The sequence below is a fragment of the Diadema antillarum genome, unplaced genomic scaffold (genome assembly GCF_040938485.1).
Source record: "Diadema antillarum isolate AM-2024a unplaced genomic scaffold, OU_Dant_1.0 seq00000709_RagTag, whole genome shotgun sequence".
Taxonomy (NCBI): domain Eukaryota; kingdom Metazoa; phylum Echinodermata; class Echinoidea; order Diadematoida; family Diadematidae; genus Diadema; species Diadema antillarum.
In genome coordinates, this window is record NW_027271613.1 from 112,705 (window position 1) to 184,793 (window position 72,089).

General features: G+C 36.3%; 1 protein-coding gene across 1 annotated transcript; it reads right to left on the reverse strand.

Annotated features, from left to right (window-relative positions):
* Positions 1-24,494: 24,494 nt before the first annotated feature.
* On the reverse strand, positions 24,495-25,718 carry LOC139737847 (QRFP-like peptide receptor). Its single transcript, XM_071648519.1, has one exon. It carries the CDS (start codon positions 25,716-25,718, stop codon positions 24,495-24,497), a length of 1,224 nt encoding a protein of 407 aa, XP_071504620.1.
* Positions 25,719-72,089: the final 46,371 nt, after the last annotated feature.

A 72,089-nucleotide genomic window follows, 5' to 3' on the forward strand; every position in this document is an offset into this window, starting at 1 on the left:
ACACGTTTTCTTTGTTACATTTAAATATAAGGAGTTTGAATAAACATTTTGATGATTTAAAATTTTTATTAGAATCTGATGCAAGCCAGTCGCTATCCGTTATCGGATTAAGTGAGACATGGTTAGCTTCCAATACAGAAAATTATTTCGCAATTGAGGGTTATAATTTGTTTGTTAATAATAGGCTTGATAAGAATGGAGGGGGCGTTGCATTGTACATATCACGTTCCTTTGATACTATTGTTCATGAAGATATTTCTAGAATGGACAATGTTGTTGAATCTTTGTTTATAGAAATTCTTATCCCAGGATGTAGAAATCTTATGGTAGGCATTATATACAGACCTCCTAATTCAAGCGCCAATGATTTTTAACTTATTTTTCAGATCTTGAGAATTCACACGTTTTCCGAAATAAGGATTGCTTTTCACTCGGTGATTTCAATATTGATTTGCTGAAGTCTGAGCATGATAATATCTCTAGTGATTTTCTTCACACACTTCTGTCCTCGTCCTTTCTTCCTCTTATTTCTAAACCCACACGTGTTACAGATCGCTCTGCCACCCTCATTGACAACTTGTTTTGTAATATTCTACCCCTCCCTGACTCTTTTATAATCCTTTCAGATATGACTGATCATTTTCCAATAATGACTTGTTTTACTCTTAAAACACCAGCTAATATTAAACATATTTCACCTCTTTTGTTTAGACGTAGAGTTTCACCTGAAAAGTTAGCTAGTTTTGATGTGGCCCTGGAGAATGCTGACTGGTCAGGAGTATTTGGCAGCGATGATGTTAATATATCTTTTTGTAATTTTATGGAAACTTTTAATCATCATTTAGATGATGTAATCCCAAAACAAAGAAATAGAACAGAGTATAAAAAGACACCTAGATTACCTTGGATTTCCAGATCAATTCTTCGTTCAATTAATAGGAAAAATCGTTTGTATTATAAGTATAAATTGGAAAAAACTGAGCGATCGAAGAATAGATATACATCATATAAAAATACTTTGACAATGATTTTACGTTCTGAAAAGAAAAAATATTATTTTAAGCAATTATCGAAATCTAAGTTTGATATGAAAAATACTTGGAAAGTCCTAAAACAGGCCATGAATGTTCCGAGTAAACACTCTGACATTGATAAAATTAAATTGAATGATGAATTGATTAATGATCCTCTTCATATTGCAAATATTTTTAATTCTTATTTTTCAAAAATAGGCGAAAATTATGCTCAAAACATTCCTGCAACAGATTCTCATTTTACTGAATTTTTAGGTCAGCGTAATTCTGATTCCATATTTTTTATACCAACTAACAGATTTGAAATTCAAATTCACGAATTTCTTCCGTCGAGATGTTTTCATTGCAACTGATTGACAAATTGCCCTACATCGACGTACATAAGCACTGAATTGATCAGTGTTTTAGTAGTAGCCATGATAAAAATCATGGGCGTACATACTCGAGCAGGATTCGAACCTACGACCTCCTGGTCACCGGACAGGCGTCATCTCCACTAGACCACCGAGCTTTCGCCCGACAGCAAGTGTTGGTTCTAATCCTTATAGCATGCAGCGGGTACTGCTTTGTTATTCAAATTCACGAATTTCTTCCGTCGAGATGTTTTCATTGCAACTGATTGACAAATTGCCCTACATCGACGTACATAAGCACTGAATTGATCAGTGTTTTAGTAGTAGCCATGATAAAAATCATGGGCGTACATACTCGAGCAGGATTCGAACCTACGACCTCCTGGTCACCGGACAGGCGTCATCTCCACTAGACCACCGAGCTTTCGCCCGACAGCAAGTGTTGGTTCTAATCCTTATAGCATGCAGCGGGTACTGCTTTGTTATTCAAATTCACGAATTTCTTCCGTCGAGATGTTTTCATTGCAACTGATTGACAAATTGCCCTACATCGACGTACATAAGCACTGAATTGATCAGTGTTTTAGTAGTAGCCATGATAAAAATCATGGGCGTACATACTCGAGCAGGATTCGAACCTACGACCTCCTGGTCACCGGACAGGCGTCATCTCCACTAGACCACCGAGCTTTCGCCCGACAGCAAGTGTTGGTTCTAATCCTTATAGCATGCAGCGGGTACTGCTTTGTTATTCAAATTCACGAATTTCTTCCGTCGAGATGTTTTCATTGCAACTGATTGACAAATTGCCCTACATCGACGTACATAAGCACTGAATTGATCGATGTAGGGCAATTTGTCAATCAGTTGCAATGAAAACATCTCGACGGAAGAAATTCGTGAATTTGAATAACAAAGCAGTACCCGCTGCATGCTATAAGGATTAGAACCAACACTTGCTGTCGGGCGAAAGCTCGGTGGTCTAGTGGAGATGACGCCTGTCCGGTGACCAGGAGGTCGTAGGTTCGAATCCTGCTCGAGTATGTACGCCCATGATTTTTATCATGGCTACTACTAAAACACTGATCAATTCAGTGCTTATGTACGTCGATGTAGGGCAATTTGTCAATCAGTTGCAATGAAAACATCTCGACGGAAGAAATTCGTGAATTTGAATAACAAAGCAGTACCCGCTGCATGCTATAAGGATTAGAACCAACACTTGCTGTCGGGCGAAAGCTCGGTGGTCTAGTGGAGATGACGCCTGTCCGGTGACCAGGAGGTCGTAGGTTCGAATCCTGCTCGAGTATGTACGCCCATGATTTTTATCATGGCTACTACTAAAACACTGATCAATTCAGTGCTTATGTACGTCGATGTAGGGCAATTTGTCAATCAGTTGCAATGAAAACATCTCGACGGAAGAAATTCGTGAATTTGAATAACAAAGCAGTACCCGCTGCATGCTATAAGGATTAGAACCAACACTTGCTGTCGGGCGAAAGCTCGGTGGTCTAGTGGAGATGACGCCTGTCCGGTGACCAGGAGGTCGTAGGTTCGAATCCTGCTCGAGTATGTACGCCCATGATTATTATCATGGCTACTACTAAAACACTGATCAATTCAGTGCTTATGTACGTCGATGTAGGGCAATTTGTCAATCAGTTGCAAAGATTTGAAATTATTGATATAATTTCTTCTTTTGAAAATAAACGAAGTTCTGGTTATGATGAGATAGATAATTTCATACTTAAGGGTGTTATTTCCTCGATTGCTGATCCACTTGCTCATATATTTAATCTGTCAATTTTTAATGGTGTGTTCCCTGATAAAATGAAATTAGCTAAAGTAATCCCAATATTTAAGGCTGGCGATAAGTTCGAAGTTAGCAATTATCGCCCAATTTCATTATTATCGTCATTGTCTAAGGTTTTAGAAAAACTTATTTACAAGAGAATGATCAATTTTTTGAAGGTACACGACGTTTTTACGAATTTTCAATTTGGTTTTCGTGAGAAAAATAGTACTACGCATGCTCTTTTGCATTTTGTTGATAGAGTTGTTCACGCAATCGATAACCATTCTCATTTAGTTAGTATTTTCTTGGACTTCTCCAAGGCCTTCGACACTATCAATCATGATATTTTGCTTTATAAGTTATCGCATTATGGAATACGTGGGAAGGCCTTGGAGTGGTTCAAGAGTTATTTAGTTGATAGAAAACAATTCGTTACAATTAAAAACAATGATTCCGTTGTCAGAGAAGTTAAATGTGGTGTCCCACAGGGAAGTCTCTTAGGGCCGTTATTGTTCATTATTTATATCAATGATTTTTGTCGCGTATCCGACGACCTCTCTTTTATTCATTTTGCAGATGACACTAATGTATTTTTTGCCCATAATGATATTGATTTTCTCGTTCATAAAATTAACATTGAATTGAAAAAAGTGACAAATTGGGTCAGGGCCAATAGGCTATCACTCAATGCTCAAAAAACAAAATATATGCTTTTTAGTAATATTGTTGATAGGTTAAGTACAAATATAGTATTAGATGACTCTCATCTACAAAAAGTCTCACATATCAAATTTTTGGGTGTCATTGTGGATGAAAAACTTTCCTGGAAATCACATGTTGATAATGTCTGCAATATAATTTCACGTAATATAGGCATTGTAAATAGATTGAAATTTCATATTCCACAAAAATCATTACTTATGCTGTATTCGTCGTTAATATTGCCTCATCTTAATTATGGAATATTAGTTTGGGGCAACACGCATCAGAATTTATTAGAGAGAGTGTTCCTCTTACAAAAAAAGCTCTCCGTGTTATCTGTTATTCCCCTGTACGTTCTCATACAAATATGTTGTTTGCCTCCAACAAGCTCTTAAAAATTGCAGATTTGTTTTTGTTTAATTTAGGGCAATTTATGTATAAGTATTGTAATAACTTGCTTCCGTCTATTTTTGACTCTATGTTCCTAAAAAATCAATCATTTCATGAATATCCTACTAGACGTTCCAATGAATTTCACTTACCTCTTTTAAGAACGACTTTTGCTAAAAACACACTTATATATGTAGGCCCAAATTATTGGAATTCTTTGAATCAAGACATAAAAAACGCTCCATCCATATATTCTTTCAAGAGGAGACTGAAGTCTTTTTTATTGCAATCGTACGACTCTACAATACCGAATTAACCATTTGGCCTTTTTTCTCAGTTACACTTACCTGCTCACTTTGTCCCCTCTTCAAAGAATTAATGGTATATTTTTCCTGGATGCTCGCAATGTTGTCACCTATGCCATTTTGCCCATAGCGTCTTGAAGTTGACTTTCCGTATGTTACTCCTGTTCATACGTCCCTCTATTTTCTATTTTCTTGTCTTATTTCAGGCGTCAAAATATTACTTTTCCCCTACAACTATCCTCTTATTCTCTTGGCATGCTTCTGCCGAAGATCGCTGTTTCTGTTGTTCTGTTTCTGTTTCTGTTGTGCATTTTTGTCTGCTATTTTGTCTTCAGTTTGTCAGTCTTGTCCATCCCGTTTGTCTTGTACAACCTTTTTTTTCAGTAGTTGTCTCGTTGTCTAGTCCTGTTTCATGTTTGTTCGCGTCTATGAAAGTGTATATCTGGTAATCTAATTTTCAGTGGGCTTCCAGACTTCTTCCACTTTATTATCTTTGTATCCAGATTTCTTCCACTTTGTTATCTTTTGTATCTACGATGATTCGATTCCATCAAAGTTCTTTTCCAGAGGGGCCCACACACTACAAGCTCTGTCTTTTTAGTGGGTCCCTCCATTTTTCGCACGGTATACATGCACTTCATTTCGATCACTTCTGTTTCTTTTTTACTATACAATGTATGATTACTATAGGTCCTCAATTATTGTACAGTCTTTTCATTTCACTATGTTCTATTTACCTTGTTCTCTGTTATCAAAAGAAGTGAAACATATGTTATGTCGAAAAATGAAATAAACTTTGAATTGAATTGAATTGTTGTTACTCTGGTGGTTTACTTCCTTGTTTTTTTTTTGTCCCATTCATCGCACAGCCAGCACAGTTTGGTAAAGATTAAGTGCTTGAATAGACACTGTACTTCAGAGCCTCTTTTCTCAGTTCACACTTTACCTGAGTTTGTGCTTTCTTTCCAATATTTAGATATGTTTATTAGCAGAGTCCATTTGATTTGAGTTATACATCATTTTAAAACTTAAAGTCTGATCTTTCAGAATATGGTCTTAACTAAAAATTCATGTCTGGCGACTTTTTGTTTGTTTTGAGGTGCAGAGTCACAAATATTCTATCCAAAGTGTGCGACAGATTGCTGAATTTCAATTCTGAAAATGCAAAATCTCTCTCCCCCCTCCCACACTCTCCCTCATTCGTTTCATTCCCTATAGAATTAGTATACTTTTAGACTGACAGAGTTCCAAATGATTCGACCAAGGTGTGCACCAGGTGTGTCACTTCAGTTTGCAAAAAAAAAAAATATTTTAGTTATTATATTTTATATATTATATTTCAATTAACCCTATCCCCGATTGGTTTCCGTTTAAAAAAACTTTACTGCACTTTGGGGATTGACAGCTTTCCGAATTTCATCAAAAATGTGTTTACGAGATATTTCCATTTGTATTTATTTTGTGTTCTAAGAATATAACATCCCCATCGTATGCAGGGACGTCTATTCTGGAGAACGGGGGGGGGGGGGGAACATGTCATTTTGTCCCCCATGAATTCCCGAAATGAGAAAAAATTTTCTTTATTTTTTGATAGAAAACTGTCCAAATATTCTATCTAAAGTGTGCAACAGATTGCTGAATTTCAATTCTGAAACTGCAAATCTCTCTCTCCCTCCCCGTTCGATCCTTTACCTATAAGACTTAGTACACATTAGACAGAATCGTGATTTCCAAATGTTTCATTTAAGTGTGCATCAGATCTATTATATGTGACCGTGCACCTCAAAACGAACACAAAGTCGCACACACTGATTTTGCGTGAGGACTGAAAATAAGTGAAATGGGTCAACCTAGCCGAACTTGACTTTTTTCATATTTTCTGAAAGAGCGGGTCGTCGTATACATTATGCTAAAATTTTATATCATAAAATGGGCAGGAAAGTGTGTTTTTTAGCAGTTTATCTCGAACATTTTTGGTAGAATAGTGTGATTTGGTGTGTCTTTAGAATCCCTTTTTCATTTCTGAAAAACCCTGTCCACCCTCTTCACTTTCAACTCTAATAACTTTTGAAAGGATAGTGCTACTGCTTTAAAAGTTGACATTAATTATGGACAGAATGTGTTAATGAGGCATGCTTAATTTCAGTTTAATCTGATAATCCCTTCATTGTTGTTACTCTGGTGGTTTACTTCCTGTTTTTTGTCCCATTCATCGCACAGCCAGCACAGTTTGGTAAAGATTAAGCGCTTGAATAGACACTGTACTTCAGAGCCTCTTTTCTCAGTTCACACTTTTCCTGAGTTTGTGCTTTCTTTCCAATATTTAGATAGGTTAGCAGAGTCCATTTGATTTGAGTTATACATCATTTTAAAGCTTACAGTCTGCTCTTTTAGAATACGATCTTAACTAAAAATTCATGTCTGGCGACTTTTTGTTTGTTTTGAGGTGCAGGGTCATATATTATGTTCGTTTGTAAATGTGTGTATGGATTTTGTTTCCTTGTCAATTGTGTTGTAATGGTCCTTTGTATTCTCTTTTTCCTTGTACTTACCCGCAATACCTGTTTGCAGGTAATAACCTAGGATTATTTATTACATGCTTTGATTTGTGAAGAAATAAAGTATGCTCTCTCTCTCTCTCTCTCTCTCTCTCTCTATATATATATATATATATGTATATATATATATATATATATATATATATATATATATATAATCCATCTACCTCTTTTAATTTACATTTTCCTCGCTCAGTTCCCATCCATTGATTTAGACTCTGCACACTTTGAGGATAGACAATTTTCCGAATATTCCACAAAAATGCGCATCAAATCGTTCTATTAGGTCAATCCTTAAAAATGCAAAAACTCCTTCGTGTGGGAGGGGGCTCCTTCCCCTGACAACTTCCATGTATCATTTAGTAGGCCTACACAGTGTTGTCGCTCACGCGGAACACGAGCTAAGATTCCACGATTTGGTCATTCAACTATCTGTGAATATTTCTTTTTCTTATTTTTTTATTGGAAAAAACATCCCAAATTTCACAAAAATTGTGCACCAGATCGCTGAATTTCAGGTCTGAAAATGCACAATCTTCCTCGTGTTGGAGGGGGGATACCCCCTCCCAAACTCTTCCTCCCCAAAACCCTCCCCCGCTCGGTCGCTCCACTCCCTCGCACAGATATTCCAACTCAAAATCCCCCCTCCCCAATATTGCAAATGTATCGACGTCCCTGCCCCTTCCATTCCATTCTCTGTCGGCCGCTCCGCTCTCTCGCATATATTTTCCATGTATTGCCCCACCCCCATATCATTGAAACGGAACGATGCCCTTGGGGATGATTGCTTTAATTGACTGAAATCAAGAAAATTGAGAAGCACAGTGGCTATAAGGAAATATCTACTACATTATTACATACAAAGAAATCTATTGGATGTCCTTATATTACCATTTTATTGATTTCATTCGCGCATAATGCAGGACGACGCTACGTGGGAGGCGGTGTCAGAATCGTTTGTCAAGCAAAAAGAAAGAAAAAACATTAGAGAAGTTTTCATGTTGTTGAGGTGTGATTTACCGCCGAAAGTCGGCGACAAGCAAAAACGGAACGAGAACAAACATTTTTCAGATTTTTGATGCCACTTCTCTCCCACTTTATATTTCGAACAAAAAGTGGGGGAAGCAAACATTCGATCCCTGTAAAGTGGGGGGGGGGGGGGGGGGGGGAGCACGCACCAAGGTCCTCTCCCCCCCCCCCCCACCCCCACCCACTGTTGCGCCGGTCTGGTTACGCTTGTATTCGTGATTGTACGTGATGGTGAATATCGCCGACCATCCCCCCCCCCCCCTCCACTCCTCGGTATGGACTTACGCCATTTATCTGAGCCATATGTTTTGAAGGTTTTTAAAAGTGAACCCTCACTGGAAAGTCGATTTTATTATTTTTCCAATCAGTTCCAACAAATGAAACTGATGTGTTACAATTTTCAAGTACAGGTGAATACTTCTTTATCTGTTTTAAATGTAAAGTCATGTACACTCGAGTAATTTTCTTGCACTCCATCAATCTTTGCACAAATCTTATTCGCATATCCCCATTGAGATTGTGTGTACAAGTGTGTACCATTCCTCTTTTATAAGAAGAGACGTCGGAAAGTAAATACATATGAAGACCTGAATACAAGAACGACCCAAGTCCAATTTTTGGCCAAATTCAGTTTGACATGGGAAATTGTAGCTTATGCATGGACTCATCTTGTGTATAAATGATAAATTCTAATTACCCCCGGAAGTGCCTGAAATAAATGAGTTAAATCTTATTTGAATGTAAGAATGAAGGACTTGGGTCATTCTTACATTCATATTATAGCGCCCTCTCTCGTCCTTCTCTCATCTCCATAGCAGAATATCATATATGAATCAAAGAACGACCCAAGTCCATATGAATCAAAGAACGACCCAAGTCCATCACACAAAATGGCCTCTCCACAATTAATGCAAATGTTAATTGTCATAATGATATATGTTCTAATTTACTATACACTGTTGCCTTCCCACCACAGTTAAATAGAATATTATTGGACAAATAAAAAAGATATGAATTTTTTAAAGTTTACTCGAAATGGTCTTCCATGGACTTGGGTCGTTCTTATATTCATTTTATAACTAGAAATGTCGCTATGGCGACTGGGTGCGCCCGCCATAATGCATGATTCTCCCAATAGGCGTATAGTACAATGTCTTCACAATGTGTGATCCATGACAGTTTTACATAACTGGCACAATATTGAAATGACAGGTTTGTCAGAAATATCTTGAATTGGGTTTCCTTTAATTTTCTAAGAGTGCAGGTACACATATTTGGGGAATTGAGAATTTTTACTTGAATTCTGACAGACCTTTTTATAAGTTTATGCATTGAGTAATTTCCAAGGTATGAAGAAAGAGTGTAAAGACGGTACATTGCAACATTTTCACCTCACCTTTGACCTTTTGACCTTTGACCTTGTGACATGAAACTCTCTCTGGCGAATCTTTACGCAGTAGTAAATGTCCACACCAAGTTTCAAGAAAATATCTTTGGGCATTGCATAGATTGCAACATTTCTAGCATCTGACCTTGACCTTTTGACCTTTGACCTCTTGCCAATGTCACTAAAATCTACTCAACTAATTGTCCCATCATGCATCATCCTTGGACCAAGTTTGGTGAAAGCTGCTTCATCCAGTTTTGAGTTATCACGTAAACAGATAAATTTTAGGATTTGACCATGACGCAAATCTCTCGTTTGAAGAGGCTACACCCCAGTAAATAATGCCAGTGCATATCTTGGCAATCAATGACTTAAAGTCAAAGATATAAAACACCTGTTTCTTGACCCTGGCCTAATCTAAGCATCAGTCATCGCCACAGCGCCACAGGAGGGGGGGGGGGGCACCGCGAGAGGAGGAGATTGTTTTGGTTTTGGCATGGGCCATGTAGCTCCATGGTGCGTGTGTGTGTGTGTACGTGTGTGTGTGTGTGAGTGTAGACATTCAGCGTATGCAGACAGAGCATGCCTGTACTGTAGTGACCGGAACTATTGTCATTCCATTTTGCTCTCCCCTTCTCCCTCCCCCATCTCTCCCCCCTCTCCCTCCCTCTCTCCCCCTCGCTCTCCCCCCCCTCTCTCTCTCTCTCTCCCTCTCTCTCTCTTTCTCAATGATCCAGTCAGCAGGCTGATTGTAACCAGGGAGGTAGTCTCACCTCCCCGTTGTAAGTCACTGCCAAATAGCACATTGTCAGCACCGGCAAACTGGCAATGCTCTCCTTCTTATTCCTGTATTTTCGTTATTTACGGGTCGATTTTTTTCGTTCGAAATGTAAAATGGATGACCATAGAATTTCTCAATAGAATATAAAATTGAAAACTTTAGAAAGGATAGAGAAAATTGAGTTCACTTTGAATGGTCTGCCACAGGCAGATATCCTTATCATGCTCTTACGTAATACGACAGCTGCTTTCTCAATGATCCAGTCAGCAGGCTGATTGTAACCAGGGAGGTAGTCTCACCTCCCCGTTGTAACTTACTGCCAAATAGCACATTGTCAGCACCGGCAAACTAGCAATGCTCTCCTTCTTATTCCTGTATTTTCGTTATTTACGGGTCAATTTTTTTCGTTCGAAATGTAAAATGGATGACCATAGAATTTCTCAATAGAATATAAAATTGAAAACTTTAGAAAGGATAGAGAAAATTGAGTTCACTTTGAATGGTCTGCCACAGGCAGATATCCTTATCATGCTCTTACGTAATACGACAGCTGCTGGAGTCATCAAACCCTGGCTTGGCCTCCAGGTTTGTCACGCCTGAGCAGAAAGTTTATTTGCAATGGACAAGTCCTTCGACTCCCAACTCCCAAACGACAAATATACGCACCCCACTTTGGGTATGCCCCAGTTGGGGACTCGCCTCAAACGAGGGATTGACGGCATGCCTTGATCTTTGACCTTTGACCTCTGTCCGATTTCACTGAAAAACTAATCAAATAATTGTCCCATCATACATTATCCTCCAACAAAGTTTGGTGAAATGTGACCGTGCACCTCAAAACGAACATAAAGTCGCACACACGGATTTTGCGTGAGGACTGAAAATAAGTGAAATGGGTCATCTTAGCCGAACTTGAATGTTTTCATATTTCCTGAAAAAGCGGGACTTCTTCTAAATTATGCTAAAATTTGGTATCATGAAACGGGCAGGAAAGTGTGTTTTTAGCAGTTTATTTCGAACATTTTTGGTAGAATAGAATAATTAGGTGTGTCTTTAGAATCCCTTTTTCATTTCTGAAAAAAAAAACTTGGCCACACTCTTCACTTTCAACTCTTGAAAGGATAGTGCTACTGCTTTGAAAGTTGGCATTAATTATGGACAGAATGTGTTAATGAGGCATCTTCAATTTCAGATTAATCTAATAATCCCTTCATTGTTGTTACTCTGGTGGTTTACTTCCTGTTTTTTGTCCCATTCATCACACAGCCAGCACGGTTTGGTAAAGATTAAGCGCTTGAATAGACACTGTCCTTCAGAGCCTCTTTTCTCAGTTCAAACTTTTCCTGAGTTTGTGCTTTCTTTCCAATATTTAGATAGGTTAGGAGAGTCCATTTGATTTGAGTTATACATCATTTTGAAGCTTAAAGTCTGCTCTTTCAGAATATTGTCTTAACTAAAATTTCAGGTATGGCGACTTTTTGTTTGTTTTGAGGTGCAGGGTCACAAATTTGCTTTATCAAGTCTTGAGTTATCGCGTAAACGGATACAATTTCATGATTTGACCTTGACATTTGACCTTTAACCTTTAGCCGATTTCACCCAAAATCTAAAAAATAAATGCCCCATTATACTTCATACTTGGACCAGGTTTGTTAAAATTCCAGTAAATATTACTCAAGTTATCGCGTAAACGAAAGCTGACTGACGGATGTACGGACGTACTGACGTACAGACGTACAGACGTACGTACGGACGTACGGACGGACGGACGGACGAACAGCCCGAAAACATAATGCCTCCGGCACCACTTCGTGGCGGAGGCATAAAAACATATCTTCCTCAGAGAATTGGTGGTCAAGATGCAATGACACATTAGATAATTGTCGTCTTATTTCTGGGGCAGTTCCACAAATACTTGAAATGTTTCTAGTGGCGGCATTAAACCTGGAATAAAAGGAAATGACACTATTTTAGGGTTAGGGTTAAGGGTTTAGGGTTAGGGTTAGGGTTAGAGTTACGGGTATTCCGCAGTATATGAAGTATATATTTAAGAGTTTAAATTAATAGTGTAGATAGGTCTGGTCGAGACTAACATAATCCAAGAATTTCAGATCTTAACTCCCAGTAGTTTTTGCTCCAGCCGTTTTTAAAATTACAATTTGTTTTGTACATAAAAAAAAATTCAAAAGCGGCTGAAAGAAAAGCTAATCATAGTTAAGGATTCATACTTTAGTAAAATGTTAAGTCCGGTGGAAGGTCCAACATATGGAAGTTTGAAAGTGTAAGTGTATTTAGTCTTTGCTCCAGGCGACTTTGAATTTTTTATATATACTATAATTATGTACAATATTTCAAAGGGTATGGAAGGAAGACTAAACTTAGTTAAGCACTTATACTTGAGAAAAAACTTCAGTTCGATACAAAGTCCAAAATATATAAGTTTCAAATTGTAACTTAAAGTAGTCTTTACTCACGTCGTTTTTTAACTTACCGTATGTTTGTACATAGAAATATTTGAAAGGGTCTGGAAGAAGAACTAATTGTATTGAAGGACTGATACTTGACAAATATGTTGAGTCTGATGGCAGGTGAAACATATTGGACTTTGAAATTGTAAGTCCAATCAGGCTTCTCTTCAGGCGTCATTGAAAATTTTCCTATGTACTATATATACAATATTTGAAAGCGCTGGAGGGAAGACTAAGCTATTTTTTTTTTACTACAATATATAATTACTATAAGGTCTTCCTCAATTGTTTTACATTCTTTTTGATATACAATGTTCTGTTTACCTTATTCTCTGTTGTCAAAAGAAGTGTAACTTATATGTTTTGTCGAAAAATGAAATAAAGTTTCAATTGAATTGAATTGAATTGAATTTAAGCACTCATACTTGAGAAGAAACTTAAGTTGTAAACAAAGTCCAAAATATATTAGTTTCAAAGTCAAACATGAAGTAGTCTTTGCTCCAGCCGTCTTTCAAGTTCCCCTATGTTTGTACATAGAAACATTTGACAGGGTTAGGGTTAGGGTTAGGGTTTGGGTTAGGGTTAGGGTTAGGGTTAGGGTTAGGGTTAGGGGGTTAGGGTTAGGGGGTTAGGGTTAGGGGGTTAGGGTTAGGGTTAGGGTTAGGGGTTAGGGGTTAGGGGTTAGGGGTTAGGGGTTAGGGTTAGGGTTAGGGTTAGGTTTAGGGTTAGGGGGTTAGGGTTAGGGGGTTAGGGTTAGGGTTAGGGGTTAGGGGTTAGGGTTAGGGTTAGGTTTAGGGTTAGGGGTTAGGGTTAGGGTTAGGGTTAGGGTTAGAGTTACGGGTATTCCGTAGTATATGAAGTATATATTCAAGAGTTTAAATTAATAGTGTAGATAGGTCTGGTCGAGACTAACATAATCCAAAAATTTCAGAACTGAGAAAAGAGGCTCTGAAGTACAATGTCTGTTCAAGCGCTTAATCTTTACCAAACCGTGCTGGCTGTGCGATGAATGGGACAAAAAACAGGAAGTAAACCACCAGAGTAACAACAATAAAGGGATTATAAGATTAAACTGAAATTAAGCATGCCTCATTAGCACATTCTGTCCATAATTAATGCCAACCTTCAAAGCAGTAGCACTATTTTCTCAAGTTACTAGAGTTAAAGTGAAGAGTGTGGACAAGGGATTCTAAAGACACATCTAATCACACTATTCTACCTAAAATGTTCGAGATAAACTGCTAAAATAACACACTTTCCTGCCCGTTTTATGATACCAAATGTTAGCATAATGTAAAAGAAGACCGGCTCTTTCAGAAAATATGAAAAAGTCAAGTTCAGCAAGGTTGACCCATTTCACTTATTTTCAGTCCTCACGCAAAATCAGTGTGTGCAACTTTATGTTCGTTTTGAGGTGCACGGTCACATATACAATATTTGAAAGCGCCTGGAGGGAAGACTAAACTAATTTAAGCACTCATACTTGAGAAGAAACTTAAGTTGTGAACAAAGTCCAACATATATACGTTTCAAAGTCTAACATAAAGTAGTCTTTGCTCCAGCCGTCTTTCAACTTACCCTATGTTTGTACATAGAAATATTTGAAAGGATTAGGGTTAGGGTTAGGGGGTTAGGGTTAGGGTTAGGGGTTAGGGTAAGGGTTAGGATTAGGGTTAGGGTTAGAGTTACGGGTATTCCGTAGTATATGAAGTATATATTTAAGAGTTTAAATTAATAGTGTAGATAGGTCTGGTCGAGACTAACATAATCCAAGAATTTCAGATCTTAACTCCCAGTAGTTTTTGCTCCAGCCGTTTTTAAAATTACAATTTGTTTTGTATATAAAAAAATTCAAAAGCGGCTGAAAGAAAAGCTAATCATAGTTAAGGATTCATACTTTGGTAAAATATTAAGTCCGGTGGAAGGTCCAACATATGGAAAATTGAAAGTGTAAGTGTATTTAGTCTTTGCTCCAGGCGACTTTGAATTTTTTGATATATACTTTAATTATGTACAATATTTTAAAGGGCATGGGAGGAAGACTAAGCTTATTTAAGCACTCATACTTGAGAAAAAACTTCAGTTCGGTACAAAGTCCAAAATATATAAGTTTCAAATTCTAACTTAAAGTAGTCTTTACTCACGCCGTTTTTTTAACTTACCGTATGTTTGTACATAGAAATATTTGAAAGGGTCTGGAAGGAGAACTAATTGTATTGAAGGAATGATAATTGACAAATATGTTGAGTCTGATGGCAGGTGAAACATATTGGACTTTGAAATTGTAAGTCCAATTAGGCTTCTCTTCAGGCGTCATTGAAAATTTTCCTATGTACTATATATACAATATTTGAAAGCGCTGGAGGGAAGACTAAGCTATTTTTTTTTTTACTACAATATATAATTACTATAAGGTCTTCCTCAATTGTTTTACATTCTTTTTGATATACAATGTTCTGTTTACCTTATTCTCTGTTGTCAAAAGAAGTGTAACTTATATGTTTTGTCGAAAAATGAAATAAACTTTCAATTGAATTGAATTGAATTGAATTCAAGCACTCATACTTGAGAAGAAACTTAAGTTGTAAACAAAGTCCAAAATATATAAGTTTCAAAGTCAAACATGAAGTAGTCTTTGCTCCAGCCGTCTTTCAAGTTCCCCTATGTTCGTACATAGAAACATTTGACAGGGTTAGGGTTAGGGTTAGGGGGTTAGTTTCCATTTAAGAAAAAACTCAGCCCATGTTATCCAGTGTATTACAAGCTCTGTCTTATGCTAACACCTTTGGATGGCAAGAGATACTCATACTCCTTTTGTATGAAGCTCAACATAGTTTGGTTCACTCCAAATCAGTTTTCAGCATGTATTTATATGCAAATAATATAATGATGATACTAGCGTGATTTACCCACCATAGGTTTGGATGTTGAGATTAATGGAAAAAAAATATGCCTTAGTTTGTGTGGATTTTTAAACTACTCATATGACAAACAATACTAATGACAACTTTGTTTAATTCTGTGAATGTATAAATATGTGATTAATATATCAAAAGAAAACAAACAAATAAGGGGACATTTGGATTGATGTTTTTATGAGTTGCTTGATTAGTGAGGTGTCGTATGATTGACAGCTGTAGTTCATCTGCTTTCATGTTGTAGCGTAAAATGTTTATTGTCCTGGTGTAAAATGTTTATTGTCCTGGTGTAAAATGTTTTTTGTCCTGGTGTAAAATGTTTTTTGTCCTGGTGTAAAATGTTTATTGTCCTGGTGTAAAATGTTTATTGTCCTAGTGTAAAATATTTATTGTCCTGGTGTAAAATGTTTATTGTCCTGGTGACAGTGTAAAGTGTTTGTTGTCCTAGTGTAAAGTGTTTTTTCTTGTGCTGGTGTGAAGTGTTTCATGTCATGCTATTTTCCTTGTGTTCCTAATGTTACAGCTGGTGTACAAGTTTTCTCACCATGAAATTGAGAGGAGGAATCTTCATCTCACTGTCTGGAACTCAGATCTTCTCAAGGAAAATGCTTTCATGGGAGCCACTCACATCCCCCTCAACAAAATGGACTTGTCCGTTGAAACGGTCAAGTGGTATCATCTGGAAGATCTTATCTAGACTTCTGTCAAAATTGATTTGTGTGTTGAAGCAGTCAAGTGGTATTATGTGAAGGATCTTATACACCATCTAGACTTCTATCAAAATGGACTGGTCCATTGAGACAGTCAGGGGGGATTGTGTGAAGGATCTCATTTAGATTTCTATCAAGATGGACTTCTCGGTTGAAAAAGTCAAGTGGTATCATGTTGAAGATGCTATACACCATCTAGACTTCTATCAAGATGGACTGGTCAATTGAAGATATAGTCAAGTGGTACCATGTGGAAGATCTGATGTAGATGTCCATTCGTCAGACAGTACCAGGAAATCACCTTGACTGTTGAATCTTTGCTGACTGTTCTAACATCGCCAAAGAGAATTGTGTATGCCACTAATGGCCTCCTACACTCTACTTGTGAAATCTATCACCTTTCTAACAGACTGACTAAAAACTTTTATCTTATTCTCTGACAAGAAATTGCTTGATTCTCTCAAAGATGGTTGCTGGGTCTTATTCACATACTAACGTTGTGTTTACTTCTCATATTTTATTCTTGTCGATAGATATCGACATGTTTCTATGTTGGTATGTTTCACTTTCAGACACCATGAAGTTTGCTGACTTTGTTCCATGCAATACTCACTTGACCTGACTCTGAGGTGTTTTAAAACAAAACCCTATTTTGACCTTTGACCTCAATACAAAGTTTCAACGTATGTGGATGAAACACAGACTCTGACATTTATGTGGCTCTGACTTTTATACATCCTTGTTACAAAGTTGGGTATATTGAAGGAGGGTGGCTTTTCTAAGGAATTCAATTTCTGTGGCATTTGTGTCTTTACTAGCAGACACATTTTTATCTATTTAAGCTGAAAAAAAGAAGAAGTTATTACTCTTGACATGTGAGATACAAACTCCTGAAATCATGTCTGTTTAAGCACAATTTCCATGAGGAGAATGCTCAAATCTGTCAAATTGCATTTTGTGCTTTTACTATTGCTGAGAAATTCTGATGAACTTCAATTGCTGAGTTTACTGCCTGTTCATTGAAGACAAAGCTGGGGAGTCAACTATTTACTCTTTATTTGCACAAAAACTGAATATTTGGATAAAGACATTAGTGCAGCTGTTCCATAAGACCAATGTTTTCTTGAAAAAACTGCCCATTATAATGATATTCTATTCTATTAATGAACATCGTGATGTAATCTTTAATGTGGATTTTAACAGGTTTTTGAAATGTCACCTGGAGACTCTAACTGAAAAAAAAAAATAAAACTACAATTTGCACTCACGTGGTGGAGTTTGGGGATGATATTGACACCAATGATTGAGATGGCGCTTCAGGTTTCCACCTTTTTTTCCCACCTCCTAGGAGATAAGAAAGAGCGTACTACATGTATTTGAAGAGGAATTCAAAGTTTGTTTGATGGAAATTGGTTTTGGAATAGCTGAGATATCCAAAACAAATTGATCCTAATAAAAAATGGGACCCATTTTTTTTTAACTTCATTTTTGGATATCTTAGACATTTTAAAACCGATTTTCATCAAATAATCTTTGAATTCCCATAAGAATTGAGTGCTCTTTCACGTTTCTTAAAGTAATTTCTAAGCATCTTGCAAAAAGTTAAATGCCGAGTCTTCATCTTTAACCAGTGCTATACCATCCCTTCATAACTACATGGTGTCATCACTTGCAAATGTGGGAAAACTTTGAGCAGTTACTAGTATTGGTTTGACACTGTAACGAGTAAGATAATTCTTTGTCCTTTCCTGGGGGTTTGTGTCAGTGAATACTAGCCTAGTACAGATGATAGTGAAGATTCTTTGAAACAAACTCCAGTCAACAAGCAAAGCCCTGAAATGATATCAAAGGTATTGACTGTTTAGCAATCTTGTAAAGTGAGCTAGATTTAGCTGTGATTCAAAACCAGCTCAAAACTCATTGAATGTCAATCTGATTTTTTTTTCTTGATTGTTTTTCAAGTCTGAATATCTACATAGAAGTATATCTTGTCATTCATGACTGAATTTTTATATCGAGATGTGAACATCATGTGCTGTATAATCTGTGCTGTAAAAATGGCAAGTGAATATGAAATATCAAAACAAGATATGAATACTGGAGTCTGTAATCTTGTTGTCACAGGAATGTAGAAGTTAAGAAATCATGGATGGTCATGGTTGCTACCTGGTAGACTGATTATTGGTTGCCATAGCAACAGCTCCTCTATATTCTGCTGTGGCTGATGTAGAGGCTATTATGTGATATCTGTTTATTTGTTACAAGAATTACAAAGCCTGTCAGAACACATGATGTGGATTGTAGAATGCTGCTGAGAGTGTACAGTGTTAACATCTCATGATGGTGGGTATTTTCATTATGCGCACTTTGCTCATCCAGCAAACATTGAAGATTGAAACAAAGGTACCAGACCAGAATACTGCCAAATTAAAGTTTTTGAAATGAATCTGCACATCTTCCAAAAAGAGGGCAAGAAGCTATTTTATCCATTTAACTTATATTCTATACAGTGTTACTTTTACATGAAGTCATGGAGTAATATAAGTGGTAAAAATCATGCATACATGATACAGCAAGCAGAGTGCATTCTATACTGTCAGCCATCACGATAGTTATTTTCATTTATCTGAGGGTAATTTACGGGGTGTAGTGGGGATGTGACTTGTATGAATTAGCTATGATTTAGAGACATATATACATTATGCATAGAAATACGTAACTGAGTGGACCAAAGTGTTGCACACAATTCTACATTTATTTACAGGTGACATTGCAAAAAGCAAAGCTAGCAAATATATGAAAACTACAATTATACATTTTGTGTGAATGTGTTCTTATAAACACTACCCCACATCAAATCTCCATATGTCCTTTCCCACAGACTTATGATTTACTTTGATCATGATCATAGATCAGAGAATATGGTGTAGAGATCCCATATCTATGACATTATATCCTATGAAAGTGACTTATATGAGAATTGAAATATAAAATGCATTTTGTAGAGAACCACATATCTGACCATGTCCATACTTCACTACATCTTATGTGAACGTATCTATGTTATATATTATGTAGATATTACTGTAAAATGTATTATGTACTGAGGTTTGTATATCCTTTAATACTGTAGATGACTCAAACTGATAGTGAGGGATGCTGGGCACTCAATGCCTATTGCAATCTGCTGATTGGAATCCTTTGTTCTTTGGGACAGCTCTGTATATAGTGGCATATCTTGACTTGAATAACAGCTTTGCACATGGTGAATGATGAAACTCAAAGGTGTAGTCCAAGAACGCTCCAAATATTTTGTTTGTCAATTTTTGTAACTGCTACTATGTTCGTCAAAGTGGAACCTTTCCTTTCAACGTTTATTGAGTGTTAAATAGTGTGTATATGATTCACTTATTCTACACAAATGCCTACTCTAATGATTTAGTTTTTATTAATCCAGATTTACAATTTGTCAGACAAATTATTAAATACTGATCGACCATAAACATATATTTTTATATTTTGCCTGTACATTAGCTTGACTTTTAAAGTCAGCTTGAAAACAAGAATGTGATGAATAGAAAATTGCAGTATGAGAAATTATTGATGTAAATGATGCCATATAGCTTTCTTGTTTTTGAAATCTAGTGATTATATCTGTGTTGAGCAGACAAAGAAATGAAACAAATGTTATATTGACCTTCCTTACTCACTGTAGGGATATAATGAATAATTAAATATTAACTATTCTTCTTTTTGGAGCATAATTATGTTGTGACATTTATTTTGCAACGAATGGAGGGCTAACAGCAAGTGTGAGGTATAATTGTGGTGACATGATATCAAACAGATCTTATTCTATTAGAATATGCACCTTTTGAACATTTGATTTTATAGATTCATGGTTGTATTATGCAGAACTACAAGAAAGAAACAAGATAAATCCATGGTTGTCATGCAAAGGCTAAATCATGTATGTAGTATTGTTTGTTAGTCATCTAAAGAAATCACAACAAAACAACCTCCACTCCAGGATTTTGTTTGACGTAGGACCTTGAAACAATCTGTTTGTGACACACTAGAATGGGAGAGGTTAAGTTGAAGGGAAACTTTAAGTAAGTCAAGGAGGATGTTTTGTTCCTCATTTCATTTCCTTTGATTACAATGAATTCATTCAATTAGTGTTGTGGTATTATCATTTATTCTATGAATGTGCAGAGTAGTCTTGTTACCAGGCACATTGCTTTTCTTAATGTGTTTGAAAGTTTGAACTGGTTGAATGGATCAAGGCTGTGTTTGAAATACAGTGAAGATGTCGGTAAAGTTGATGGTAACTTGTCTTTCTACCTAATCTTTGATAATACAATCTGTAGCCTGTAATCAAACATGCAATGAGTATACATGATGATAATTATAAACTAGTTTAGAAAAGATAGAATTATAGAGTGTTAGTCATTAAAGGGTGTGTGCAGTTCTGGTCAAGGCAAGGATTTAGCTTTTAGTGTTTCTCAAGATATTCAGAAACCACTCTATGAGATATGTCAAAGAGCATGCAATTCTAAGGGGTATCAAAAGTTTATTTGATGAAAATTGGTTTTGAAATGGCTGAGATATCCAAAAACAAGGTGAAACAAAGAGATCCCAATAGTAGGCGTGACAGTTGCCTTTTAATATTATCACTTTTTTGGATACCTCAGCAATTTGAAAAGCAATTTTCATCAAATGTTGAGTCCTTCTTAAAACTGCATGCTCTTTCATATTTCATAAGGGGTTTCTCATTTTCTCACTTAGAAATGTTCAAAACATGAATTTCCACCTCAACCAGTACTGTACAGTCCCTTTAAGACCTGCATCAGACTGCTCAATAAACACATTGGTCATTGATACTCAATGTTTTGGTTGCTAGGGTAGGAAATGTCACATGAAACCACAGAATCTTTCACTCCTCACTGTAAAGTTTCATGGGATATGGTGAATCAGAAGGATTGGCGGTATACGTGTAGATCACATACCATGGTAACTCACATCATCACAAGACAACTAGCTGTATTAAACGAAGGCCCAGCTACAAAGACAGACGTGCAGAATGTCTATAAATTATTTATTTCATTCATTTAGTAGATTAGAAAGGTTATAACGTGTGCTATTTTCTCTGCCCAAGTGAAACATACCTATAGTTATGTGGATTTGATGATCCAGTGGTTATGACTATCTAAAGTGTTTTATCTTACAAATGAAAACAGTGAACTCTCTTTTCATTTTGTCAACTGGTCACTTCCTTTAACTGCATCTTTTCTTCTAAAAGCTATTATACATGTATTGCATTCTGAACATTTGATAGACAATAATTCTATTATGTCAAACTGTTTAAAACAGACCAAGAGCAACTCGAAACATTTCATCTTTAGGTGTGGGCATGTTTTACACTGTGTATGGATGTTTGGATACTTCAGTGTAGTTTGGATGTTTGGATACTTCAGTGTAGTTTCTTAGGTGCATGATTTTCCAATGGTATTTCATGTCAGTGAGACAGTTGCCAACACATCCTGTATCTCGAGATGAATAGCAGGAATCCAGTGTGTTCACACACTCTATGCCAATACAATAGGTTACCTGTGTCATACTGTAATGGAATGGCAAGTGAAATGCTATGTGTGTAGGCCTATACGTCTTACTGATGGATTAATGTTCACCAAAATTCTGACTAATTTTGTCAATAAATGTTAAAAAAGTCTCAGAGCATTTGTATCGTGTGACTGCCCTTAACTTAGCAAAGTGTCAGATTTAGATGCTAACACGTTGCTACCTCATTAAAGGGACATTCCAGACGATTTTCATAATTTCACATTACGTAGTACATTAATCGACAACTCCATGCATAGGTTTGTGAAATTTATTATGGTTCTTGAGCAGAGAAACAACACTTTGAAAAATCTTAAACAAATTACACCGAACAAGGATGATGACATAGGAGGTTCACATATTTCAGAAATGTAGCAGTGTAATTTCATTACAATATCGCTTACTTGCGAGTTCACCTGTGTATAATCTATGCATGCCTTCTTCTTTTGTTCTGCTTCCTTGAGCCCCAACTCATGCATTCTTTTGGTGACTCTGCCATGTCATCATCCTTGTTCATTGCAATCTGTTCTAAATTTTGAAAATATTCTTATTTTTCATCTCATTTATCACAAATTCTAAAACTCTGTCCTCATTGTAACTAATTTATAGTTGTTCAACTGTAAAAATCTGAAAATCATCTGGAGGTCTCCTTTAAGTATCTATTCACGAGGGTAGGTGCTGCTGGTGGTGGTAGATTGTGTCGTCCTTCTGCTGTGTGATTGTTTATGTGAGCTGTGTATGCTTGTTCAATGTTAGTTTCAAGTAGGCCTACCATGTATGATACTGTGACCTATGACCTACAATCAACCACACCAAAGTGATTATGGACCAGAAAGTGATCACATGGCGATTAAACATTAGTTTTACAGAACATAATTATGATAGAGGTGAGAATCTGGTTGATATTCGGGATCAAAGGTGACAGGATTTTCCAAAGATCAATCTAAAAGTAGGGCATAAGATATACAAGCTTATATACAGTGGACACGTGCATAATGTCAATGAATTGTAATATGTTTACTCCTTTAATTGACAGGTTAAACCAAGGTTAATAAAGTGAGGCATGTAACAGGCGATCTTTTTGTGGAATACATACATAAATCAAAAACAATTACCTGGTAATTGAATACAAAGTTATAGATTGAAAAAATAATCTTGTGCGTTGCATCAAACTCTGATCTACGTGAATGTGTACAACTTATCTCACTTCAGATTAAGATGTGTCTTGCTTCTATCACTAGGGTGAAAAAATCTACACGTAGCTGGCTGAAAGCGAAAATCTCAAGTTCAGGTCAAAGATAACCATATACTTAAATGAAAAAAATAATAAATCGAGAAAACTTGCAACTTTGTCTTTCATGAATGAGGTAAGCCTGTCTTGCGCGTCTTCTAATAATACCAAACTTTAAGAAAGGACTTACGATTATAAGGCAATGGGGCAAATTCTAAGTCGGGCTCGAGCCTTACCGGACATTTCTGATAATCAAACACCAGAATTAGCATGAAATGAGATAGATTATATCACATTCATTTAGATACTCGTCATGATTGGTAGATTGGTATTCAATTATACAATCAAGTATTTCCTGTGCTTGAATATTTGTGTAAGTTCTTACGGTCAAGATTACAGTGGGTGAACATTTTATTTTTGGTCTTTTTTCGAAACATTATTATATATCTAAGACCTTACAGAGACAATACAATACAAAATAAATTGATTTGACTAAAGCTGTTTTAATGTTGTATCTATGTTAGACCTTGATGAATCAAGTTTCTTTTTTTTTACCACAAACATAATTTCCATGGCTTTCATGAGTATTTCATGAGTAAAAAAGATCAAAATCATGCATAAATGTGCGTACATATAGGACCTATATATAGCAAGAAATGAACCGATTTCGCAAATCCATTAAATATGTTGGGGGGGGGGGGGGGGGGTCGATAGCCCAAAAAGCCCAGTCTGATAAGGATTAAACATTAATTGTAAAACAAATAATTAAACGGCTATAAAGAAACAATGAAGAGCGCGCGCACACACACACACACACACACACACATAACATTGTCAATATCGACTTTATTCATGAGCAAATATCACATGTCCGTAACGTTCTCTAAATGATTTAGTCTACACTGCTGTTGGAAAAAAAAAACAACAACAGAAATGCTCTTAAAAATGGTCTATCGGCCCTGTATGGATCTCACAACTCATTAATCCTAAAATTGTTTCAAATCAATGCTTATTTTTCACCACTTGTTCATATAATTCTATGTTTGTACTAGTCAGACAAGAGTAGCAAACGGAATTTTGAAAACTGTCTTAAATTCTAGTCGAATGAAATGTGTTCATTCAAAATTTTCTCATGTCACTTGAAATGTTAAGGGTTGAATTTGATACAACCAACAATAACTCATTTATTTCGATGAACTGAAAACATTACCTTAGACGTTATTCGCTATTGGTTGGTTGTTCATTGTTTCACTTGACTTCATGTCGATTTTCTCAAAGAGCGGAGCGTTTTTCCCAGCGATGCATGTCATCATTTCTTTGACTGCTGTTCTAAATTCAGGAAAGCGAGCCGCATAAATAATTGGATTGGCACAAGAGTTGAGAAAGCCAAGTAACACCAGCACCTTCTGCAGAGAACTGTGATTGAAGGAGGCAGGGACCCAGCCTAGGTTAAAACCGAGATAGGCGATCTGATTAGGACTCCAACATATGATGTAGATGGCGATCACTATAAACATCATTTTAATGACTCGTTCTCTCGCCACAATATGGAAGGAAGGAGTCCCGCCAGTCTTCCCTCCAGTGCGTGAAACTTGGCTGAAGAGGGAGGCTTGCTTACTTAGCTCACGAGCGATGAGTATTTGGGTGATGACCATGGTCAAGCAAGGAATGACCATCCTGAGAGAAAACCAGTAGTAGGCGATAATGACCTGCCCTGTTGGATAATGATAGTCCAGTTGACATGTGTGAGTTTCGTCATCTACAGTTTTCACAATGAAGCCAAAAAGTACAGAGATAACAGACATAACCCAAACAAGTATGATAAACATTGAGACACGTCGTCGGTTAAAGTTCCGATTGAAATACAGTGGAAAAACGACGGCTATGTAACGCTCCACAGAAATGGACATTAATAGATAAGTCGACGCAGTTATTGAACTCCACAGAAGGATTGCAGTAGAAACTATCCGGCAATAAAGCTCTCCAAGAAATGATGTTGGAACTGATGATGCAACTGGTACTGGGATGATAAGAATTGAGGTGATAAAATCTGCGCCAGCAAGACCTCCAATCAAAGTGTCTGTCGAACGGCTCTTAGCTCGTCTTTTGAATAGGACGGCCATCACAAGAAAGTTGCCTACAATTCCTGCAATAGCAAATATAAGTTGGATGTATTGACTTAAAGTCCAAGCTATGGGGATCCACACCCAAGAGACTTCAGCTCCAACAGATGTATTATTGCTTTCGATGCTACTTTCACTGGATGTTGATGCATCAAATAAAATCAATGATTGATCTGTAGATACCGTCTTGGACGACCATTTTGAGCTGGTTTCATGAAGTAGACTGCTTGTAATTGGTTCGAATCCACCCTCGTTTCGCAAGATTGCATAGTCTGCCGTCGTCTGCGGATATTCGCTACTTTTTGGCGTCATTGTACCTGACGTGACGAGGATCAGTTGTGCTGCAAAAAGCATCGCATATGTCATGGCAGCAAACCTGATTGATATTATGGTTGCTGAATCTTTCGTCGCACTGAGATTTGATCTGTGGAAGGAGGACAAGGAGGGAATCTTAATATAATCTTCAATATTTTTGATTATTGAGTGAAGAGTGAGCAGTGGCGCCATAGGTTGCACTGCAGCAGAGCTCTTCAAAAGGAAGTTATATTCACCCTGAGTTGCTTCTGTTTTCAGCAAATTTGGTAACATCCTCTCTGGCTATCCCGTTTTTAACCTTGTGTAAATGTAATGCATAATTATAGGACTGTAAGGAATATGATATTGGTATGACAGAATAATAATTATTTGATAGATTTTTTTAACACTATGATTTTTTCTTTAACTGTGAATGTTCTATAATCATGCATGTACTTTTACTTTGAACGCATGACACTATTAGTCTGCGGACTTTCTGTTATGCTTCTTTTGATTAGCAATAATTTAAACCGAAATTGAATTGAATTGAATTGAAATACCTCATGAAGGTTATGCAAGGTTTACAATGTATTTCGTTGTTTTGTCAGGCGCCTGCCGCTTTTTCATGTGTTTCTGAGGTTATAGAATATGCACGTGTGTATGATGAAGGATGTGTTCTACAGTGGAATCAAAGTTGAAAGTGCCAAACCGTAAAGACAATGAAAGACAATATCTTTCTACGGATGGTGTTAACCCTTCCACCCCAACAGAAACAGAAGAAGAAGAAGAAGAAGAAGACACATTTCATGTCACAGCAACGAATAAAAACAGCAAAAAGAGCAAGAAGATTTTGAATCAAAGTAGTAATGCATTGGTCAATTGGCATAGTCAAAGAAAATTTTGAGGAAGCCTAAAGTGAGTATTAATCAATGCAGTCTCGTATCAAGAAAATCAGGCATATCTCTTGGGATTTCCAGACTGTGATATTACCTACTGACCTATCAGAAACTTGATTTATGTTGCTTATTTCCCTCACTTGTACAATTTCATTTATTTAACCTCACATATTTACCATGGTCTCTTATTACGCCCTGTCAGACAAACTTGGTAATTCGCCATCAGAAAGTAGGGCATTTGATTTCATTTATGGACAGTTTCTTTTTTTCTGGACAATTAAATTTACGATTATGCATTCAATTTCCAAATTGAAGCATGACATTTCAGGTTTTTCAATTTTACTAGAGTTTGTTGGTAGATGCATTCATGGCACTGGATTATATTTATTCGCAATCAGATTCAAATCTTAACAAAATGAAGTTGATAAACTTGAATACTGGTTCTATTTAGTTATATTTTAGATAAGTTATTAGGCCTTAAGCTGTTAAAACCATTTCTTTCTTTCTTGCGTTTTGTTTCGTGATTTGTTTTCTCCCTCGATTGATCTTCCAAATGTTTCAAATGTAACTGTCAATGAGATAGTCTCATAATATACATTGCATCTATATATCGCATAATTTTTCTATGCTTGTACATCTTATCAAAAAACTAATTTTCTATGCTTGTAAATCTTATCAAATAATTGAGGCAGAAATGAATGTGAAAGCAATGACGGCAACAAGTATTTTTCTTTTTTCCCCCAGGTCGTTCCGTTTTACTTTGGAAATACTATAGAATATGTAATGCTTAGATGCCAAGTTCAAGATAAACAAATTGTGGTAAACAAAGTATAAATTAGTGAGAAAAACCATCACACAATACCAATCAAGTACTTAAAACTTAAAGTAAATCAAGTAAAATCAGAATGCCTAAACAATGATAATGACTTAGTGAGTGATGACATTATGCGAAAAACTATAATTTTGATTACAAAATATCAACAGCCCTTAAATGATCGCTCGATCACTGATACGTGATAAACAGGAAAATTCATACACAGTATATGAACAGAACCAGCTCTCTGTGCTCGCAGATTCGTTTAGTTCAAATTTCTGAACCCAAATTAAATCCTAATATACCCTTCACTCACAAACTCAACGTTAGAGAAAAATCTAAAACATCACCATAGCTATGCAGTATTATGTTCTATAAGACGCCATGGATTTTGATGAATGGAATGTATTGTCTGATGGGCTTAGACGCTGTTCTTCTTTTTTTAAATCCTATATAAAAAAAGAACATCGCTGATTTAAATCGTTTGTTTACCGTACAATTTCTCTTAAAGAATTGGGTAACGTTTTCTCTTTTTTTGTATATCATAATATATAGCTTCACAATTTTTAACGCTCTTACAATACCTTCTATTCTCTCAACTTCTCCCTATTCAGCAATCTAAGTCCCTGTCTCCTATATTCGTCTTTGTCTTGTTACATCTCCTTTGTCTTGTCCTCCTTGGCTAAGTGTTATTGAAAATACTCAACTTCAAATTACTTACTTCGCGTGACGTTAGTTATTTCGAAGATTTGCTAATCCGAAAATCAAGTAAGGTTCGATATTCAGAAGGTTCATATTCCTCATGCCTCATTATGTTCGGGGGATGAAAATGAAAAAAAAAATCATTAATCCGAACAATCCGAAGGCTTCTTGTTCTGAAGGTTCGTTTATCCGAAGATAAAATAAGGTTCGTTACTACAAAAGGCTAAAAACCATGAAAACCATGCGAGATGGTAACGAACCTTCGGATAATTACAAACTTTATTTCGTTTTCGCTTTTTTTGTTTGTTTGCTCAATGAATAACAACTGAAGGAGAATGAAAAGATATCATAACGTCCAGAAGCCGTTATCCCAGTCAGGCAAACTGCTTATTAGTGACAATCTCTACTACTCTGTGCCCAAAGAAAAGATAACATTTATGTTCGTGTGCATCACAAAACCAACAAACGTCGCCAAACATGGATTTTAGTTAAGCAGATTTTGAATGTGCAGACTTTCAGCTATAAAATGATGTATATCCCAATTCAGATACATTTTCCTTACCTATCCTGATATTGGAAAGAAAACACACTCTCTGGAAAGTGTGAACTTGAGAAAAAAAAAAGGCTCTGAATTAACGGGAGTATTTAAGCGCTTTATTATTTAATAAAGCGCTTAAATTTGTAACAGGATGAAAACCACCGTAGCAGGGACAATGAAGGGACTGTCAGATTATGCTGAAATGAGAATGTTTTATAGACATATTCTGTGAATAATTACTGCCGACTTTCAAAGCAGTAGCATGCTCCTGTCCAAAGTTATAAGAGTGGAAGCAGGGTATTTTTGATTTTAAGAAATGGAAATTGACTCTATGAGACACATCTAATCACATTATTCTAAAAAAAAAAAGTTTGAAAAAAAATGCAAGAAACACAATTTTCTGTTTGTTCTATGATCATAAATTTCAGTATGATGTATATAGAAGACGACTTGTGCTTGTAGAACATATAAAAAACTCAAGATTGGCTGGTTTGACCCATTTCACCTGTTTTCAGTGCTCACACAAAATGAGTGCGTGCGACGTTTTGTTGGTTTTTTGATGCTCGGTCGCATATTATACTATTATACACGGAATGATAGAGAATATGTTATATGATTACGCTTCAAGTTTTTAACAATATGATGTTAAGATTATTGGTTTTGTCTTAATGATTCCATTTGTAGAAGTGGAGGAATGAAACAAATTAAAACTAAAACTGCAACCGAAACAAGATGTGGATGATATAACGACACCTTTTCCTTCGCGTTGTCAAAAATTTGGTCATGAAAAAAAAAATCAGCGTTTACGAAACATTCATGAAAGAGGAAAGAAAGAAGAAACCTTTTGATACACGAGAATTTGATCGTTTTATCTGTGGCGTTGAGGACAGTTATGAGTTGATTTATTCAACTACAGCGTTTGTAAATGAGACGATCATGATTTATTCAAATTTCTGAATTGCGGGATTATTGTCTCTATATTATAGAATCACTTCTAGAATCAACTCTTTCTGTGTGTTTTTTTACGCAAACATCACAGCATTCATGCATTCTAGTTGAAAGACAATTCTAGCATGTAATGAAGTTTCATGGTTCTAGATAAATTTTGACAAGTAAATTTGAAGTTTGATCTTCAAATCATTTCGATTATATTAATAGCGTTTACTTACGGAGTGATGAAGTATTGAGCGGAATTGAACAGAATACCCTGCTCCCTTGGCTTCGAAGTACGAGTAACCAATTCTGATAGTGCGCACTCATGTATTGATACTTTCCAATAACCATATGGACTGCTAATGCGCAGAAGATTACAAGATGATATCAGAGGCGTGGCATAACGGATAAGACTTCCGACACCCAATCGGAGGATCCGAGATCATTTCCTGCCCAGTTTTTTTTACGTCATTGGACAAGATGTTTTACCCATTTGTATAACAAGTGTATAAATGGGTACCTGGCAACACTAGAGTAATAATAACGGCAGGGCCCTCTGACATAGAGCAGTGGCAACACTTGAGAAGCTACCCTGGATAAACAAGACCTTATCATTAATATCATTATCATTATTATTATCATTATTGTTATTATTATTATTATTATTATTATCATTATTATTATAACTATTACTATCATCATCATTATCATTATTTTTCAGTATTGTTATAATTGCATTATCATAATTGTTACTATATAATTATAATTGTTCTTTTACTCCTTCGTCTCTTTTTCTCCTTCTTCTTCTTCTTCTTCTTACTTTTATGATCATTATTATGAACATTATGTGTCAGGCGTCAATTAAATACACAAGGTTTTCTCAATGTGCACAGTAATCGATTGAAGTGACTGGAAAAACTATGAATGACACATTGGAATGAACGCTTTTGAATCGCCCTCATCGTTTGAACTGTAACTTTTTTTATGAAGAGAAATCACATACAAAGCAATTTGTGAAAGGCTTAGTCTACTTCTTGAATATTCAACGAGCATCAGTTGTGAAAGTTAAAGCTCAAACACTGAATCACTTTGGTGTCTTCAGCTTTTATTCATCTCTGCTTGAAAACAGGTATACACTAGATCACAACAACGGCAGGTAGCTTCGGTTATTTTAGTTTGGTATAAAGTAAAGCTATAACCACACAGTACTGTGAAGAAAGTCAAGAAGTCAAGAAGTATTGATGTTGCCTCATACATATTATTATTTGTCATGAAACTGCGCCACTGAAACTGCGTCACTGCATGCTGACATAATATAGACTTTCTATTTTTCTTTGCACACTATTCTTGGATCTACCGTTATTGACTCAAACAGCTATTTTTTTTTCAAAGATTCCATCAATTTAACCTTTATATTTATTCATTAAATAGACTCTTATCAGTCTTGAAAGCCACTATGTTCTCATATTTCAGCCTCCTTCAAGCCAACGGCAGATGACAAAGAATCGAATAACCTGCTTCAATAGAGACAAATGCATCTGCTCTTATTGATTTGCTGGGTGCCACCACCCTATATTAGCTAGATTAAAGTATGAAAAAAAAGTGTTCTATACAATTCAAGAAATCAATACTGTAAAAGGTAGAGAAAGTTTCATCTTGATCTGATAGTAAGGTACAATTCTGAAATAGATCGACGTTAAAAGCACAATTGTATTGTTGTCATATGGGCCTTATTTGTATACAATGCACAGTGATTCCTTGAAATGTGGATAGGGTACTTAGAAGAAGCAGTGATCTTCAAAAGTCTTAAATTGTCTTCATAAGATATCAGAGTTGTATTTATTACGTGAAGTGAGAATGCTGATAACTCTATGATTAACTCAATACACCGAATAAGTGAACAATCACGTGAAGAACCTTGAATAGTTCATGGAGACATGGAAATATTAAATTTTGCTCAGTGACTGATTTAGTATATGTGTGTGTCTTTCATGGTTGTTAATGAATGTGTGTGGATGAGAAGAATACGTTCATTACAGTGCAATGGGCTATTTCAAGCTTGTTAATGTATTCATGAATACGTAACAATCAATATCACATAATATCATATACATGTATAACTATAACGCACAAAAGTGAATACAGATTCAATACATCATACTGTAACGGCAACTGTCAGCTGAAAAGTAGCAAATTTGACTTCTCATACGCAGAAAAAAAAATCGAAAAACATTTGTTTTTTGTTACATGACGATATAGCGTGTACATCGTCAGAAAGGAAAATTTTGCCCCTACATCATATTGTGTTTTAATTCTAACTATTATTATTACTATTATTATTATCATTATCTTAATTTATTTATTATTGTTATTATTATTATTATTATTATTGTGTGTATATAAACTTTGATATGATTGATAACTTGCATTTGTTGGTTGATTCTCACTTTCATTTTGTTGCCTCCTCTTTGTACACCTTATAAGGGCTGACTGCTCAACCCCACTTCCCCTTGCTATTTCATCCTGTCCTATCACCATCCCTCTGTTGTTCCTTATCTTGTTTGATGTTGCCTCTCTATTCATCTTTTCCCTTCAATAGTTGCCCCCTTGATCCTCAGGATCACTACTGACCCTTCTCTGCCTTTTGTCTGTCCACCCTCCTGCTTCAATCCCCCTCTCTTTACCTGTTGGGCTCCTTGCCCATGACCTCCCACACTCTCCTTTGTTTTCTTTGTTCTGTGTACCCAACCTGTCCCTGACTGTTCTTGTTGTGTGTAGTCCTTATAAGTGATTGCTTTCCCTACTTGTTTGTCCCATTAAAAATGCTGTTTTCAATTTTGTTTCCAATATCTTATATGATCCTATATTTTATTGTCAAATAATAAGCACGAGGTATTAATAGGCTATAAGAACAAGTGCTGTATTGCACTAAAATTTCTTTCTCCATATGTATCTGTTCAAGTTTATGAATTATACAAATATTAATTATTCTGATATTTTGTTGTAATTGCCGCAAATATTAAGACACCTTTAAAATTTGAAAATGTTGAACTAAGTCCAGTATCACGAACCGCTCCCAGATTTCTATGAAAACCGAGGTCAACCAACAAGCTGAGAGCGGTTCGAAATGTTATTACTGGAAGTTGGTATATTATATGCATTTATTTCATACCCATCTGACATTTTTAGGTTTTCTTGATGGTTTGGTCATTAAATATTTTTACAGGCGAGTGAGACCTGTTACAAACTACCAAAACGGTAATTAGACAGAATTGCGACTGTTCCAAATTTGTTAAATATGTATCAAATTTATAGGAGTACTTACTCCATGGTTGACCCACTTCTGGCCTTTATTTTTTCAATTATTCACCGGCCGGAGGCCCCCTTCATCATAGTCGCACTTCTGTCTGTAACTTTTATGTTAATTATTAGTATATGAAACCAAAAATATATGTGTTTGTGTGGACGTGATATAGATAGGTAATTATGAATAAGCACTGTATGTTGTGTATATACATGGGTCTATATGAGAATATAAATCGGTATATATATATATATATATATATATATATATATGCAGGCGCCTGCATTATGGAATATATTATGAATTATAGAAATAGTAGGTTATTTTAAGACATATATGCATATATACTCATTAAAGACAGGATATATATATATATATATATATATATATATGTGTGTATTTCGTAATATCAGAATATAGATAAGAAAGTGGAATATATAAACAGTTATGATTTTTTTTCCCAGAATAATGCATGTCAATATATGTATACAGTGGGATACTATAGGCGTCCCTTAGGTAACAGTTTTGGTGTCTAATAAAATGAACAAAGAAATATTTAGAGTTTTGAATTTATATCATTGCCCATTTATAAAATACAATCATATATACACATCATCTGCTTCAAGAATTATATAATTTGCGCAATAATATACAGGACTGTAATATATCATTTTGCTAGTACATAATTTAAACCTACGTATATTTTTAATATAATTTACACTGGACCGGGGAGCCTCGGCAGTTTAATATATTATACATGTATATTATTATACAATATTATCAATTATTATCATATAACCCACATATATATTATTATAGATATTACAGAACAAACCAATTTAAATTATTACGAATTTATGAACTTAATTTATGCCACTACATCCCTCATTTCACCTAACAGGCCACTCATTTTCATCCTCATTTCACCTAACAAGCCATCCATTTCATTAACAACCCAAGATCTTATCTTAGTTCAATAGTTAATTTATTTCCATCATCACAAAGAAAAGAAAAGAAAAAGTTGACATAATCCAATGTGATACAATTTTTTTTCATTTCTCTTACACTCGTCCGATCTTATCTTAAAAAGATCTTATCTTTAAAAAAAAAGAATACGCATTTTGTGGGGAAAATCATCTGTAGATAGGTCCCCAATAGATATAATAATAGAAATGGAAATATAACTTGCTTGTTTGTCATTTTGCCTCTGATGAAGATTCTGCTAGGATTGATCAGTGTTAATGGTCTCAAAATGTAGATCACGGATACGTAAATGATGTTGCATTTATTGACATGAGAAAAGCCTTTGATGCATTGAACCACGAAATATTGTTACTGAAATTGAAGTAGCACAAATAGAAGTGAACGACACGGTAGAAGTCAGTTTGTTTGGTGTGACAAGAACTGTCTGCAGTTAAATATCACCAAAACTAAGGAGATTGTGTTTGATTATCGGAAAATGCCCCCACAGCCAAAATTCATAAATATTGGTGGTACAGATATTGAGATAAACAAGAGTTACAAATACCTAGGGACAACAGTAGACAGTAAACTTTCTTGGGCCGAAGAGGGCAGATCTGTTATTTCAAAAGCCCGGACTCGTATGTACTTTCTGAGAAAACTGAGATCACTACACATTGATAGAACTATTCTCAATCTTTTCTACAAATCAGTTGTTGAAAGTATTGTATTGTTTAACTGTGTCATCTGGTTCGGGGTCTGCAGGAAACAAGACTTCAAGAGAATGGAAGCTAGAGTGAGACAGGCTAGCAAAATCACTGGGGAAAGTTACGACCTTACAAAGGAATGTACAGATCGGATCGCCAATATGGCAGATGGTATTATGTTAAACGAGAATCACCCGCTACATGATTATTTCGAATTCCTACGATCAGGCAGGAGACTACGGTCTCTGAAATGTCGTACAAATCGATATGCAGACTCCTTTGTTCCATACACAGTCAGGATGTGTAATAACCGCTGATTTTTGCATAAAGTGAAGGGAGAGCTGTAGCTGGTTTTGCGTATGAAGGCAGGCGGGGGAGGGGGTGTATTTTGGTGCATTTTTAGAAACACACAAGATTTGTACATGTATGGTTTGTGATGTTTTGAATAAGATAATTTTTAAGTGAAACAAGATTAAAAATTTGTTTTTTTTTGGAAATATTTTTGTTTGTTTTTCATTTTTTGTTCTGAACGTATATTTTGTTATGAAATCACCCGATGAGTTCATTTTGTGACGCTGTGTTTAAGTCTAAAAACAAAAAAGGTTTTTATGGTTTCTGAAATAAAGTATTAACAGAAATGTATTTTTTTCAAATTTGTTATGGAAATATCCTGTGATCCCTCACAGTATATCGGGAAAACCCACATTTGATTTATAATGATGTATATGTACGTATGGATTTTTTTTTTGTATGTTAATGTGCAATAGCTGTTTGATTGTGCACATCAGGCGTGTCAGGGCATCAGTGAAAGGAAGCAGATTTTAGCTGCGTGTATGGGGGGAGGGGTGTAAGGAATACGTGCAATATGTGTTATAATTTATGGATTATGATGTTGGGATGGTTTGTATAAAGTAAGGTGTTTCAAAATTTGTGGTTATATATACCTCTTGCAGCAATTGACTCTTCCATAGTTTTCTGTGTATGTAAACACAAATACATTCATTTTCCCCCTCTTTGCACGTTTAACACATGACGCTATTCAGTCTGTGTCGTTATGTATGTTCAGTTCCCTGAATCTTTTGAGTATTCTTTTGATGTTTCATAATTATGTAATTTGTTATTTTATCTCTGGTCAATACGTGGTACACGTGATTCAGTGAGCAGTGTCCGGGCACTAGCATTGATATTCTATTTTTTTTCCCAACCGGTGTATCTCAAAATAATTACATGTATGTTGTTATAGAATAGTATATCATTTACTCATTATTTATCTAGCGATCCACGTCCGACAAGCTTTGCTTTTTAGTGGATCACTATTTTCCATAATCGAATTTATTTTCCGCTCGCCCACGAAGTATTTATACAGTGTTTTTCCTAAATATTGTACATGTTATATGTTGTTCTATAATTTGTCTCGTATATATATTACATGAACCTTTTGCAAACGTTTGAACAATATCATTTCATCACATGTATACTTTGTACTATGTTTTTTGATTTTCGATGAGTGGAAATAAACTATGATTGAATTGAATATGTGTTATGAATGTGTGACAAAATCAAATTTTTATGTTTTTATACATAATTTGGACAATAAAGAAATGAAATGAAATGAAATGAAATGAAATGAAATGAAATGAAATGAAATGAAATGTATCTGTAAAAGGGAAAAAAGTCATCCATTAGAACAATACACCATGGAGTCCCACAGGGTTCAGTGTTAGCGCCATTACTTTTCTCCATATTTATTAGTGATTTATACCCATGAGTATCCACAAAACAATGCTTTTGATGAAGTTTACACATGCCCCCCCCAAAAAAAAAAACAAAAAACAAAAAACAAAAAACAAAAACAAAAAACAAAACCAAACAAAACAGCTGCTTCTGAATATTAATAAAACTAAAGTAATGTTAATTGGGTCTAGGCAAAAAGTCCAAATTTTAAATGTCAGCAGATTACATTATGTACAGATAAGATCAACTCCAATCGAAGTGTGTTTCTCAGTATAAATGTCTCGGAATTATGATAGATGGTAATTTACAGTTCATTATAAAGCATGTTGATAGAGTCACGCCCTGCAAGTAAAGCAAAAATTAGGCATTCTTAGAAGGCACAAGGGAGCGTTCAACACTCATTATCTCAGCCTATTATACTGGGGTTATATCCTCCCACATGCCTTGTATTGTTGCAATGTATGGACTAACAAGTCACAACAAAATTATGAAGTCATCAACAGGTTACACAAACGAGCCGCTTACATTATAGCTGGCTTTTCATGGGAAACCCCATCTGAGCAAGTTAATTGATCCAACAAATAAAACTTAATTGTCCAACGTTACACAAATTGTATTCAAAACCAATGGAATGTATGACATTTAAATGTGTGTACCACCTTGCACCCTCGTTAACAAATAAGTTTGTTATGCATGATACAGTAGCCCAACGCGTTACGCGCAACTCGCACCAGTGCAAACTTGAGATCCCGAGATGTAATACCGAATTTTACAGGAGATCACTTTGTATGCACAGCGGTATCTTACTGGAATAATTTGCCATTGGAGACACGATGTTCCCTAAACTTAGGTTCGTTCAAGTGGAGCTTAAGATATATGTGTGTTGTAATATCCATAATTCTTTTTTATATCACTGTTATTTTTTTTTTACTCAATGACTAATACCTACACAGTTTTATCAGTTGTTTAACATGTGCAAAAGATGCCATTGTTCATCGTATTCGCCAATTCATTTTTGTTCATTTAGAAACGTTGTAGTATTTAAGCATGATGTCTTTGAAATTGTTCTATAAGCGTTATATGTTTGATTTTTGGTAGTATTGATATGTATGCAATCATAATTATATATATATATATATATATATATATATATATATATATATATATAAGTATTGGAACAAGTTCACTCGGTTGACAGCAGGTTCATCCGTATTTATTGCTACTTGGAGTTTCATGCCACCTTCATTTAGGGGCAATCATCAGGCAAAACAAAAAACATTTTGCCTCATGATTGCCCCTAAATGAAGGTGGCATGAAACTCCGAGTAGCAATAAAACACGGATGAACCTGCTGTCAACCGAGTGAACTTGTTCCAATACTTCTGTCCAAAGCTCTTCCTTTGAGGATATCGAGCACTCTTCATAGAAGGATAGAATCACCAAGTATACATATATATATATATATATATATATATACAGTTAAACTCGCCTAAGTCGACATCGCATATGTCGAATAATCGCGCAAGTCGATGATTTTAAAAAGTCCCGATTTTACCCCATTGACTTACGTGTATTAATTCACTCACAAGTCGAATTTTGTAAGTCGAATACTCGCCTAAGTCGATGAAATTCCAAGAACACTTTCACGGAAAAACCATTAAATTCACTGTGCCTAAGTCGAATAAGATTTTATTGTGCAATAAATCACTGTCAAAATCACGAGACACCAGTTTTTGTTGACATAAGAACTAGCCCGACCAGACAGGTGACAAAAGAAATGATCTAAAGTATCAAAATTCAAAGCGATCGCATGCGATTGTTGAACTCTCTTCGTGTTTGGAGGTCCGCTGGTACAGCCCTGTCGCGCTAGCGCTACATACGTACAGCGACTGGGCTGTGTTTGGGCTGTGTATAGTTGTGCGTACAGCGACTGGGCTGTGTGTAGTCTGTGTATGTTTGCAGTGTGCGCTGTGCAGTGGATGGATGAAGCTGCTGAGTTTTCAAAGCGGAAAGTAGGGGGAAAGTTATACGGGCACGGGTAAATCAGAATTACACCTCTCCACGCATTTCAAGCCACGGTATGGTAAACTGGAATCAATCATTGCTCAAATATCGTTCATATTCACTTCCCCAAGGTTTAACAAGGGTGTAAAGTAATCGGACCTGTGCCAATACTAATGCACTGTCCATGCAAAGTTAGCCGCGGCCCTGCCGGGCGACCCGTGCTGCGGCACACCTCTCCAGCTCTCGGCTCCAGAGTAGACAACATACCAGTACATGTACATTTATACATAATGTACGTGTGGTGTAACTGTTGTTAAGTCGATTTTTTCGACTTACGCACAAGTCGAAAATCGCCTAAGTCGATGTGTTTTGCTCAGTCCCGAGAAGATCGACTTATGCGAGTTTAACTGTATATTATATATATATATATATATATATATATATATATATATATATATTTTATATACATATATATGTATATTACATATATATATATATATATATATATATATATACATATTCTTATTTCTTTGTTTGTTAGTAACTGTAATTCTGGAATTTTCTAGGTATTGTGTTTTAAAGGACCCCGATGAAAACCAGCCAATGCTGACTTGGGCCACCCTTTTTTAAAGATGTCAAATAAATGAATGAATAAATGAATAATAATAAAGGAGGGCGAAAGTGTCCGATGACACTATGTCCTACGTTGTAGCATATTGCAAAAAGCTATACATTTGATATTGATCACTGTCTGATTTAAGCTAGAATGATGTATATTCCTGCATGGTTTATGGACCATCTTCATAAGATAAAACAATGCATAAAAAAGAATTCATTTGTGCATATGACGCCTATTGCCATTGTACAACCCAACACGGACTCAAACTCCATCAAACTATTTAAAATGATAAAAGGGTCGGTGTCGGCACCATATAAAATAATATCATACCCCGTCTTAACAGGCCACAAAACGCAGGGTAGCCTCGGGGTAAATTCGGGTGAAGAATCTTCCCCTGAGAAGATTGTGCCTGTTAAGACGCAACACAGTGGACAGGCACGGTGATTTGATAATCAATTTTAAATGTCTATAGATATCCTCCGTGTTTAGATGAGCAACCTATACTAAAGTGTATTATATGCAATTAATGATTAATGTCAGTCTGTGTCAGTGTGTAAATGAAAACATGAACTAATCAAGACAAGCGATTGATAATACATACATATCACACGTATGTTTACAGTAAGGATAAAGGTCACTTTTGCGTACGACCATATGCCATACACGCAATTTCCGCCTCTCTAATTCCCACTGCCTTGAATACATCATTGTTAACATTTCCCGCGTCAAATAATTTTCTATGTAAGCCTGCTGAATATCTTTCACTGGGCTGCCGTACATAGCCAATCACTTATCGTCAGCCTACATGGCTTCACAACACGGAATCTTACCATTTCAATGAGTTGGTTAACCTACATTTATCTACGTTCATGCTCTGCCCGCAATTAACCTATTTCTCAATTCTGAATTTCCTCTTTCGGTGAATTAATCTACATTTTCTCTACGTTCATGCACTGCCCTGAAATAACCTATCACGTCTGTATTTTACCTTTATTGTGTGTTAACCTACATTTCTTTAACTGCCCTGCCCTGGTTTAACCTAATCAAGTCCCAGAACAAGGTTGCTGTGTGGTTATCTTTTTCTAAAAATCCATGACCCCACCATAGACTGCAGATGGAAAACTGGGATTTTCATGTGGAATGAGATTCTTCTCGAGGTCCAGCACAAGGAACTTTTGCATTTTTTTTCCAATTGAAATTTAAAGATCTTGTACACAGCTGTGATAGAATAGTAAGCAATATTTTTGATGAAAAAATAAAAAAGTAACAATTGTGCCCCCTCATTTCTCATAACAAGATCGCTGAATTGAATATTTGAAATCAACATTATTATGATTAGACTGACTTCATACAGGATGGTAAATGACAATAATACCAAAATGCTATTAAAATCAATTTAAGTCATTGATATTCATGCTTATTTAAAGTGTAATAACTTCAAGAACAAGCAAGATAGAGATTAACAGGTTGGACACAGAATACACAGGTGGGATACCAAAGGATAATGTACGCATAATTGTTTGAAATCACGTTTGAGTTTGCAGCTAACAGTGTTTTAAGGTTTAACAGATTTGTTACACACTGAATCACCCTCATACAAAACACACACACACACAAACAAACATACACCATGTACACGTGCCGCCTATTATGCCTGCTGTAACCAAAGCTACGAGTCGTGTATTGGACCTTCAAAACGCAGTTTGAGACTTTTATCCACTTTCACCTTTTTTTTTTTTTTTTTTTGGGGGGGGGGGGGGGGGGGGGCAAAATATTCAATGCTCAATCCTTCACATGAGACAAGTGCAGTCTTTTCCAAAACGATATGGGGAAAGTAACTTTGTAATAAACTGCAAAAAGCAGTATCATAAGTCAACTCTGGGGTTCCCCGTGCAAGGAAAAACGCAGTAGGGTCTTCTATATCTACCATACAAGCTGGTTAGTTAACCCCATAAAGCCCAAGCTATTTTGACCCCTTCCAGGCCCAAGGGGGGGGGGGGGGCACATTGTGCCTCCTATATAACTTTTTTTTAATCATATGGTACATCACAGTCATAATTTGGCACATGGATAGAGCAACTCATACTCTACATGACCCAACATTTGAAATTTCTCAATGTCACCTATTGAGGGCACTATTTACCAAATTGTTATACAGAAATACATAGGAAATATGCTAAAATCATATTTTTTCTTTATATTTCTTTATCCCCAGTATATCTCCTTTTATGTGGTATCAATCAATTTCATATTTTCCACAAGGGAAGAGCAAGTCAACCATCACTATTTGTTATGGTTGAAATTTCTCAAGGTCAGCATAATATGGGAGTGCTATTCATTACAATATTATATAGAAATACACTTGTATATCAAAACTCTGATGTATTGCTTGGGATAGGTACATATATTGGTATCACCTTTAATATTTCCATGATATTGGAAATTTGGGCTTGCAGATTGATAACATGATCAACAAATGATATTACAGGCAAAGCTTGTGTGAAAATAACACAAAATAAACGGGTAGTCTTTGGAAAATGCTGTATTTTTTATCATTTCTATCATATCTATTGTTTGATGCCTACGTCATAGGAAAATAAAGGAAATAATAAGAAAACCATTTCAGGGTAATTCACAACCATAATGACTTCACATTTTGGTTCTTCAGGAAATTACAGCCAAGAAAACCCACATTTCATCCATTATTATAATTGTTGATTGAAATTAGAACAGAAAAACATGCAAAATCTGACGAACATGGTTGTCAGTTTACGGTTGCCATGGCAAGGAGCAATACCAAACATAGCTAAATTATATACCAAAATGTTTGCAATAATATTTTAGGAAAAGTCACCAAATTTGGTTGAAATCGGGTAAAGGGTGTAGGAGTGGCAAACGAAACTACGGTAGGAGGGCACAATGTGCCCCCCTTGGGCTTTATAGGGTTAATCGACACAGTAAAGTAAGTGTTCAAGTTTGTCTAAAAGGACAGAATTCACCGTATACGTAGACTGTTGTTCCAAGTTGATTTGCATATTGAGCCATTCAGAATAGAAAAAAATACATACAGCCGATGAGCCTATTAGAATTACTTATGCAATGGCAAGCAGAGTTCAATTCATTGCTGTTACGACTTAGAAAAAGGTATCATTGTTACAAAGAGGCTGAATTCATAGACATAACTATACCGGTTCAAATGAAATGAAAATCATATAGTTATTCAAATTCATAGGAATAGAGGACTCTTTATTACATGTTTTATCATTATTATTATTGTCGCAATTATTATGATTATTTATTCCTTTATTAATTTGTTTTCTTTTTTTTTAATCAGACATCTCAGGTTTTGGTATACATTTTCTAATCAGTCTTGCTTTGAGTACCAGTATTGCTGACTGGTTGGCTCTATATAGATGTCTTATATCTGTAGATCAAATTTTGTTGTGAGATTTCGTAATAAAAAAAGTGTCACTTTTTTTCCGGACGGTGTCATTTTTTGGTGCCTGTATCCTTTTGGCTTCAACTTACTTAATATGGTTAGGGTTAGGGTTTAGGTTAGAGAGTTAGGGCCCAATGTTGAAACTAATCTTACTAGTTAACCCCTTCGATACTGAACACCATAGACTTTAAAAATAGGCCACCAGGTTCCCGTATAGAACGGGTTAAGAACAGATATAGACATACTGTATGTGTTAGAAATCCTCGAGATATAATTATTAACTCCAAAAAATTTGAAATCTTCACTCTGAGTAGTTTTTGCTCCGTTTTTAAACTCTCTCTCTCTCTCTCTCTCTCTCTCTCTCTACATGGGCGTCACCAGGGGGGGGGGGGGTGCGTTGGGTGCGAACGCACCCCCCTTCAGACCCTAAAAAAAAAAAAAAAAAAAAAAAAGAAATCAGTCTGCGAGCGACCTCAACGCCGGACCCTAAATAATTATCATTTTTTATCTATTTATTTTTTTATTTTTTGGAAATTTTGCATCGGGGACACACACACACAAAAAAAAAAAAAATCGTGGGCAAAAACAATTCGCACCCCTGGTTCTGGCAGCACTGATTTCATTCATATCTACTCGTACAAGTGTATTCTAGACAGTGTTTACTATTTAGATAGATTTTGGACATCCTTCCCATGCTTGGTCACTTCGACGCCACCTCGCTGGTCATACCTTCCCCAGTCATGAACATAAACCGACACCCTTGACTACCAGTGGCGGATCCAGGGGGAGGGGCGCACCGGGCGTCCCCCCGCCCCCTCTTAATTTCCAAAGCGAAAAAGTATAGCTACAAACGGCAGTTTTTGGACTGTAAAATGTCAAAATTTTCAAGCTCGCTCGCTCCGCTCGCTGGCATTTAGTCGTAATGCCATTCTCCTGAAGTTGCTGCCAGTAATTGCCGGCAGTTCCACCCGGTGCGCCCTCCCCCTTACTGCAAAAAAAATATATATATATAGCTACAAACGGCAGTTTTGGGATTGTAAAATGTCACATTTTTCAAGCTCGCTCGCTCCGCTCGCTCGCATTTAAATTCTCCTGATATTGCTGCCAGTAATTGCCAGCAGTTGCGCCCGGTGCGCCCCCCTTAATTTCGAAAGCAAAAAAGATATAGCTTCAAACGGCAATTTTTGGACTGTAAAATGTCCAAATTTTCAAGCTCGCTCGCATTTAATCTTCACGCAAATCCCCTGATGTTACTGCCAGTAACTGTCTGCAGTTGCGCCCGGTGCCCCCCCCTTAATTTCCAAAGTGAAAAAATATAGCTACAAACGGCAGTTTTTCTACTGTAAAATGTCAAAATTTTCAAGCTCGCTCTCTTCGCTCGCTCGCATTGAATCGTTATGCAATTCACCTGATGTTGCTGCCAGTAATTGCCAGCAGTTGCGCCCGGTGGCATGCGCTCCACCCCCCTTAATTTCCAAAGCGAAAAATATGGCTAAGAACGGCAGTTTTTGGACTGTAAAATGTAAAATTTTCAAGCTCACTCGCATTTAATCGTTATGCAATTCACCTGATGTTGCTGCCAGTAATTGCCAGCAGTTCCGCACGGTGCGCCCCCCCCCTCCCTTAATTTCCAAAGAGAAAAAATATGGCTAAGAACGGCAGCTTTTGGACTGTAAAATGTAAGATTTTCAAGCTCGCTCGCACCGCTCGCTCGCATGTAATCGTTATGCTCTCCTGATATTGCTGCCAGTAATTGCTAGGAGTTGCGCCCGATGCGCCCCCCTTAAATTCCAAAGCGAAAAAATATAGCAACAAACGGCAGTTTTGTTTTTTGTTTTTTACTGTAAAATGTCAAAATATTCAATCTCGCTTGCTCCGCTCGCTCGCATTTAATTGTTATGCCTTTCTCCTAATGTTGCTGCCAGTAATTGCCGGCAGTTGCGCCCGGTGCGCCCGCCCCCCTTTATTTCCAAAGCGAAAATATATAGCTCCAAATGGTAGTTTTTTTACTGTAAGATGTCAAAATTTTCAAGCTCGTTCTCTTCGCTTACTCGCATTTGATCATTATGCCATTCACCTGATGTTGCTGCCATCAGTAATTGCCAGCAGTTGCGCCCGGTGCCCCTCCCCCTTAATTTCCAAAGCAAAAAAATATGGGTACAAACGGCAGTTTTGGGACTGTAAAATGTCAAAATTTTAAAGCTCGCTCGTTCCGCTCGCTCGCATGTAATCGTTTAGCCATTCTCCCGATATTGCTGCCAGTAATTTGTCGTTTCACACCGTCATTTCATAATCCATTTATACTATTGGGGGACAACCCCCTCCCACAACCTCCCCCCTTGCTCGTTCCGCTTGTTCGGGCTCGGTCGCGTTCATGACATCAGTGTAAGAATTATTACTAGAAGTTTATTTGAATTATACCATTTATTGGCAAATTGTTCAATAACAATTTACTTCAAAATGTACTGATACCTTAAACAAGTGGGATTGTTTCAAGTCGATAAAACACGCAAAATACCTGCATCAAATTGCACCATTTATATGTAACATCAAAATGCAAAAAGTGCTCACCGTGGGAGGGGGACACTCCCTCCCACATCCTCCCCCTCGCTCACTCCTCTCACTCTTACTTGGCCGCGTTCATGATATTCAGTGTAAATATTAAAACTGGAAGTTTATTTGGATGATACTATTTTATAGGCAAATTGTTCGATAATAATCTACATCAAACTATACTACTTTACTTTAGACAACTGGGACTGTTTCAAGTCGATAAAACAAGCAAAACATGCATCAAATCCCCCCTCGCTCTCTCCGCTTGCTCGGGCTCGGTCGCGTTCATGACATATCAGTGTAAGAATCAATACAAGAAATTTCTTGAAATTATATAGTTTATAGGCATATTGTTCAACAACAAATTCCATCAAAATGTACTGCTACCTTAAACAAGTGGGACTGTTTCAAGTCGATAAAAACAGGCAAAAAGCCTGCATCAAATTGCACCAATTACAACATCAAAATGCAAAAAGTTCTCACCGTGGGAGGGGGGGACAACAGGCACTTCCCCACCCTCCCCCCCCCTTCCTCGCTCCCTCGCATACTAACAACCCCCCAAGATGAAATCCTAGCTACGCCGGTGCATTTTCCCCGCTTGGTTTCCCTCAAAAACAGTAAAAGTCTAGGGATTGGGAGCTTCCTATATTCCAAATGTCTGTCAAAAAAAAAAATCTCGTTACATTAGGGTCAAAACGCACCCCCCTTGAAAAAAAGCTGGTGACGCCCCTGCTCTCTCTCTCTCTCTCTCTCTCTCTCTCTCTCTCTCTCTATATATATATATATATATATATATATTGTACACTAATTATTTTTATTTTTTTAAAGCAAACGATTGTACTGTGGAGTGGTTGGCTCTGGATATTCTCTGTTCCATTATTTGAGTGCTCTTCCTCCTTTGTTTGAAAGTATCTGTTTATTAAAAATTTCTTCAGAGACATTTTATAAATGCTGCATGTTTCTATTAAATTTGGTCCTCAATATGGTTCTAATGGTAAAAAGTCAGTGAAACAATTGTATATGTGGGTTGTGTTATTCCAACACAGCCTGCGGGAAACGGTACCACATGCTGCTTTAATACATAATCACATTATATCAATATCGTAAATATAAACACACAACACGTAGGGAATACATTTTTTTTTTTCATTTTCATTTCACACATGCATGTTCACATGCATGTTTTTTTATTTTCATTTCCAATCAAACACAGGTATACACTTTGACATGATTACATATATCGGAACATAATAATACATATTGGTTCTTAAAAGAACTTCATGGAAATAAAAATTGAGGGGCTGCTAAAAAGCGAACTTGTAGATTGCAGTCCCCTCACTTACGTTACATTACTTCAATACATTAATTAAATATGACTTTATAACACAATACATTCATTATACATGACTTTATAACACAATACAACGATACATGTACCGTACAAGCTAATCATTGAAAGTATACAGTTTCCATTTTGATATTCGAATCGGATGTCATGAAGAATATGCTTTCACATGTATACACATACACATACACAAACACATACACAAACACAAATATGCTGCTCTCAACAAACATTTTTATTTTTTTTCCAAAGATGAACATAAAGAAGATGTTGAAGTATTTGCAGTTTATTCAAATGACATAGTCGTATACGCCTTGTTTCATCCGAGAATCATATGAGCCACAAGCATTATGTAGCTATACATTTATATGTAAACGCAATTTCTCTCAACTTTTCGAATAGTCCTATTCTTTCTTAAACATTACGCTCATGTGCAAGGGTGTCATCTTCAACTAAGCAAATATCGTCTGCATCTGACACAAACGCATATATCCACATTATTTATATACAACACATATATTTACAACCTTTATCATATTTCATACATTCTTACAGTTTGAAGTTCTTCAAACACTAAGTGTTTCTCTATCATGTCTCTGCCCTTACGTGTAGACCCTAAATTGATCCATTACCATGTTACCATTTTGGAAATGAACGTTACATCCTCACATGTTTAATCGGAACCTAATGGTTACATAAGCTATTGTACCGATGTGTTTGTATCTTGTGTATGTATAAAAATGGCAAGAGGTACTACATATATAAATTTGGTAAGTCTGCGAAATATACTGATTGTATATTCCAGGTGAACTATGCTGTAAAATTTGAACATTTCAAAATCGAAAGGAGAATTAGCAGTTGTTCATCCCCAACAGCGTTTTATTTTTCTTTTTACAAAGCAAACACATCACACCAAATTGAGTAAAAAATGGGGAGAGATACGCAAACTAAAACAACAACAAATGTAAAAGTGAACATCACCTTTCTGATTTCCGTCAGCTGAAGTCAGTATCAGTCCGTACTAATTCATGTAATCCACAAGTCTTTCAAATCTGTTTCTGGTATGTCACTTCTATCAATGTATTTCTCTCACATTTCAACTCACTACAAAAAAAAAAGAGACTTTTCATGCTTATAATATAACTTCCTTCTTGTCTTTAAAGAGAGGGGAAGTTTAATCACAAACCATGATGTCCTCAGGAAAGCAATATGAGGTAGGAAATAGATATTGGCTTGCAGTTGATATTTCACGTACACTTTATTTACATACTCAGCAAACATGAAAAAGTGATACAACACAGTGAAGGCGTATTTCGCGTTTGCCTTTGACTGATATATCTTAGTAATCAATGCATTAAATACTGGTATCGAACGTTTTCAGTTTTGACCCATACTTGATGCAGTACATAAATTTCGTGTAGATAAACAAGCTATTCGAGTTATCCTAGGCACAGCATATTTACAATTTATATGTATCAAAATGTGTAATTCACCGGGCTATTATTTGTCTGTATTTGCAACCTTCGTGAGTATTTTCACCGAATCTGCTACTCACAATTCATAAAATTCGTTCACATGCAGCTAACATACGCTTCACCATGTGAAATACATTGTTTTAGTAAGTGTTTTGTGGAACCTGACAGAGCACGAAATATCTCGAGCATAATACAACACTGTCTTCTACTTCATATTCATATTCAGTCGTATCTGTACAAGAAAACAAAATACGCGAAGAGTCATCATTATAGAACAAAAATGAACTATACCTTCAAATAATGTCATAGACTGTTCTGCACAACGACAGAACATTGTAAACTGATTTCCACTGTCATCACAATGTATAAGATACACTGTGTACCTGATAAACAACCTGAAGAGAGTGAGTTTTAAGTAGTGAAATAAAATAACATCAATGAACGAAGGCAAACATTATCCGCATTCATTCACACAATTGACACATATAGTAGTACCTGTAGTAGACACACGATGTACCATACTGGATTCTTCCTTCTTACATATGACAATATAATGGTATTCAGATAAGTATTTCTGTAAAAATAAAGTTACAGATTTGGAAGTATTTGAAATTGCAGTCATTCCAATGTTACAAAGTGACATCTATAACTTCTAACATCTGTAATCACTGTGAATGTAAACTGTCGAACATATCAAGCATAGAACTACTCATAATGCACAGTCGACACATCGGAGCACGGCTGGAAGAATCAAAATCAAGTAGCTGCAATGCATGTGGCACTTAGTATTCATCAATATATCCCATGAAAACACTAATAAAAAAGATAACTAGAGCTTCTTACAGCCTGAGAAATAATCATGTAAATAAGCTGCCAAGTGAATTTTAAGCATGACGAAAATGACGTTAAAACATCCAATGTGTTCTGTCTGAAACTTACTGTAAATCCAGATATCAACGTATAGCCCCTATCTATATGACATATGATATGAAACATATGATGAGACATGGTCTCATCTAAACAGAATGTTTCAGAGATTCAGATAGACAGACAAATTCTGTGATAAACTTTATCACATCAAATATGAAGTATAATTATGGATATAAACCCCCGTAGTATCGTAAATTGTATATCCATATGTTGTAAAATAGTTTCACACACTTTATTCATGCTCTGTAGAACCGACTTAATGTAGTGCCATGTTACCACTTTGTCAATTTAAACAATATATCTAAACAAACTTGTTAACTATTGATACATATCTAAACAAACTTGTAAACTATGATTGATACATATCACAGGCTATGTGTACGGGTGTGTCTGTTTCTTGGTTAAAGATACATTATACAACAAAATCTATACGACACACACTTTTGCTGAAGTGTACAAAATGGTATTGTTTGTACATTACAAGAGCACGTAATAGGAGCTTGCCTGGTTCTCTATATACAATTATTTGTCTTTCCTTAAGGCAAGCAAACACCTCACATCAAACTTCATCAAATAAGGAGAATTACGTAAACTGAAAAGTAAATGAAAAAGAGGTCATTTCTTCTCTGATTTCGTCCAGTTACAGTAAGTATCCGTCTTTACCAGTCCACAGGCCTTTCAAACTTACATTTTCTTACACCTTCTATGCTGTCATTTTCAACAAGACTTTATTTCCTTCAACTCAATATAAAACAACACAATTCGTTTTGGTCAGTGGATAAAGAAAAGTAGATGCGTAAAAACGAAAGCTATGCTGCGGCTAGATATCTAAGAAACACCTAGTTCTTCTTTTTTTTTTCCTTTTCACGTTAAATGAAGCTATAGTGAACTCTTCCGTGGTCGTGCCTTATCCCATAGAGATACTGGTCATTTAAATATTACCTTTTACCACACTCCCCACTTGTCTTTAAGAGAGAAGTAAAAGAATTAGTGTCTTATCATGCAGCGAATAGCGGCGACACCGGTAGTGATAAATAAATAGGGTTATTACACTGGATAGCTCAGATAAACCAAAATGACAGATACACTACGGCAAGAATGCACTGCACTTTTACAAATTGCAAGAACATGTATAACAGCAGCAAAATTACATGTTAGTTCAAATTCAGTAAATGATATGCACTGTTTTACATTTGTGGAAACGTAACGTACCATATTCTGAAAATGCATAGTAATTCATGAACATCTATTAAAAATAACAATATACCTACTTAATGAAACATATACCTTCTTATCCCCATTTGCGGTAGGAGAAAAGGATTTCAGAAATCAACTTCGTTTTTTTTTCTTTCAAATAGTAAGAAAAATGGTGATTAAGAAATACATCGTCAGAATTACCCAATGCAATCTAACTGAAACGAAATACTTAATGAACACTAGAAACAGAATACTGATTTCCACCAGATAGACTCAGCATCAGACTCTTTCGATTCATATACTTTTTAGATTCCCATCATCTCTATCCAGTCACTCATTCTATTCTACGGACCTCAGCTGATTTACCAAATCCATTCCATAACGTAAAATCATTATAAGCGAAAATGCCTGGATTACCAGACGCTAAGCTGTGTCCAAATGAAAACAACAACAAGAAGAACAACTTGCTACATTGGAGTCACGGTGAACTCAACTTGAGTTGCCTATTGTCATACACAGTTATACTTCTCTCATCTTCACAGAGAGGAGAATGATAAATGTTGAAACAACCTACGTTTACGCAAGTAAATCAAGTAAACAGAAAAAAAACAACAACCAACAAATATACATGAAAAGGCCGACGTGGATATGTTAGATACAGGTGTACATGTACTTTCATAAAGTATTAAAGCACAAAAAAAACCCCCACAAACACATTGATTAAAAATACAAAACCGATTCCTTGACTTCAAATAGATGGGGAATGATACAAGTTGAAAATAAACTGCATTTATGCAAGCAATATCATAGGTGAAAAATGTACATTGTACTGAAGTGGATATTTCACGTATTTACACAAAGTCTGAAACACTTACAAAATGCATACACTTTATTCGTAGAACTCATAACAAATGGTGCAGCAATCATCACACCTGTATTTCGAGTTCACCTTTGACTGATAATGTAGCCAATAGCCATTTAATTGGCATAGTTTGCTTTCAGTATGAACCATACAGAATGCCTTAGATCAACATCATAACAATGAAAAAACAAGCTGATTAGATTATCCTAGGCACACATTATTTTCATTATGTATAATAAAGTGCATGGAATCCAGTGGGCGTTACTGTATTTTCACAAAATCTGCAGTTCATAATTTCCAACTTATCTTCGTTCGCAATCAACGTACACTTCATTTTAGAAATATATTCTTTAGTAATCATTTTGTGGAAAGCATACTTAACAAAGTACGAGATATCTTGAACATAATACAACTTTGTCTTTTACTTCAGACTCAGACATGTCATAAAATTAATGAATAACAACTACTATAGTCGTATCTCCACATGAAAGAAAACGTGCATGAGACATCAATTGAGAACACACACACAAAAATAAAATACACCGATATTCAAACTATCATACTTTCAATTTCATAAGACCAGACCCCTATATAATGTAGCAACTGACTTTCTAATTTCATCACAATATATCACTCAAACTTTCCCTGTAAAAGAGCGGGAAGGGAGTGGGCTTTCTTGAAAGCAGTGGAATAAAAGAGTACCAGTAAACGAAGGCAATCATTATCGGCATCCATTCACCCCAATAATAAACACAGTAGTAGCTGTCGTAAACACATAATACTTTATACTGGATCCTTTCTATACATACAATCATAAACATAAGACATTATACAGGTGCTTCAAAAATAAGCATTCTGTCGACAAAAAGTTACATTTTGCAAAGTATCGACTATACGTTGATTGTAGTCCTTCCAATCCAATATTTACAAAGTGAAATCTATAATAAGTTGTGTAAAGTATATCATTGCGTATGTATACTGCCAATTTTAATACTCATCGAATAGAACTACCCTCAATGTCTACTCAAACCTACGTTGAAGAGAATCATGTAAAGGAATGTAGACATAACATAAGTGCAGGATCATAGTTTCACGGAGTAAATTAAACAAGGACTAAATCTGTTCCTGAAATTTACATAGGTCAAAGGTCAACTAATCTTCTTTGTGCTATGAAACCAAGGAACTGGTAGGTGGTGGGACTATACATCCAACACCATCGCAGCAAAGCCGAACGTAGTGTCTTGACTTGTCTCTTGGAACGAATGATTTACGATCAAACCATCACACTTTATCTGTCGCTTGGTCTTAGCGTCTTGCTCAGAACCCGTTTGGCATCTTATCAAGAGGAGCCATAAGGGTGGGTGCGACTTGTACATCGACATTGACATCATGCAACAAATAGGATAGTTTGAGTGCCTTTCTTGTTGACATTGTTACAATCATATATGAACAATAATGTATAACGTGCAATAATACTAGTGTACTTACATTGGAAGATGGAAATATCTAAATGACACGATTATGCTACGTAACAATTAAAAAAATAATGATCAGAGTAGTAATGTTACTGATACATTGAATTCAAGGAATACATTCAAGTTTTAAGATATAACGGAAACACGTGAAAATTCTATAATAGATCTTAAGATTCTGGCCGGCATCGTATCCACGATTGTCATAGTTAGCATACCACCAATGTTCACATAGCATGTCTCCCCTGTACACTAGATCTTTACAAGACTCCGTTGAGGTCTTTATAGCTGATTCCAGAGATCATCTTCTGAAACGTCAAATTCAAGAAATGACAATGGTTAGGAGTGATACAAAACATGACAGGCTTCGCATGCATTATAAAATATATCTTTATATTCCTTCCATTCATTTCAAAGAAGCCATGTTTTCATCTATGACATCTTCATTTGAAGAATATCTGATGCTGAACACACAGTGCTATGAAATATCATTAACTTTCTCTTTCATTCTAATCAAATATGCAGTTAAACCCATTTTGATAATAGGTTCGATGTACAATGTTAGGGGTAAAAATTTCAAAGGTAGAAATATCGGAGGTAAAATTGTCAGAGGTAAACATCTCAGAGGCAAAAATTTCAGAGGTAATAATCTCATGGCAACGTAGCACTGAGCATTTGAGCATTGATTGCAATGGATCTGATATCATACCCTACATGCCTTTTCATCAATTCTTTTGCCATGTTCCCAGTGAATCTACAAGCATATTAATGCACTCCAACATATCTTCATTTTATTTTTTTTATCAAATAAGATTCAGCCTTCACCATTCCTTTTGTTCATATTTAAACTCTGACATCTTTACCTCTGACATAATCACTATTGACATTTGAAGACCTGAATATAAGAACGACCCAAGTCCAATTTTGGGCCAAATTCAGTTTGACATGGGAAATTGTAGCTAATATGCATGGACTCATCTTGTGTATAAATGATAAATCCTAATTACCCCCGGAAGTGCCTGAAATAAAGGACTTAAATCTTATATAAATGTAAGAATGAAGGACTTGGGTCATTCTTACATTAATATTATAGCGCCCTCTCTCGTCCTTCTCTCATCTCTATAGCAGAATATCATGTATATGAATCAAAGAACGACCCAAGTCCATATGAATCAAAGAAAGACCCAAGTCCATATGAATCAAAGAACGACCCAAGTCCATCGTACAAAATGGCCTCTCCACAATAAATGTGAATGTTAATTGTCATAATAATATATGTTCTAATTTGTATATACAGTGTTGCCTTCCCATCATAGTTAAATAGAATATTATTGGACAAATAAAAAAGATATGAAGTTTTTTTAAGTTTACTTGAAATGATCTTTGATGGACTTGGGTCGTTCTTATATTCATATACTCATTTTTATCTGTGATGTTTTACCACTGACATTTTTACCTCTCATACTTTTACCTCTCACAATTCTACCTTTGAAATTCTTGCCTCAACATTATTACCTCTGATTTGTTTACCTCTAATAGTTTTACCTCTGGCATTTTTACCTCTGAAATCCTTACCTCGACATTATTACCTCTGACATTTTACGTGTGACATTTTTTTCTCTGACACTTTTACTTCTAGTATTTTCACCTCTATCTATTCTTTTTTTACATCGTGTATTCTTACCTCTGACATTTTTACTACTAACATTTTTATATCTCACATTTAATCTATGAAAATTTTACTTTACATCTGGTAATAGGTGGCTTATTGACATTATCGTGACATGGCGGAGAAAAGCATAATTTGGTATGCGACTTCCTTGAGCATTATTGGATGATAATTAAAGTGGAAGCCCCCTCCCCTTTCTTTTTAAAGATAAACATAGAAATATAAAATTTCAAGACGGCAAACCTCCTAGACTCCTAAGGTCATATGGATCATGCGACAATTATTTTGCCTATTTAAAATCTGTGGTTTGAATCACAAGAACATTAAATTGGACATTATGGTATAGTATAGAAATGCACATAGATTTTTTTAGGAATAATAATAGCGTGTCTGACGGGAGGGCAAAACAAAAAATTCTGTACTCCCCCTCGCTTTTTCCTTTTCAACTCTCTGATGTACAAACATGATTAGAGTAGACAGTAGAAAGCATTTACCTTCAACCAAACTGTTAGCTTAGACATCACAATTATTAAGTATACATTCCGAAATCGTAAATGGGAAGGGGGTTAAGGGGGTTCGAATGAACCCACCTTCCTATATAGCTAGCAGGTTCCTGCTGAACAATGAAATAGGCTTTAAATAAAGGTGAAAGCTTTTCCTCAAAGCTACGATTGCGATAAGGTAGTACTTTGTTTTGTTATCTTTTTTAAGGATATCAAATGGCCAAACATCTATACTGGTATCCATTTTACAGATCACATTCAGAGGTCTATCTCCCTCCTTAGACTCGAAGAATTCAGTTGTATCATAAGAGAATTATTAGTGAACAATTTCAAAATTTGTTTCAGTTTTTTTTTTTTCTGTAGTCATTACACTTTTCATCATTTTATTGTCAAGATAAAAGTGACATTATTATTTTCTTTTAAAAATTTTGTCAATATTTTACGAAGTACGCACCAGATACCGGAATTTCAATGCCAAGAATTAAAAAAAAAAGGCTCCCTCATGGGAGGGGGGGAATTTCCCTCAAGACAACCTTTAGCACCCAATCGGTCAGCTTATATTTTACATTTTCAAATGATTTGATCTAGGTAAGTGAAAACCTGATTTCATTGCATATTGCAAAAGCATATTAATTGTAAATAACATTTCAAGTATCAATATTGCCAGGAAAAGTCGATGACGTCATCATATCGTCATCTAAAATAAAAAAGTGGAATTAATTTTTTTGAGGTACTGTTTTTGACATTCATTTGCTCGTATCTCTGTTGTTTAAGCTCAATTTTATCCCAAATTCAGATATGTTGTACTTTGAACATTTGCCCTTCAAGTCCATGTCATGGTTTTGTAATTTGGTGACGTCATCATACTTTAAATTTTGATTAAAGGTTAAAGACTCAAAATCAGACAAGTTTACGTGTTATGTCTATGGGAGGTGATTTTTTTTTATAAACCATGCATTGACTTGACAACATTTAAGCACCTTTATCTCAGCTGATTTTACTTCATTTCCTCTGAAACTAAAGTATGTTGTAGCTCAGACAATAAGCTGCAGTAATCATGCATTTTATTCTTTGAAATCTCCTCATCAAGTTGACAATTTTGCAGCTTAAAACTGAAAATGAGAATGGAATGTTGACGAAACGATTCCTGATTCATCTTTCACATACATAAGCTTACGTTCCTCATATTTTCTCGTCGAGACGTATGGCCGAATAGTTAAAGGCGACGTCTCAGAGACGTGAGGTTGCACACGTGCGGGTTGGAACACCACAAGATCACGAAACAAAATACTGAGCTATTTTACTTTTTTTTTCTTCAATGGAGTATTACACATTCGTCCATGTAGAAATCACATTCGTATATAAACGCACCTATACACACACACACACACACACACACACACACACTATCCCTCTGTTTTGTGTTGGAGACCACATTACTTCGACTGCTGCAAAATTTTGCAGGCTAAGTTTGTCCATGGAGGTAGACTACCTCCATGGTTTGTCAAACCGATCATAGTAGGGAGCTTTAGATTTTAGAGGCGCGAACGTTCAGAGGGGAAAAAAAAAACATGTTCTGAGCTTGCGCAGAAGCGCGCGTCAAGTCGATCTATTTTTAGCTTGCGTCGCCTGAGTTTTTCACTACGCGTACTGGGCTATTTTTACGTCCGCACAGTTTGCAACGTAGAGAACTACTTCATGCACTGATCATATTGGGGGCGCGATTTTATTTTTTATACGCTGGGTCCCAGCGTAATCTAAAGCTACATTTCAGCACGACGCAGGGGAGAGGAGAACGTCCAGCGCACTCGTCGTCTCAAACGTCCGCGCGTCAAAATCTAAAGCTCCCTAGTATGTAATGACGACGACGGAGGTGTTGTACTTTGAACAATTGTCTTTCAAGTCCATGTCATTGTTTTGCACTTTGAAGACATCACACTGAAAATTGTGATTAAAGGCAAGGTATCAAAACCAGCCGATTATAGGTTTTATGTCTACGGGACGTATTTTTCCCAAGTTGCCAGAAATGGCATAGCGACATCAGTCGTTACAAGGCCGCATTTCCGTCTAGCAATGCAATACATGTTCACGAGGCCACGTTTGTCGAGTGGGCATTGACTTTTCCCTCTGTTATATCTATACATTGTTTTTTTTGTCTTACCATTTCCATGGATATCCCGTGGTCGAGTGGTTAGAGAAACGGTTTCGCATGCGCGCTCAATATAAATTCAAGGTGGTGCTATATCACATTGTTTTCTTTGTCGATCACAGATGACCGACATCTGATGACCCCAAGCGTATGATCTAACTCGCCCTCATAGTGTAACGAGTTTCATATCTCGTTTAAATTCATTTTGGAACATTTTACATTACCTCTAACCTTATTCTGAATAACATTTTTTCAACTGAAATTCATAAGACAAGCACCATTTCACTATCCTTTCATTCATAAATTCATAATGATAATAGTCACGTGATCACGTATATACTGCGCTCGTTCATTCAAATCGATTTTTGGGCATCCAATTTACCATGTTCTGCAGTCGATTAAACAGATATGTTCATGCTTTACGTCTTTCCCTATATTCTTTCATCGTAGTTATAGTTTTTTTTAGCATCATAACATTCATGTTTTCGTATTCGTTTAAGAGACTTTGACAACCGTTTTTTTTATGTGCTTATTGAGTCCGAAAAAGCACGTAGCCACAAATTATCTGGCCGTTACGAGTGCTTTATTCCGAGTGGTCGGCCAGTTCTAGGAAGTCAAGGTTATGATCCTCAAAATGTTTTTTTTTTTTAATAATTCTTTCTATGTCTTCTAGAGGTATACGTCTGTATCTATTGTGCTGTCATGACTATAAAAGATGATAGTAAATCTGCAGAACTGGTACACGTAGGCCTATAATGACATGTATGAAAGAGAAGGGCGTTACAGAACAACCAAATCGAGTTATACTAGGTAAGAATCTATGATGCTTTTACTGCTTAACAGTATATGGATGAAACAAAAAGTCACATAGAAAGACACGTTAAAATGTTCTCACCTTAAAAAAAAAATAGAAATAGCATGATGTAAAGTTGAATGAACACGTTTGGAATTTGACTGTCTTTCGCGAAATTGAATGACTGAAATACCCTTTTCGGCAAGTCAAGGCGAATTTGAATGAACGTAGAGTACCAACCAATTTGAATACATGTACCCATTTTACGAATTCGAAAGCCACATGTACAAATTTCATTGATCGAAATGCTAAATTGAACGCACAAGTTACAATTTTGAAAGACAGACTGTGCGATAAGGAGGGTTGTTCTAAAATTGAATGAACCTTCTACCAAATGAACCGACAAAATGCAAAATTGGCTGGGAAAACCTAACTGGCTTTGGTGTTTTGGGTATCTACGATGTATACTGAGGCCTACTTCGATTGTAAAAGAAAAACAACTATGACTCTTCAGCTACATGACGTCATAAAATCTGGGGGAGGGGCACTTTATGGCTACTGTACCGGGCCCAGTACAGGATGAAATGACTTGTTTTCGTAATTTGGTCATCTCGGTTCTGCACTATACAGAAATATGCTTCCTTTGCAAATTTCTTTGGTGTTTTGCTACTGTAGTCTATAGGACCCCGTATACAGGATAAGAGACTTGCTTTTGGTGTTTGTGATATCTCTGTTCAGTAGGCCCTATTATTTCCATTACAAAAGAATTTGTAAGACCATTTTCAGCTGATTCACAGTACATGTATGTGGATGGAAGCTACAGTCTGTTGCCCCGTATACAGGATAAAATAACTGGCTTTGGTGTTTTGGATATCTCTGATGGGTACTACTTCAATAAGATTGCAAAAGAAATTAGCCGTGACCCTTTTCAGCTGAATAAAATCCATGTGTGTGTGTTTTGGAAGGCAGATGTAAGATCTGTGCAAGAAAAGAAAACATTATTTTTTTTTCGGATTAATTCGTAAAATTGGTGAGGGAAAAAAACATAGATTAGGGATAAATTAGGCTTGGATATTTCACTAGAGTTGATTCAGCGAGGATAGGCCGCCTGATCTTTGGGTTGATTTCTGCGCAAACACCAACATGCACGCACGCACGCCGTGCAATATACTGTATTTCGCAGCAAAGATGGTTTTGAGGCCATAGAGCGGAGCTTCGGGCCGCTATCATCTTTGTTTTGCAGTTTGCCGCTAGGCTGTCACTCGTACTTCATTCAACGACTGACGTCATTCAAAAGGGAGCCGAAATCGTAGCTGTTTCTCGGTCAGGAAAGCAAAAAGAATACAGCTTTTTGGTTCCGTCTGATTAAGCCTTCGGGTATCTAAAATGCCACAATGACATTGTTCATGCTCTTAGCTATTTATTGATGTATGATTTGCTGTCGCAGAAATTTCAACAGGTAGTCGGTTTAACATTTAGCATGTGTAATTTTTTTACGGCGCTCTTTTGATGCAAAATATTACAAACGTACACGTTACTTTACGCCCTGCCTACTCAATAGTACGCAGCATTGCGCTATTGTAAGCTAATCAGTGGCGTATCTAGGGGGGGGGGGGGGGCAAGGGGGGCACGTGCCCCGGGCGCCACTCCTTGGGGGCGCCGAAAATGAAAAAACGAAAAAAAAAAAGAAGAAAAAGAAAAAAGAAGAAGAAAAAGAAAAAAAAAAGAAGAAAAAAAAAGAAAGAAAGAAGAAGAAGAAGAAGAAGAAGAAAAAAAAACTCGCCCAGACCGGGAAGAAGGGGGGGGGGGGGGGGGGAGGGAGAATGGGGAGGGGGGAGAAAACCAAATCAAACAAGACAAAAACAAAAAATGACAATGTTTATTGTGTTCACACAAGAATTCCATGTTTTGTAAGCTGAAATTTCGGCTCGCTCGCTGCGCTCGCTCGCCAAAATTTATATGTATAAAAAAGAAGATAAGAACAAAACGTGATAATGACGCGGTCGAAATGACAATGTATATTGTGTTCACACATGCCATCGTTAGAAGGCAAAATGCTACACGGAGCAGCGGCTGCAATTTTATTTCTTTCGTTCTGAAGCGATCGCCCATTGGATCGAACGAGGGCGCCAAAGGTGTCGAACATACGGGGGTGGGGGGGGGGGCGCAAAAAACCAAATCAAACAAGATAAGAACAAAACGCAATGATGACGGGGAAATATACAAATACGATATCTTGATTAGAGTTGCAAGATTTGATAAGCAAAAAATGACAAGAATTCCATGTTTTGTAGGCTGAAACACAGAAATTTTCGGCTCGCTCTCTGCGCTCGCTCGCCAAAATTCATCCAAAAAAAAAGAGACAAGAACAAAACGTGATGATGGCGCGGAAATATACAAATTTCGGCTCACTCGTGCGTACTAATTTGGAGTATTTTTTCAAGTCCTCAGTTTGTTGGTATAAATCGTTATCTATATAAGGCCGTCACTATATCTTGATTAGAATTGTAAGATTTAATTAGCAAAAAATGACAAGAATTCCATGTTTTGTAGGGTGAAATACAAAAATTTTCGGCTCGCTCACTGCGCTCGCTCGCCAAAATTTATCAAAAAAAAAAAAAGAGATAAGAAAAGAACGTGATGATTACGCGGAAATATACAAAAATTTTCGGCTCGCTCGCTGCGCTCGCTCGCCAAAATTCATCTAAATTTATTACATTTAAATCACCCTCAAAAGACCCCTTTTAAGTGCTTGAAAAAGCATATCATGTGGACTTTTTTAAAATTCCCTACCGGGATTGGGTTGGGGTTGAACACTTTTTCAGAAATTAGGGGCGGAATTTTCGCGCTTGCCCCGGGCGCCGTTTTCCCTAGATACGCCACTGAAGCTAATGCCTATAACCCTACGTCTGAGATAAATTCTTTGAAGCAGAATCTTATCAAAACACTTCTTCTCCTCATCATTCTTACGATCGCTTGCTTCCTTCAAATTTTGTACATAGGTATGCGGGCTATTTCGGCGTATAGTCGGTAGGACCTAAGTACAGGTAACACTTCGTATCTCCACGCAGGTGCGACGTGAAAGCCCCTTAGATCTACACTGCAGTGTATCTAGATATGTTATGTGGATATCATACTCTTCTTTAGAGGAAAAGTGAGCTTATTTCCTCTTTACGTCACAATGAAATGACGAAGTCAACCACCGAGTTACATTTCTATATTGTACCCCGGGATATTATTTGTTTGTGCAGAATCTGATATAGTCATAGCCTATGCCATAAATGGGCTAACAATGTTATGAAATACACTTAATCAACATTTGAATAAGATATTGTACATGATGTTTCATTTACTATTCTAGACATTACGACTCCAAGCCCTCGTGCTTTTGTATTTTACCTCCGGCCTCGGTGGAATAAAACTGTACTGTTGCAATTGTGCTTTTGCCATGCGTATTTGTGCATTCAAGATCACGCAAGTTTTTCATATTTACTCTTTGCAAAAGCAATGCCCAGAAAAGCCTGATCTGAAGTTGAAACTTATTCGTAATTTGGACGAAAGTTTCTAACTAATGCTCACATGTGTGACATTCGTAAGAAAGCACAGCACCAAAAACAAACATTCTTGACAACAGTCAATGACAGTAGAAATACAAGACGTCTGATCCATTTTTTTTTGGGGGGGGGGATGGACTGTACAATATTACATTCATTAACATCGATACAATCTATGATCCTCACCGACAAAAAAGAAACAGGGAAAGGAAATATATTATATATATATATATATAAATATATATACATATATATATATATATATATACATTTGTTTGTTTGTTTGTTTTGTTATTGTTCCATATTCCACATTTCAACAAATACATAAAACGTAAACATCACATTACAAAAGCCAAAATATATACATATATATATTTATATAATGAAAACAGTCTTAATTGCAACCCCCCCCCCAAAAAAAAAAAGCCCAAACAAAACAAAAGCCCACTAATTTGATAAGAAAAATAAAATGAGCATCATAACTAGCTCATTGATGCACTCTCCGTTAGTTTCGCTGTACAATAGTATGCACCCAGCTCTGGGCTGATGGTGCCAAGTCTCCTGTCTCTCCATCGAGCAGGGTAGGGTGGAGGGGGGGGGGGGGGGCTGGCGTGCTCGGCGCTGGAATCTTTGGGATAATAAAGCAGAAAAGGTCGGTCCACCAATAGTATAGAGGAGGACAATAAACGCCATGTCAAGAGAGAGAGAGAGAGAGAAAGAATCAAAAAGGGGTATATCAATGAGACAGCGATGATGAAGAAAATATCAACGGAGTAGGGAAACGGAAAGAGGAAGGTGGAGGAAGAAGGCGGAGGTAAATGGGAGCAGACCCTGCCCTATCCCACACACCCTCCATTGAAATACTCCCTCAATAGCTTCAATTTGTGGTCAGTTTTGCTTCTCACTTTTGCATCTACCCACCTGTGGAGAACATCGTTGAAGATTTGGATATACTCATCTTCACTCGTCGTGAGTTAGTCGGAATCTGCAAAATAAGTGTATTTTTTGAGTCATTCGGCTTTTTCATTGTTTTTTCGCAAATTTTTGTTAGAAAAATATTTAACAATGATAATATGTCAATGTAACATGTTTCCTATCATTCATATCGTAGTGTCGTTCCTTCATAGTGAAAAATCTACCCAACATTCAAGTTAACTGTAAAACAATACAACTGAGCAAACAGATGGGTAAAGCTTAATGAAAGAAACGGGGAATAATAATTATAGTAAAAAACTTAAAGTGTCTACCTTGAAGTTTTAACAACATTGCATTGATACTCATCACAGACACAGACTGGATGAGGTGAGATTTGAACTCCATCGCATCTTACACGAATTAGTATATGAGATACAATTCGTAGCAAGTGAGATCATTTTGGTGTGCTCTTAATTCATGTCATTTTAAGAATACGGAAATGATAGCTGAAAGCGACTCTATTTAATATAATAGGTTTAACACCTGTAAATGAAATGGAGTAGCCCTGGCCTCATGAATTTTCATAACAAAAAATGGTGGAATAAATCTGAAGAGAAAGAAAATAAGTCATAAAGGCTTGTTTAAATTAATTACATGAAGTTAATGAGTGTGACTTCCCTAAACCTTATTTGGAGGCTGCTTTAGACACGGCTTATGTCAAACAAAAGGGCGTTATAGTTTCTGCGAATACGTTTGTAATGATTAAGGACCTTTGATAAGAGTTTGAGCAGATGAACCCCATCGAAAATATTAGGACTGTAGTGGAATAAGTTAATTGTTCAACTTTAAGATAAAAGACGTAAAACACTGAATCTTTCTTGTATTATATACACTTTTGTTTTTGTTCGTTAACAAGAGAGTGTATGGAGAATTACTTACAGGTACGAAATATCATTGGCTTTGAATGATAATGACATACCCTCGGGGAGATGATTCTCAGCAAACTTCAGTAGCCCAGCATTCTTGAGAGCTTCTCTCAGGGCTGATTTTCGTGATGCTGAGCTCTGCCCCTTACTCCACTCACGAAGCATGGCGAGGGTTCCACGACTTGTCACCTCATTGCCTTTGTGGTTTGTTTGAATGAACTTCTGGGTCCGTCCCACGGAGAACCCAAACTGTTTTCCAACTTGCTCGATATCATCATCGCTTGATATATCACTGGCAATTTTTTTCAAGAGGGAATCCCAGTCATGCGATCGTCCTGAACCTGTCAATTACAAGACGGGGAGTTGTGATTTTTTTTTTTGTTACTAGTAATTTGTATTCAAGTAGATTGTAAATTCTAATGTCTCATAAAAAAAAAAATCATTTATCAGCGTAAAGCAATGTGTGATAGCTTGGTTTGATTTGATTTGAATTTATTTCATCTGGCACAAAGAATCTCTTAGAAAAAAACCCAACTGAATTGCATTCATTGTACATGACATCTATATCGGAAGATAGGAAGAGTATAGTTGGTATGTATGAATTCTGTCATTTAATTTTATCATCTCACAATGTGTCAGGACTGTTCAGTTTAATGGCAAAAAGTTCCAAACACACACACACAAAATACTTATACAACACAAATAGGGTCCTATAGCCTACAGTTTGTATCGATAAACTCAGCATATGGGTTAAAGGGCGGCCTAGGGGCTTGGGGGTCGAGAAGAAGTCTTCAATTTCTTGAATGGTTATTTGTTGCGGTTTGTTTGTTTATTTGTTGGTTTTCTATTTGTTTTGTTTTTGTCCTGAATAATTTAGCCATAATTATATATATATATAATATAATATTATATATATATATATATATATATATATATATATATATATATATATATTGCAGATTTTATACTTCACATTCAATAACTTTGTATTCAGTAATATATATTCATTTATATTCAATGACATTTCTCATCTTGTGGTGCAATGTACTTGCTGATATTGGGTTTGTTGAATTTTGCTTTTTTCAATTTTTGTGCAACATTCTCTCACAATTGCATTTTAAAACTCATTTGATTTATCTGAGCAACATCACTATTGTTGTAGGGTTATATTTGTATGTGTATATACGTTATGTATATGTATATTAATTACCTATTATTGGTTCACTGATCTCCTCTCAAGTTCCAGTTTATTGTCTATTTCAATCTCATAGATAGTGTATTGTACAGTACCAGCTTAGGTTCTTGATTCAATTTGTATTTTTTTTAAGATTATGTATTTTGGTTAAGGTGTTTTGTGGGTATAGAGAGAATTCAAACTGGTATACTTTGGTGCTCTATTGGTTAAATTCTTGAATAATTTGGTATGCATGATGAAAGGAAAACGAAATGGATTGTGGATGGGGTCAGAGAGGCATATCCCGGTTTTTAATGTTTTGTTAAATAGATATTTTGATCTAATTTGATGGGGGAGGGGGACTGGTGGCTATTTTTTTTTTTCGTGATTGGATTTGGAATTTTGGAAGGGGTGGGAGAGGATGGGGTGGGAGAGTATATACGAATCTATTTTGAATTGTGCCACCCATTTATTGGTGTGGTAACGGGTTTGTAAATTGTAATATGATATTTGCGGAATATTGAATGTTTTTTTATGTATAAATAGTTTGGATTTTTTTTTATACAAGAGATTTTAAGGGGTATAGTTATGAATGTTTTATTATAATAATCCATGCGAAATAAATCTGCAACACTAAATGCTCCTGGCAGGGATTCAGGTTAGGGCGGTCTGCGTACCACAGTTGTTTAGTTAACTTTGTCCAATGCCTGGCAGGATAAGGATTAGATCCAACACTTGCTGTCGGGCAAAAGCTCGGTGGTTTAGTGAAGATGTCGCCCGTCCGGTGATCAGGAGGTCGTAGGTTCGAATCCTGCTCGAGTATGTACGCCCATGATTTTTTATCATGGCTACTACTAAAAGACTGATCAATTCAGTAATTATTTACGTCGATGTAGGGCAATTTGTCAATCAGTTTCAATGAATACCTTCTTTTAACCCTATCAAGCATAATATACAGTCTGTAAAGTGCTTTTGGGTTACATACTTGATGAACTGGTGAAATGCACGGCTGGATTTATTGCCACTTGGTCTTCTTCACAGTTCGTCTAACATCACTACGGCTAAACTCATTTGGTATACTATCAATTTCGTCTAACGATTGTTTGGTCTAATCCTCCTTGGTCTAATACCCAGTTTGACTAATCATCATTTCGTGTAATGACCAGATGGTCCAATTGTCATTTCGTCTACTTGGATTTGTTTCCCATTTCGTCTAAAATCATTTGGTGTATTTTGAATTCGTCTAAATTCCATTTAGTCTATTTATCTTTTGGTCTATGGACATTTCGGGTAATTACCGGTTGGTCCACTGCCCGATTGGTCTATATTTCAGTAGGTCTAATTGGCAGTTATTCTACTCCCATTTCGTCTAATTTTCAGTTAGTCCGCTAGCTTATTCGTCCAATTGCATTTTGTCTAAACACCGTTTCGGCTAATAACCTTTTAGTCTAATTTTCATATCGTCTAATTTCTATTAGGGCTTATTTATACTCTCGTTTCGGTCGACAAGATTCAAATAATACATAACATTTACATTACTGAATTGGCTGCTATTGAAGTGCCTTTCTGGTGTGGTATATTTCGCAAATAAATTGTGATTTCATATTTATATTTCTGCACGTTCCATTTCGTGTATTCACCCCCGTAGATTTGGCTCATATGTTAGACTACCGTACAAACGTGCCTTGTTTGTGGAAAGTTTTGCGCAATTGATGAAAAAGGCATAAATTTGTTATTCGGCCATGAACGTTTAGTATCATAAAATCAATAAATATTCCTTACACAGTGGCTATATCAGTTGTCACTTTGTGCTTTCTTTTCGCTTTTTCCGTGTTTAGTTGAAGAGTCGATTGAAGTCCATTGCAAAATCATGTTGACTTCAATATCGGATAATTCTTGGCACCAGTGATGTGTCATGTATAGATTAGTTTCACTGTACAATTGTACACGCTATGACAAGAGTAGAAAGTACGATTACCGGTAAGCAAGGAGGTATTATAACCTTAGCGTAGGGCCTAGTATTCACTCCGGGATGTGGCATACACATTCCTGCCTGGTTCACTAAATCATCATAGACATGCAGATACAATCGTCTCATCAAGGAGGTGGAAAGAAAGTCTCCCTTCAACCTCCTCGGTGGATGAATTTATGCACAGGAAAATAGGATATAATAACAATAACAATGTCTTATCATCTAGGTTAGCCTCTTCAGTGTTGCCACTGCTCTACCAGAGGAACTTGCCATTATAACCCTAGCGTTACCAAGTACCCACTTATACACCTGGGTCGAGAGGGACATAGTGGGTAAAAACATCTTGTCCAAGGACGTAAGCACTGAGTGGGAATCGAACTCGAAGTCATATCCACTATACCACATGGCCCCCATACAGTACATATAATGAAAATACATATATTCTATAAGCAGCTAGCTGCTAGATTCGACATCATTATTTCCCCTGTGACTTGCACTCCGCATGTTGATCTCAAGAAGACCCATGTCAGAAAAAAACCAACCGCACAAATTCTGATATCCACCAAGTAAATATTTATTATACAGGATGTACCAACAAAAACGTTACACTTTTAAAAAACATTGTCTTAATTCCATTTCAAAATATTTGGAAGACTCTTTCATATTAGTGGATGCCCAATAGTCTAATCTATCAAGTGCAATCAACTAAACAAAGTTTTGTTCACGCTTGGCTGAACACTAATGCTCTTTGTCCAGAGTGTGAAAAATGACTTGCGCCTAAGTGAAAGAAGATGGGAAACTCAGCCAGAAGCCCGAATAGGTGTTCTTCAAACAAATTGCTCTTTTGCTCACAGTTTTGATTATGTTATGATAGCTTAGGAATTTTCTGGCAATTTTCTGTCACGTTTTAATGATTCCATTGTGTTACGGAAGGTTGATTAGCAACATCAAGATCTTTTAAGCACGGTTATTACAAATCATGCGCAGACATATCGAACCCACAAGCCAGTCACTCAGTCAAGAAGAAAAGTACAAAATTAAAGCATCCTCAGATCATTCAATCAATACAATCAATCCAATCAATCAAGCATTCAATCATTCAATTAATTAATTAATCGATTAATTAATCAATCAATCAATCCATTAATCTATCATTCATTTAATCAATCAATCAAACAATCAGTCAGTCACAATTGTATATATGTTTTATAAAAATTAGCAGATCGACATAGGGAATATCACCCCCCCCCCCGTGGCTTAAAGGCTAATCTATGTTTAAAATACTGATTTATTTGTTGATTTATTAATTCAATCAGCCGATTAATTAATTCAATGATTGAAAAATGATTAATTGATTATTGAGTTGATTCACTAGTTGAACGACTCAATGACTAACTGACTGATATATCGGTTGGTGTATTGATGGGTTGATTGATTGATTGATTGATTGGTCAATCAGTTGATTGACTATAGGATGAATGATTTGAATGTTGATTAATTTGGTACCATTACTGCATTAATGAATAATTGGCATATGGTATTGATGTGTCCGTGTATTGTGAAAACTGTGCTTTAAGGATCTTGAAGTAATTACACACTCTAATTCTCACCAATTGATTTAGAAATGAAATCATTAAAATTACGATAAAACTGACAAAAAAATCTCAGACTATCATAACATAATCAAAGCTTTAAAGGGATGGTACAGTATTGGTGGAGATGAGAATTGGGCTTTTCACTTTTTGCGAGATACCAAGAAAACACTTATGATATAGTACAGAGCATACCATTTCAAGATAAATTCGAAGTTTATTTGATGAAAATCGGGTTTCGAATGACTGAAATATTCAAAAACAATGTAAAACATAGCGATCGTAATAAAGTGTGGGTCCCACACTTTATTAGAATCACTCTTTTTTTTTGATATCTCAGCCATTTCAAAACCAATTTTCATCAAATAAACGTTGAATTCCTCATAGAATTACATGCTCTTCCATATTTTATAAGAGGTTTCTCATTATCTCACCAAAAAAATGTTAGAAACCTGAAATTAGGTCTCAACCAAAACTATACAATCCCTTTAAGCAAAAATAGGAGCACTTATTTACACCGCTGACTGAATTTTCCGTCTTCTTTCAATTTGGTGCAAGTCATTTTTCACACTCCAGACAAAGAGCGTCAGTGTTCAGTCAAGCGTGAATAAAAGTTTGCTTTGTTGATTGCACTTGATAGATGAGACTATTGGGCATCCATAAATGTGAAAAAAATCTTCAAAATATTATGAAATGTAATGTAGACAATTTTTTCAAAAGTGTAACTTTTTTATACACCCTGTAGTTAGCCAACGTAAACATTTGACGAGAAGTACATTAGACTAAATGATATTTAGAACAATTGGGCATTAGACCAACTGGTTAGTAGACTAATTGATAAGCAGCCCAACTGGTTATTAGACTAATCGATAAATTGCTGAAGTGGATATAGCTCAAGTGGATGTAGCCCAAGTGCGAATAAGACGAAATTGTGATAAAAAAAAAAAAATGGATATTAGACGAATTGGAATTAGACGAACCGAATGTTAGACGAACACATGGTTATAGACAATGTGGTATACAGACCAAATGGCATTAGACCAAATGGAAAATGGATATTGGACGAAATGGGCATGTAGCTTATCTGGTAAGTAGACGAACTGGTCATAGGGCAAAGTGGCCATTGACGAAACAGGAATAGACCATGTGGGTTGAGGCTAAATGGGTATTAGACTAAGTGGGAGTAGACCAAGTGATATATCACCAAATGGACTATATCCATACCAAATCTAGAATATTGCTGAAAGTGATTTATACCTCCGCCTATAGTTTCGGCCACTGTTGCAAAAAAAAAAAATGTGTTGTACAACTTGACATAACAATCACTACGTGCGCCAGATTTCTTCTCAACTGCTAAAAAAGAGTTGCAGTCTTCAAGGAAACCAAAGTCTACATAGAAATGTGCCTTGAGTAAAAGCGGCGATATTAGTAGAACAAATTAGTGACAGTTTGAGGAAAATGGGGCAATCGATTCAAGAGTTATGAATTCTCAAAGTTTCGGTGCCGTCATCGCCGTCTAGCATAGTGAAAGAGCACTTGACTTATCGTTGTTTTTGTTGCTTTTTTTTTCAAAAAGAAGGGGGAATAATATAACTCTTAACATTGTCAGTAACAAGTCGATGAAAGTGAAAGTAGGGGATGGTCCCCCTCCCCCATGATGCCCATTTGATTATAATGAAATTCTATCACCCTAGGAATGCTATCCGCCAAGTTTGGTGAAGTCATTTTTTTTTTCAGAAAGTTATTACAATCATGACTGTTGTTTTGTGCGAATGCTCTTTTGCACAGTGAACTGTGAGCAGGTAGATCACCCATTCCAGTTTGCAGTCCTCTCAGTCCTGAAACGGTGCACTACCGGTTTAACGAATGATTATAACCAAATTATTTAATTATGTTCTAGCGAAGTAACATCCTACAATTTATGCATAAATAAATAAATAAATAAACAAGGAAAAGTAGAAATTACGCGGTGCGTAAAATATGTCCCCGCCGGAAGTAGCATTTAGTAGCAAAATGTACTATATCGGTAAAAAATCAAGGTCAAAGGTCAAAGAAGTCAAAGGTCAAAATTCTGTGTAGAAGTTTTGAAGCCCTCACCTAGTGCCATCACAAAAAGCAAACGGAATCGAAATCGGGTTAGAAATGGCGAAGGAGTAGCATTTTGTAGCCAATGTACAATATAGGTCAAAAATCAAGGTCAAAGGTCAAAGAAGTCAAAGGTCAAAATTCTGTGTAGAAGTGTTAGCCCTCACCTAGTGCCATCACATAAAGAAAACGGAAATGAAATTGGGTTAGAAATGGCAAAGGAGTAGCATTTTGTAGCAAAATGTACAATGCAGGTCAAAAATCAAGGTCAAAGGTCAAAGAAGTCAAAGGTCAAAATTCTGTGTAGAAGTTTTGAAGCCCTCACCTAGTGCCATCACATAAAGCAAACGGAATCGAAATCGGCTTAGAAATGGCGAAGGAGTAGCATTTTGTAGCAAAATGTACAATAAAGGTAAAAAATCAAGGTCAAAGGTCAAAGAAGTCAAAGGTCAAAATTCTGTGTAGAAGTTTTGAAGCCCTCACCTAGTGCCATCGCATAAAGCAAACGGAATCGAAATCGGGTTAGAAATGGCGAAGTAGTAGCATTTTGTAGCCAATGTACAATATAGGTCAAAAATCAAGGTCAAAGGTCAAAGAAGTCAAAGGTCAAAATTCTGTGTAGAAGTTTTGAAGCCCTCACCTAGTGCCATCACATAAAGCAAACGGAATCGAAATCGGCTTAGAAATGGCGAAGGAGTAGCATTTTGAAGCAAAATGTACAATATAGGTCAAAGGTCAAGGTCAAAGGTCACAACTGAAATTCTGTGTAGAAGTTTCAAAGCTCCCATGTAGTGCTATCATATAAAGCAAACAGAATCAAAATTGGCTCATAAATGACAGAGAAGTAGCAAATTGAACATTTTGATCACACACGGACGGACAGACAGACGGACGGACGGACACACGGACACACACACGTACGGAGCCCGTTTCATAGTCCCCTGCTCGAACTCGTTCGGCGGGGACAATAAATATATATATATATATATATATCCCGATGAAAACCCATTTTGTTTGCTCAAAGTTTTCGCTATTTATTGTTACAATTGTTTCTGGTCAGTTTTTCCTTCCTTGTTTCAATATATATATATATATATATATATATATATATACTTAATTTATTCGGGTATAACGAACGTACGATATAACGAAAGAAGACTATCTTTCCCACATACTTGAATATAACGAGAGTCGCCTGACATTATACACCTAAGTTAATGTCTATTGTAAATAGTGGATTACTCTGAAAATGATGCAAGTTGCTGATTGATCATTAGAAAAAAAAAGTGATATTTGTCGCTGATAAGTCTGCTTTATAAAAGCAGTAAAAAACATGCGACATTTAAGAATACTTCCACTGATCGTGCTGATTATGAAACAGATTATCAAAAATCAGTGTCTGCTTGAATAAGATTCTTGCGCTGATATGTTTTTGTTCAACTGATTGACAAACATTACTCTACATCGACGTTAAAGTCGGACGATCCTCACCCCTAATGGTACGTCATTGCGTAACTCCTCCTCCGAACGAGATTGACTGCAGTGCTATCCATAAACGTGTGGGACAATACTGCCACGGACGCACGTGTGTGTGTGTGTGTGTGTGTGTGTACGCATCATACACAACATTGTGACCGCGAGCTGCTGTGATTGGAGGAGAGAGGCCAGAAGACGTTTGGCTCTTTTGGCCTCTATTCATGCGCATGCGCATTGTGAGTGTGCGTTTCATTCAGAAGCTCGCGTGATGGCTCGGACAGCCATTTTGCGTCAGGTGAATTTGAGACCAGTGTGTGTTCGCTGACCCATTAAGCCAATGCTATTCTCATTCGGTGTCACGACATTTGATACAGAATGGGGGAGGCAGCGTGTTGCGTTCGTCTCCGTGCCGCGCAAACCACTCGCTACGATTGTAAGGCTTTAATATGCACCGAATCAAGAGTCTAATAATCGATTTGAATAGCTACGCAGTACTACACTTGCATGCTGCATGCCATAAAAAAGAAGAAGAAAGAAACAGCACTGGCTGACAGGCGGAAGTTCGGTAGTCTTGCGGATAAGACGCATGTCTAGTCATCAGGGGGTCATAGGTTCGAATTCTGAACGAGTATGTATACACATGATTTTTTGTTTTGATTTTTTTTTTAGGTGATCCGAGTAACCTGTCGGATCACCTACTGTGTCTGTACGGATTCTTTTTTTTTCTTTATTCTTTATTTCTCCTCAAATCTTGTGCAGAGATCTACTCAAAAAGTTCTTTGACTATCAATTTCAAACTTATACCATATATGTGTCATGTCCAAACGACGACAGATATAATATATCATTGTGATTGGTCAACCGTGACGTCATTATGACGTCATTATCTCAAATCACATTCTCATTCATATCTCATTAACGGAGTAGAATTTCCCAATGAAATTTACATCTCATATAGCTCAAGTTAAGCTCTTTCTATTCATATTCTCAAAATTTATCTGAACACTTAAAACGTTTGCGTACGCGTGCGTGAAATGTTGACATGGTCCAATCGAGCTCAAAATTGTTTTGCACTCGTTTCAGGTTATTTGGAGCGTT

What these genes read in the sequence shown, in the direction of transcription:
- LOC139737847 (XM_071648519.1), bottom strand. Translation starts at nt 25,718, where the DNA reads ATGACGCCAAAAAGTAGCGAATATCCGCAGACGACGGCAGACTATGCA.